This window comes from Bombina bombina, chromosome 4, assembly GCF_027579735.1.
Source record: "Bombina bombina isolate aBomBom1 chromosome 4, aBomBom1.pri, whole genome shotgun sequence".
Classification (NCBI taxonomy): Eukaryota; Metazoa; Chordata; class Amphibia; order Anura; family Bombinatoridae; genus Bombina; species Bombina bombina.
In genome coordinates, this window is record NC_069502.1 from 60219818 (window position 1) to 60291906 (window position 72089).

At 41.9% G+C, this 72089-nt stretch overlaps 1 protein-coding gene across 1 annotated transcript; it reads left to right on the forward strand.

Annotated features, from left to right (window-relative positions):
* The first annotated feature begins 4636 nt into the window (after window positions 1-4636).
* On the forward strand, window positions 4637-55736 carry LOC128656869 (vomeronasal type-2 receptor 26-like). Its single transcript, XM_053711034.1, has 4 exons — window positions 4637-4692; window positions 9626-9791; window positions 21037-21160; window positions 54826-55736. The coding sequence occupies exons 1-4, from the start codon at window positions 4637-4639 to the stop codon at window positions 55734-55736; spliced, it is 1257 nt and encodes a 418-aa protein (XP_053567009.1).
* The last annotated feature ends 16353 nt before the right edge of the window (window positions 55737-72089 follow it).

Consider the following 72089-nt stretch of genomic DNA (forward strand, 5'->3'; position numbering starts at 1 on the left):
TCAGTCCAGGGTCTTTTGGGAGTTGGTAGTGGGAGTAAAAGACCATAGGGAGGTTGTTTCTTCCTCTTGGAAGTGGTACAAGTAGGACATGTTAAGACATGTTGTGTAATATCACTACTCATCTTTGGCCACCAATAGTTCCTCTTGGCTAATTCTTGAGTTTTAGCAATTCCAGGGTGTCCAGCAAGAGGGGAGTCGTGTACTGCTTCAAGTAGAGATCTTCTGAGAGATGGTGGAATATAGAGACGGTTGTGGAAACAGTAGCAACCCTCTGAATTACGTTGCAAGAGGGGAAGTGGTTTAGTCTGATCAGTTTGCTGTTCCTTCATGAGAAGAGGTAAAGTATCAAAAGTGAAACAAAGAAAGTTCTGAGAAGGAATAACAGTTTGTTGAAGATGAGAAGTAATCGGTTCTTCAGGCATTCGTGAGAGAGCATCCGCCTTCTGGTTTTTTGAGGATGGACGGTAGTTAATGAGGAAGTTAAACCGCGAGAAAAAGAGGTTCCACCTAACTTGTCTGGCGGACAAGGTTCTTGTAGTTTTCAGGTATTGGAGATTACGGTGGTCAGTGTAGATCAGAGTTGGTAATTCAGTGCCTTCTAATAGATGACGCCAATGTTCGAGAGAAAGTTTTATGGCGAGGAGTTCCTTCTCCCCTATGGGGTAGTTTTGTTCAGCAGTGTTTAGGGTTCGTGAATAGAAGGCTACGGGGTGTAAAGGTTTCGTTATGGCGACTCTTTGTGATAAAACTGATCCTATCGCATAATTGGAGGCGTCGACCTCTAAAATATATTGGAGTTTAGGGTCTGGGAAATGCAGAATAGGTGCACTAGTGAATTTCTGTTTGAAGAAATCAAAAGCTTCCTGTGACTCTGCTGTCCATTTAAAAGGTATATTGGCTTTAGTGAGTCTGGTTAAAGGTATTGCTAACTTAGAAAAATTTCTTATAAATTTACGATAGAAGTTAGCAAACCCCATGAAACACTGTACCTGACGTTTAGACTTTGGTGTAGGCCAATTTAATATTGCCGTTATTTTATTATCCTCCATACGAATACCAGAAGGGGAAATTTCATATCCCAGGAACGAAATAGATTGTGAATTGAAAATGCATTTCTCAGCCTTGGCATACAAGTAGTTACTTCTTAGCCTGGATAAAACTTGTCTAACATGAAATACATGCTGTTCATAGGTCTTGGAATATATAAGGATATCATCCAAGTAAATAACGATATATACGTCTAGGACGTCTCTAAACAGGTAGTTTATCAGATGCTGGAAGGTAGCAGGGGCATTACACAACCCGAATGGCATGACGACGTATTCAAAGAGGCCATACCGAGTACGAAACGCCGTCAGCCATTCGTCGCCAGATCTTATACGGACCAGATTGTATGCTCCCCTTAGATCTAACTTCGTGAAGAATCTAGCCCCTTCGAGTCTCTCAATGAGCTCTGGGATAAGAGGTAGGGGGTAACGATTCTTCACTGTGATCTTGTTTAATTGACGATAGTCAATTATGGGTCTAAGAGTCCCATCTTTATTTTTAACAAAAAATATGCCTGCTCCAGCTGGAGAGGTGGAAGGTCGGATAAAGCCTTTTTTCAAATTCTCATCCAGATAAGTTTTGAGGTGTTCTAATTCTGAATTTGATAGTGGAAATATGTGTCCAAAGGGAATCTCTGAACCTGGATAGATCTCTATGGGACAATCGTACTTCCTATGAGGAGGAAGACTGTCAGCCTCTTTTTTACTAAAGACATCTGTAAAATCTCTATAAACCTCAGGTATGTCACTATGATCAGGCACTGCAGAAGTTTGAAGAATGCTATTTGGGAGACAGGTCTTTACACAATAAGGAGAATTATATGTAAGTGTTGATGTATTCCAATCAATCTGTGGGTTATGTGTATGTAACCATTGAATGCCTAAAACTATAGGTGAAACAGGAGAACAAATAACGTCAAATGATAAGTATTCCTTATGGTGGTCAGAACATGTTACCAGTAGAGGGATAGTATGGTAATCTACGGGCCCAGTGGTTATGGTTTTCCCATCTATACCTCTTAAAAAGACAGGAGAGCTTTTTTTCATTAGTGGTATTTTATTGGTAGTGCAGAAATCTTTATCAATATAGGAAGCTGTGGCTCCGGAGTCAATTATCGCGGAGGCGGCTAGACGCAACTTATCCCACTGCAAAAGTAGGTGCAATCTTAGATAAGAGGACGAACTGTGCTGGGTGTTACAACAGAAGGAATGAGAAAGGTTCTTACCCTTATTTTGTCTCAAGAGGGAAGGACATTCCTTGACTGTATGGTCCTCAGATGCCCAGTATAAACATAAATTATTAGTACGTCTTCTAAGTTTTTCTTGGGGCGATAAAGGTCCTTTTACGAATCCAATATCCATAGGTTCAGTAGAACGTTTGCTGGATGATTGAACATGTGTACTTGTACCAAGCTTTTTTGAGATAGGGTCATGACTGGACCTTTCCTGGTGTCTCTCCCTAAGACGCCTATCTATAGCTATGCTGAGTGTCATTAACTCTTCTAGAGTATTAGGGAGCTCTGATCTTGATAGCTCATCCTTAATACCATCTGAGAGCCCTAATCTCAATTGATTCCTGAGCGAAAGGTTGTTCCACTGGGAATCCTTTGCCCACTTCTTGAATTCTGTGATATAGTCCTCTACCACTCTCTTTTTTTTGCTTAAGAGCCCGCATAGCATTTTCAGAGGTAAGCTGCTTGTAAGGATCTTCATAAAGTTGACCCATTGCTGTGAAAAAATTCTCTAGAGAATTCAATATCTCTTCATTACTCTCAAAATAGGTATTAGCCCAGGTACGTGGCTCTCCTCTAAGATATGATATAGTAGTGAGTACTCTAACCCTGTCATTAGGGTAGGTTTGTGGCTTGAGGGCGAACATTAACAGACAGGCATTTTTAAACTCCCTATAGAGGGTCCTGTCACCATAGAACTTTTCTGGGGGGCTAACCTGGGGTTCTGTAAGAGGGATTCTTTTATCCACTACGTCCCTGATATAGGCTTTAAGTGAATCATTTTCTGCTTTAAGGGTATTTAACCCAGTAGTTAAAAGGTCAACCCTTTGAATTAATGCTTGCATCTGGACATTGATCTCAGCTGGGTCCATAATTGGAAAGGCTTAGTATTCTGTCACAGATGCTCAGTCTTGTATCTAGAAAAATACAGACAATAGCAAATGAATTACTGGACCACAACTGCTGAGTCAGATAGATACTTATAATAGTTTGTAGCAAAAAGATACAGGGAACCACACTTGTAAGTGTAGAAGCAATAGTGGTTACCTTGTATCACCAGGCTGTAATTGTTATAGGGATTCACAAGTACATTAACCCTATTGCTGCCACCTGTGCTAATTAGCACTAACATTTGCAGCAGGGAGAAATATACTGTAGTTTTCCCAAGGAATGCAAGATAATAAAAAGGGAACAGTATGTGCACAAACATATAAAAATAGCAAAAAATATGACCCCTTGAGATAGGGAGAGAACCCGGGTGCAAAACATAAAATGGAATGAAAAACAAAAGTCAATTGGAGAATGAGGGAAAGCCAGCTCAAATGATATGTGGTTAACCTGAGCAGTAGTTAATCAGAAATATCCGGCAACAAAATAACATTGAGGCAAGTATGAAATATAGAAATAACTATGTGGACATAACTTGGACAAGTCTGCACACTTACTGAATCTGGAGTGGTAGAGAGTACACAGGCTGTAAGCGGGAGATCCGGAGACAGTGAGCAGCAGGCGTGTGACGTCACCGCAAGGAGAGCCGTTAGCGTAGAACTTGAGAGGGGAGCTGGATTGGAAGTGGAGCGGAGCTGTTAGTGAGACCGGAGATCCGAGTTGCAGGTAGGAGAGCGGTAAATCCGGAAAGAGACTGTCATAGAATGAAAGTTGTAGCAGGGTAGAGGATTACTACGGCTCTAGTGTGAACAGCGTTCACAATGAAAGGGCAGCAACAAAGTGACTTGAGTGTGAACAGCGTTCACAGGTGATTCTGCAGCAGCAGGGAGACTTAGGTGTGAACAGCGTTCACAGGATAGGCTCAGGATAAGAATGAGGAATTCACTTCAATACTAAGCAATGAGGGAAGGGCCAATGTGGTGTTTATATAGGGTGGAGTAATTGATGTATTGGAATCCTTAAAGGGACGGTCTGATGATGGTATTAACCAATCTCTAAGAGTAGTCCTGACACAAAGTCCCTCTCATTTACTTCTTTTAGTGAGTAGTAGGTGACCACAGCTGATCCCTCATTATTCATTTCTTGCTGCATAATGTTGCAAAACCTGGTGCTTTGCCCAAACACCCAAAATATCAAAACAAGAGAAAAAATGGTTTAACACAACAAAACAAACTGTTTACTGCTTTAACTTAAAGTCCAGATTTAAAAAGACATATATATTCTTTTTGTAATCCCAGTAGTAATCAAAATTGCAATTTCAATATTACGCCTCCCTCTCTCATGGAAGAAATAAAGACCAAAGATAAGCGTTATATTTTATATATTTTCTTTCTTTCTTTGTATAATACGCTAATTTTTAACTAAGTCACTGTATTCAGCATATCCTCGGTTCACAACATAAGACCCAATATGGCCAAGTTAGCAAACAGCATTCAAAGAAGGTTCCACACATATGGCAAAGTCAGGTAATCCGTAATCAACTTTGTTGCCCATGTACACTATGCGTACCTCCGCTCCCTCCGTGCCCCAGTAGCTCTGACCTGACCTCCTTGGTCCTTCTGTACGCTGTTCCAGACCCTCGTCCGTCCACACCATGCGGATTCAGCGTCTCCCGTCTCACCCACGTGTGGCGTGATGTCACTTCCGGGTTCGCTTGTCTGTTTGCGGTTTTCGATAGGTACACTGGGAATGGAGCCTGAGGGAGCGTGGACCAATCGGCGTATTCCTTCTGACTGCCTTTCAAATCCCACTATACGTATACATATGGAAAACAGTGAGACGATATCTTCAACAATATATTCCAAATGCTTTATAGATGCTGCAATGTTGTAGTTTTTGGGGAGCCAAAAAAGTCTTTATCCAGGGAGAGGGTTTAGGCAATCCGGACCGCAGTGCAGCTTAGGTGATACAACAGCAAACTGACCTGGGCAAAAGATTCCAGCTCAGAAAAATAAAACAAAATGTCAGTTGCTGTTGTTTAAATAAAAAGTCTCTTTATTGAAAATTATTTAAAACATGGAGGGTGCATACCCTATAGAAAAAAGAAATAGACTAACATGTTTCGGCCTGCGCCGTATTCATAGTCCTAAAACACCAAACACACACTCAAGTTTAAAAACCCACCTCTGGGATTTGATTGGTGGAAATCCTAAGCATCAATTAGGGTATTAAAGAAACAGTGTATAAGTGTTTATATCCATTGACAAAATAGAAAAGAATTTTACATATAATCTCATTCACAGTTTGTAATGTGCACATTAGACAATATCTTAGACCAAATATATACCAAAATGTTCAAAAAAATGTTTGTTATGTTATATTATTGTTATTATTTCATTAATAGGTCCATTGATTTGCCTAAATTGTGTTCAAAATTCATGACCGATAAATTCAATTTAAATTTCCTATAAATAAACTTCCTAGTTATAGAAAATATTATGGAGTATATATTTGGTCTTTATTTCTACCATGAGAGAGGGAGGCGTAATATTGAAATTGCAATTTTGATTACTACTGGGATTACAAAAAGAATATATATGTCTTTTTAAATCTGGACTTTAAGTTAAAGCAGTAAACAGTTTGTTTTGTTGCATTAAACCATTTTTTCTCTTGTTTTGACTATCAAGATACCCTAGCGGACAGATCCGCTAATTTAATGGCCGTCTCAATTATATTGTAATGATGTTGGAAAATGGACTAGCGCCTACTCAAGAGACCCTTGTAGCCTGATGGGGGGAGTGATGCCTAGTAACCACCATTAGAAATCACAGTGTATAAAAGGGGGGGGGGGGGTCCTCAGGCACCTACTCAAGAGGAGGCTAAGGGATATGTTCAAAGAAATAGTTAAAATAATTAAGGCTGATGAATACAATAAAATTACTTATTTAATATAACTATAAAAAATTGTAAATACAATGATACAATAATCATGGATCCATGATGAGACAAATAAAAACAGCAATGATATAAGAACAATATATTAAAACAATATAAAAGAACAATGAGTTGCACAATTAATAACAATGAATGCACAATACAGTGACAAGGGATTGCACAAAAATTAGATCTCACAATTATAACCCAAAAAGGCCTAGAAGGCACAATGATATGGTGGTCTAAACCAAGTGACTTGAAAAAATATTAAGGCTAAAGTCCATCCAAAACTGGGAAATGCAGAAGTTGTAACCAATAAATGTCAGTTCCAGTTGTGTAGAAGTGTGGGTGGTGTTCAAAAAATACACTTGTAGGGAATGTCAAAAGGAGTTAGATGATGGGTGTGTGGTATTAACCTGGTGTTAATCCTATAGAACCAGTGATCCAAAATAAAAATTTGAATTCATAGTGTTCAACAATTAAAAAACAAAACCAAAAACATCAGAACCACACTGGTGAAAAATATATAGCATGATTCTTCTGTGAGAAATATAAAATATAAAAAATAGTGAAAACAAATGTGAAAACAAAATATATAAAAAATGTGAAATAAAAAATGTGAAATAAAAAAAGTGAAATAAAAAATATGAAATAAAAAAATAAAAATTAAAGATGAAAAACATTACCGGGGTTCCAATTACATCAATTGTTGCTTGTAGTTGATCCCAAAATTTGGCTAATCCCAATGTGTGGATGATTCCGTGAATGTGTGCAGTGAAGGAGTGTTAGACCCACAGAGAGGTAAACAATATGGTACAAAACGATATCCACCTATAAAAATAAAAATATATTGTGCAGATAACCTTTCAAAATTGATATACAAATGAAATTAGGCTTAACAATACTCAGGCTACGCGTTTCGGCCCTTCCTAGGCCTTTATCAAGACTAGTGTATTGGATTGCCTGGTAGCCTTATAAAGTCTTTGAGGAGGTCAGTAGACCGGAAGTAATCCGCTTGGAACTTCCGGTTTTCAGATATCAAACTTATTAGTTATAATTTGCTTTATTAATATCTTGAAATCATAGTTTTGACCAATCATAAATATAGGATGATCCAGTTAGAAATATGCTCAATATACAGTTAATCGAGCTGACGATCATTTTTAACAGAGATGATTATTTTTAATAGAGACGTGACGTCACTTCCGGTTATATCGTATCTTAATAGATATTCTGTATTTTTTGTACAATTATTAGGCCGGTATGCGGTAGTAAATGCCTAAATCAAAAAAGTCAATTGACTCAAATGAATGAGAATTAATTTGGATACCGTTTAGCTGTAAGACAGATTGAGCCGATTTTCGGCTTAGCCTATTGGTCGTGACGTCACGACAGAGAACCCGTCGATACTATTGGTGGTTAGAGAAGGTGTGTGCTTTAAACGCAACCTAATCGGAGGCTAAAACAGCGAGGTGTGTAGTCAAGAATAGAGCCCAATTGGTTGATTCTCGGGAATGACATCTGATAGTGATGTTATTAGATCATTTTCGTTGGTAATCAGTGTGAGGCATTGAATGGACTTTTCGATCATCTATAGCTCAAAGTGGAACGTATGCTATCACAAGTTCACATTTTTGCATTCCACCTGAAAGGATTTACTTGTTTAGTTTATCGCTACCCTACTTGGGTGTAATATATTACACTATTATGAATGAATATTTGTCGAGACTAATGTAATAAAGGAATAGAGGAACGCTATAGTAAAAGATACGTTTGTGAGTAGAAATAACAATCCCTTCATTGGACATAGGATACACTGAATCTGGGATTGCGGATATGATTTCTAATGGTATATAAAAATGAACTTGTTGTTTTAATTTAGTGTCACGCTTCTATACTATAGTCTGCTAGCAGTGGTTATCTAAGGTCATGTTGAGAATACCAAAAGAGCACAGATGTAAATAAATTAAAGTATATAATGATCTCTTGGTGGCATAAAAAATGTAATAAACCTAATAGATGGACAATTCTCCATATAGACAAGATAAACACTAAAGATCTAATTAGTGATCCCTCGTCCAAAAAAAAAGGGACAGTGGATTTTAGGTATATTAAGTCACAAATGCATACATGGAGCTTGTAGAATAATTATATTATACCATTTGAATGAAGTGAAATAAGGAGCCTAGTTGGATCTGGGTTTTAATAAGAACATATACGGAGGACCCCATAATTGAGAGTGAAGCTGGGGAACGATTCTATCATCTCATGTATAAATTTACAATAATCAATTTGGATTGAAATATCCAAGGAGAATTCAGCAAAAACAATATGATATGTTTATATAACAATCCTGTGATTAAAGGAGTCGCTAGACCAATATCCACATATTGAGAACAGGCTCATTGAAAGTTAGGGAGAGGGCTATTATCAATATTATTGTTAGATACTCAGAAGATGATGGTAAATGAAGAGTAATGATAATAAAAAATTGACAATGGGTTGATAGATATATATACTATCAAACATATTTTGGAGGGTATCTATCCCTACAGACCACGAGGAAACCTATGATGGGACATTATCCCTAGACAAATGTATGGAGTCCATTCTAGAATTATCTTGATGGTCTCTACTAGCTGGGCTTGGAGGTTTGTAGTTGACAATGTATCATTGCTAGATGATATATTTACATGACAATATGTACCTATAGGCTACCTATCACCAAACTACTTATTGTGATGAGTATGTATGGGGACCCGGAACTGGGAAAGATAAATTGGCTTCTTAGTTGTATTAAATATGATATATGAGCAAACATTGTAATGGGACATTTGTCCCACGATAAATAAATGACGTATGTTATAGGAACATTTTGATTGTCCATACTGGCTGAGCTTTAAGGTTCTGGAAAATGTCCAGGAGATAAAATATAAAATGGCAAGAGGAATATTCAAGAATTCTGGATAATCAAAAAGTGGGAATATATTTGGAGGTTGAAGCAAAATCAACATATTATTTAAAATGGACAAGATTTCTATGTTATTTTGAAAAGATGAGAAAAGTCCTCTTTATTATTAAATCCTTTAGGATGGAGGCAATCCAGGGTGAAAATCCATTTAAATTCAGTGATTAGCAATTTATTCTCAAAGTTGCCTCCTCTCCATCCTTTATCGACCTTCTGAATACCCATAAAGGTCAGATCTCTGGTATTCCCCTTATGTTTCAAGGAAAAGTGTTTATATAAAGGTGTTTCCATATTACATTTCTCAATTAACAATAAATGTTCACGTATCCTGTCTCTTAGGGGCCTCGACGTTTGGCCCACATATTGTAGACCACATGTACATTGTAACATGTAGACAACCCCCTTGTCCTGGCATCTTATCATATCATGAATCTTGTGTATCTCTCCTGTATTATGGCATTTGAATGTTGTAGATTTACTTCCATGTTTGCATGCTTTACAGGACAGACAGGGGAAAAATCTTTTAATTCTTTTCCCAAAAACATCTTTTATTCCAGTGTTGCCTTTCCTATAGATACTTGGTGCGATCTTGCTTCTCAGATTCTTAGTTTCTCTATATATGAATCTGGGCTTAGGAGGCAATTTCTCACTGATCAGTTCATCTTCCTTCAGAAGTGTCCAATGCTTATTAAAGATGTTCTCAATGATATTCTTATTCTGACTGTACTCAGTGATCATTGGTATGTCTAGAATGTCACTCTCTTCCTCTATTGCTCTCGTTTTGTATTTAGTCAGCTCAGTGCGTTCAATCTTTCCTACTGATATTTTTTGATCAAGCATCCTTTCAGTATATCCCCTTTCTAGGAATTTCGATTTTTTTTAGTTGGGACTAGTGATGTCGCGAACATAATTTTGCGTTTGCGAACGGCGAACGCAAACTTCCACAAATGTTTGCGAACGGGCGAACCAGGTGAACCGCCATAGACTTCAATAGACAGGCGAATTTTAAAACCCACAGGGACTCTTTCTGGCCACAATAGTGATGGAAAAGTTGTTTCAAGGGGACTAACACCTGGAATGTGGCCTGCCGGAGGGGGATCCATGGCAAAACTCCCATGGAAAATTACATAGTTGATGCAGAGTATGGTTTTAATCCATAAAGGGCATAAATCACCTAACATTCCTAAATTGTTTGGAATAACGTGCTTTAAAAAATCATGTATGATGTTGTATCGATCAGGTAGTGTAAGGGTTACACCTGCTTCACAGTGACAGACCAAACTCCCCGTTTAATGCCCTGCAAACAACCGCAAACAGTCCATTTGCACAACCGCAAACTCCCTATTTGCACAAGGTTGGATACCAAGCTAGCCATGTCCCGTTCCTTGTACTCACCGATGTCATTGAAGGTCTCTTCCTCCACCCAGCCACGTACAACACCAAGGGTCCCCGAAAGTTGACAACAAGCCCCCTGGGATGCCTGCTGTGTTTGGTCTTCCACCTCCTCAAAGCCACCTTCCTCCACTGACTCTTCTTCTCTCTCTGTGTTGCCTCTCTCTGCATTATTATAAGGTGTGTTAAGTAGTACTATTCCTATCAGTTTAATCCCTGTTACGTCCCCTATCAGGGGACGTGTATATGGCATGGATTTTAGGAACCGGGAGATGGAAAAAGATGCGGAAAAAGATGCTTGGTCGGACCTCCTACTTCAAATTTGGGCCACGGCGCATGCAATCTAATGTGCCACAAAATAGGAGTGGTGTGTTAAGTAGTACTATTCTTATCAGTTTAATCCCTGTTACGTCCCCTATCAGGGGACAAGTATATGGCATCGATTTTAGGAACCCGGAGATGGAAAAAGATGCTTGGTCGGACCTCCTACTTCAAATTTGGGCCACTGCGCATGCAATCTAATGTGCCACAAGATAGGAGTGGTGTGTTAATTAGTACTATTCTTATCAGTTTAATCCCTGTTACGTCCCCTATCAGGGGACGTGTATATGGCATTGATTTTAGGAACCGGGAGATGGAAAAAGATGCTTGGTTGGTCCTCCTACTTCAAATTTGGGGCACTGTGCGTGCAATCTAATGTGCCACCAGATAGGAGTGGTGTGTTAAGTAGTACTATTCTTATCAGTTTAATCCCTGTTACGTCCCCTATCAGGGGACGTGTATATGGCATTGATTTTAGGAACCGGGAGATGGAAAAAGATGCTTGGTTGGTCCTCCTACTTCAAATTTGGGGCACTGCGTGTGCAATCTAATGTGCCACCAGATAGGAGTGGTGTGTTAAGTAGTTGTATTCTTATCAGTTTAATCCCTGTTACGTCCCCTATCAGGGGACGTTTATATGGCATAGATTTTAGGAACCGGGAGATGGAAAAAGAAGCTTGGTCGGTCCTCCTACTTCAAATTTGGGGCACTGCGCATGCAATCTAATATGCCACCAGATAGGAGTGGTGTGTTAAGTAGTTCTATTCTTATCAGTTTAATCCCTGTTACGTCCCCTATCAGGGGACGTGTATATGGCATCGATTTTAGGAACTGGGAGATGGAAAAAGATGCTTGGTCGGTCCTCCTAATTCAAATTTGGGGCACTGCGTGTGCAATCTAATGTGCCGCCAGATAGGAGTGGTGTGTTAAGTAATTCTATTCTTATCAGTTTAATCACTGTTACGTGCCCTATCAGGGGACGTGTATATGGCATCGATTTTAGGAACCGGGAGATGGAAAAAGATGCTTGGTCGGACCTCCTACTTCAAATTTGGGGCACTGCGCATGCAATCTAATGTGCCACCAGATAGGAGTGGTGTGTTAAGTAGTACTATTCTTATCAGTTTAATCCCTGTTATGTCCCCTATCAGGGGACGTGTATATGGCATCGATTTTAGGAACCGGGAGATGGAAAAAGATGCTTGGTCAGACCTCCTACTTCAAATTTGGGGCACTGCACGTGCAATCTAATGTGCCAGCAGATAGGAGTGGTGTGTTAAGTAGTACTATTCCTATCAGTTTAATCCCTGTTATGTGCCTTTTTTTTGGTTTGGTTTTTGAAGCCATAGTGCAGCACCAGAGGCCAGAAAAATTAGTCATGTACACATGCCTAAAAAATTAGGTATTGTTGCAGCCGCTGCTGTAGCAGCGGCTAGAAAAATTGATGTTTGTTTCCCAGGCAGAAAGTGCCCTAAAACATTACGGCTTGAACCCTAGTTGGTGGCGGATAAGTCACGCAAGTTATCCGGCATTCAGAGATAAAATACAGCAGCGTGTGGACCATTTTTAGCCCAAGGCAGCTCATCTCATCAGGCCTTTTTTAGTCGAATGTATTGCCCACTGTCAGTCCCTTCAGGATCCATCCCTCATTCATCTTAATAAAGGTGAGGTAATCTAGACTTTTTTGACCTAGGCGACTTCTCTTCTCAGTGACAATACCTCTTGCTGCACTGAAGGTCCTTTCTGACAGGACACTTGAAGCGCGGCAGGCCAGAAGTTCTATCGCAAATTGGGATAGCTCAGGCCACAGGTCAAGCCTGCACACCCAGTAGTCAAGGGGTTCATCGCTCCTCAGAGTGTCGATATCTGCAGTTAAGGCGAGGTAGTCTGCTACCTGTCGGTCGAGTCGTTCTCTGAGGATGGACCCCGAAGGGCTGTGGCGATGCGCAGGACTTAAAAAGCTCTGCATGTCCTCCATCAACAACACGTCTGTAAAGCGTCCTGTCCTTGCTGGCGTGGTCGTGGGAGGAGGAGGATTACTTTCACCTCTTCCCCTGTTAGATTCCCTTTGTGATGTGACATCACCCTTATACGGTGTGTATAGCATACTTTTTAATTTATTTTGGAACTGCTGCATCCTTTCTGACTTGCGGTAATTCGGTAACATTTCAGGCACTTTATGCTTATACCGGGGGTCTAGTAGCGTGGACACCCAGTACAGGTCGTTCTCCTTCAGCCTTTTTATACGAGGGTCCCTCAACAGGCACGACAGCATGAAAGACCCCATTTGCACAAGGTTGGATGCCGAGCTACTCATGTCCCGTTCCTCATCCTCAGTGATCTCACTGAAGGTATCTTCTTCCCCCCAGCCACGTACAACACCACGGGTACCAGATAGGTGACAATGAGCACCCTGGGATGCCTGTTGTGGTTGGTCTTCCTCCTCCTCCTCAAAGCCATATTCTTCCTTTGACTCCTCTTCCTCACAATCCTCTTCCAGCGTTGCCGCAAGTCCAGCAAGCGATGCTGATAAGGCTTTTTCTGGTGGTGATGGTGACCACAACTCTTCCTCTTCACACTCATCTACGGCCTGATCCAGCATTCTTCACAGGGCACGCTCAAGGAAGAAAACAAATGGTATGATGTCGCTGATGGTGCCTTCGGTGCGACTGACTAGGTTTGTCACCTCCTCAAAAGGACGCATGAGCCTACAGACATTGCGCATGAGCGTCCAGCAACGTGGCAAAAAAAATCCCAGCTCCACAGAGGCTGTCCTAGCACCCGGATCATACAAATAGTTGTTAACGGCTTTTTCTTGTTGGAGCAGGTGGTCACACATGAGGAGCGTTGAATTCCAACGTGTCGGGCTGTCGCAAATCAAGCGCCTCACTGGCATGTTGTTTCGCTACTGGATATCTGAAAAGTGCGCCATGGACATGTAGGAACACCTGAAATGGCCACACACCTTCCTGGCCTGCTTCAGGACGTCCTGTAAGCCTGGGTACTTATGCACAAAGCGTTGTACGATCAGATTACACACATGTGCCATGCACGGCACATGTGTCAACTTGCCCAAATTCAATGCCGCCACCAAATTTCTTCCGTTTTCACAAACCACTTTGCCGATCTCCAGTTGGTGCGGAGTCAGTCACTGATCCACCTGTGTGTTAACAGGAGTGCTGGTCCGGTGTGACTCTCTGCTTTCAGGCAAGTCAACCCCAAGATGGCGTGACACTGCCGTATCCGGGATGTGGAATAGTACCGGGGGAGCTGGGGGGGGTGCCGTTGATGTGGAGCAAGACGCAGCAGCAGAAGAGGACTCAGCCGAGGAGGTTATGGAAGAGGATGGAGTAGGAGGAGTAGAGGAGGTGGCAGCAGGCCTGCCTGCAAGTCGTGGCAGTGTCACCAACTCCTCTGCAGAGCCACGCATTCCATGCTTGGCAGCCGTCAGCAGGTTTACCCAATGTACAGTGTAGGTGATATACTGCCCTGACCATGCTTTTCAGACCAGGTATCAGTGGTCAGATGGACCCTTGCCCCAACACTGTGTGCCAGACTTGCCATTACTTCCTTTTGCACAATCGAGTACAGGTTGGGGATTGCCTTTTGTGCAAAGAAATTTTGGCCGGGTACCTTCCACTGCGGTGTCCCAATAGCTACAAATTTTTTGAACGCCTCAGACTCCACCAGCTTGTATGGTAAAATCTGGCGGGCTAAGAGTTCAGACAAGCCAGCTGTCAGATGCCGGGAAAGGGGGTTACTTTGTGACATTGGCTTCTTACGCTCAAACATGTCCTTGACAGACACCTGACTGTGGGCAGATGAGCAGGAACTGCTCAAGGCAAGACACGGAGTGGCGGATGGTTGAGAGGGGGCAAGGTGGACTGCAGTGGTTGACGTGGCTGAAGATGCTGGACCAGGAGGAGGATGGCGGCTTTGAGTTTGTGTGGTGCTTGTACTCATGTGTTGATCCCATAGGCATTTGTGATGTGCGATCATGTGCCTTCGCAAAGCAGTTGTACCTAGGTGGGTGTTGGACTTCCCACGACTCAGTTACTTTTGGCACAGGTTGCAAATGGCATCGCTGTTGTCAGAGGCAGACACACAAAAAAAAATGCCACACTGCTGAGCTCTGCAATGACGGCATTCTGGTGGTGGCAACAGCATGCGTTGATTGGCGTGCTGTCTGTCTGACCACGGGTGCCGATGCATGCTGTCTGACTGTGCCACTAGCTCCTTGCGACAACCTCCCCCTGCTTACAACTCGTCTCCTCCTCCTCTCTGTCTCCCCATCTGAACTTTCCCCCTCTTCTTCTTCTCCTCTAGCGGGCACCCACGTGAAATCCACGGACGCATCGTCATCATCAACCGCTTCACTTGTATCTGACAACTCAGCAAAGGAAGCAGCAGAGGGTACAACATCATCATCATCATCACACTGTACGTCCATGTGTGTAATGCTGCCTGACTGAGACATATCCCTGTTATCTACATCCTCTGGCAATAATGGTTGAGCATCACTATCACTCATTTCTTCCAACTGATGTGTAAATAACTCCTCTGACAGATCAAGTGAAGCGGCTGTGGTGCTAGTGTTGGTGGTGGCGGCAGGCGGGCGAGTGGTAACTTGAGAGGTGCCCGAAGCTAAGCTGGAGGAGGATGGTGCGTCAAGGTTCCGAGCGGAACCTGTAAAAGATTGGGTGTCCTGTGTTAGCCAGTCAACTATGACCTCAGAACTGTTCGAGCTTAGGGTACGTGACCTCTGAACACTGGGCATTATTCTAGGGCCAAAAGGGAATCACAGCACCACGACCACGACGGCCCCTGCGGGGTGGCCTGCCTCTGCCTGTCATTTTTTTTTTCGATTAGTGGTAATATGCGTGCAAGCTACTGTGACAACAGATATGATTGGCACTGTGCACTAGCAGAAGTTGGCAGAGTAGACGCTATAGGCCTGACACACATGCTTGCAGACAACTAACTGCTATTCAATCTATTACAGTCAAAATTGTATTTTTTTTTTAAAATTTACACTACTGTTACACCAGATATGAGTTGCACTGGTGTGACACTGTGCCCTGGCAGGCACTGAAACGCACACGTGTGAAGGAAACTGACTGCTATTATTTCACAGTCAAAAAAGTGTTGTTTTTTTTTAATGTACACTACTGTTACAACAGATATGAGTGGTGGCACTGGGGTGACACTGTGCCCTGGCAGGCCCTGAAACGCACACATGTGAAGGAAACTGACTGCTATTATTTCACAGTCAAAAAGTCTTGTTTTTTTAAATGTACACTACTGTTACAACAGATATGAGTTGCACTGGTGTGACACTGTGCCCTGTCAGGCCCTGTAACGCACACGTGTGAAGGAAACTGACTGCTATTATTTCATAATCAAATTTGTAGTTTTTTTTTAATGTACACTACTGTTACACCAGATATGAGTTGCACTGGTGTGACACTGTACCCTGGCAGGCACTGAAAAGCACACGTGTGAAGGAAACTGACTGCTATTATTTCACAGTCAAAAAGGTGTTTGTTTTTTTTAAATGTACACTACTGTTGCATCAGATATGAGTTTCACTGGTGTGACACTGTGCCCCAGTGGCAGGCACTGAAACACACACATGTGAAGGAAACTGACTGCTATTATTTCACAGTCAAAAAAGTGTTTTTTTTTTTAAATGTACACTACTGTTACACCAGATATGAGTTGCACTGGTGTGACACTATGCCCTGTCAGGCACTGAAACGCACACGTGTGAAGGAAACTGACTGCTATTATTTCACAGTCAAAAAAGTGTTGTTTTTTTTAAACTTACACTACTTTTACACTAGATATGAGTTGCACTGGTGTGATACTGTTCCCTGGCAGGCACTGAAACGCACACGTGTGAAGGAAACTGACTGCTATTATTTCACAGTCAAAAAAGTGTTGTTTTTTTAAATGTACACTACTGTTACACCAGATATGAGTTGCACTGGTGTGACACTGTGCCCTGTCAGGCACTGAAACGCACACGTGTGAAGGAAACTGACTGCTATTATTTCACAGTCAAAAAAGTGTTGTTTTTTTTAAATGTACACTACTGTTACACCAGATATGAGTTGCACTGGTGTGACACTGTGTCCTGTCAGGCACTGAAACGCACACGTGTGAAGGAAACTGACTGCTATTATTTCACAGTCAAATTTCTATTTTTTTTTTAATGTACACTACTGTTACACCAGATATGAGTTGCACTGGGGTGACACTGTGCCCTGGCAGGCAGGCACTGAAACGCACACGTGTGAAGGAAACTGACTGCTATTATTTCACAGTCAAAAAAGTTTTTTTTTTTAAATGTACACTACTGTTACACCAGATATGAGTTGCACTGGGGTGACACTGTGCCCTGGCAGGCACTGAAACGCACACGCATGAAGGAAACTGACTGCTATTATTTCAAAGTCAAAAGGTGTTGTTTTGTTTTAATATAATGTTCTTATATCATTGCTGTTTTTATTTTTCTCATCATAGATCCATGATTATTGTATCATTGTATTTACAATTTTTTATAGTTATATTAAATAAGTAATTTTATTGTATTCATCGGCCTAAGTGATTTTACTATTTCTTTGAACATATCCCTTAACCTCCTCTTGGGTAGGCGCCTGAGGACCCCCCCTTTTCTACACTTCAATTATATTGTTACTTAGATGAATCATAAGTTTTGGTAAAGTCTGAAGAGTTCCTAAACAACGGCCTCTTTTAAAACGAGGTTACAATGAAAATAGAGGTGCTGATACATCTCTAGAAACAAAGTTTATGTTTTCATGTTATGATGTTATAATGTTATGTCTTCAACATATAATGCATACGCTGTATGTGATTTTGAATACCTCAATAAAAATTATTCTATTAAAAAAAAAGAGATAGGTGAGCTGTCCAGAGGGAATCCCTGCTAAAGAAGAGGTGAGTTGACCAGAGGGAATTCCTGCTAAGAGTGATGTGAGCTGACCAGATGAAATTCATGCTAAGGAAGAGGTAAGCTTCCCAGAGGGAATTCCTGATAAGGGAGAGGAAGCTGACCAGAGGGAATTCCTGCTAAGGAAGAGGTGAGTTGACCAAAGGGAAATCCTGCTAAGGGTAGGTGATCTTACCAGAGGAAATCCCTGCTAAGAAAGAGGTGAGTTGAACAGAGGGAATTACTGCTAAGGGAGATGTGAGCTAACCAGAGGGAATTCCTGCTAAGGGAGAGGTAAGCTGGCCAGAGATAATTCCTGCTAAGAAAGAGGTGAGCTGATCAGAGGGAATTTCTGCTAAGGGATAGGTGATCTGACCAGAGGGAATTTCTGCTACGGAAGAGGTGAGCTGAGCAGCGGGAATTCCTACTAAGGGAGATGTGATCTGACCAGAGGGAATTCCTGCTAAGGGAGAGGTGAGCGGATCATAGATAATTACTGCAAAGAGATAAGTTAGCTTATAGAGAGAATTCCTGATAATGATGAGGTGAGATGACCAGAAGGAATTCCTGCTAAGGATGAGCTGAGCCGACCAAAGGGAATTCCTGCTAAGGATGAGGTGAGCTGACCAAATGGAATTCCTGCTAAGTGATAAGTTAGCTGACAGAGGGAATTCCTGCTAAGGAAGAGGTGAGCTGACCATAGGGAATTTCTACTAAGGAAGTTGTGAGCTGATCAGAGTAAACTCCTACTAAGGGAGAGGTGATCTGACCAAAGGGAATTCCTTCTAAGGGAGACGTGATCTGCCCAGAGGGAATTCCTGCTAAGGGAGAGGTGAGATGACCAGAGGGAATTTCTCCTAAGGGATAAGTTTGTTAGCTTACAGAGGGAATTCCTGATAAGGATTAGGTGAGCTGACCAGAGGGAATTCCTGATAAGGATGAGGTGAGCTGATCAGAGGGAATTCCTGCTAAGGAAGAGGTGAGCTGGCCAGATGGAATTCCTACTAAGGAAGTGGTGAGCTGAACAGAGGGAATTCATACTAAGGGAGAGGTGATCTGAATAGAGGGAATTCCTGCTAAGCGAGAGGTAAGCTGACCAGAGGGAATTCCTGCTAAGAAAGAGGTGACATGACCAGAGGGAATTCCTGCTAAGGGAGAGGTAAGTTGACCAGAGGGAATGCCTGCTAAGTGATGTTATCTGACAGAGGGAATTCCTGCTAAGGATGAGGTGAGCTGACCAGAGGGAATTCCTACTAAGGAAGAGGTGAGCTGAGCAGCGGGAATTCCTACTAAGGGAGAGTTGATCTGACTAGAGGGAATTCCTACTAAGGGAGATGTGATCTGACCAGAGGGAATTCCTGCTAAGGGAGAGGTGAGCTGATCATAGGGAATTACTGCAAAGGGATAAGTTAGCTTACAGAGGGAATTCCTGATAATGATGAGGTGTGCTGACCAGAGGGAATTCCTGCTAAGGATGAGGTGAGCTGACCAAAGGTAATTCCTGCTAAGGATGAGGTGAGCTGACCAAAGGGAATTCCTACTAAGGAAGTGGTTAGCTGACCAGAGTAAACTCCTACTAAGGGATAGGTGATCTGACCAAAGGGAATTCCTTCTAAGGGAGAGGTGATCTGACCAGAGGGAATTCCTGCTAAAGAAGATGTGAGTTGACCAGAGGGAATTCCTGCTAAGAGGGATGTGAGCTAACTAGATGGAATTCCTGTTAAAGGAGAGGTAAGCTGACCAGAGGGAATTCCTGCTAAGGGAGAGGTGATCTGACCAGAGGGAATTCCTGCTAAGAGATACGTTAGCTGACAGAGGGAATTCCTTCTAAGGAAGAGGTGAGCTGACCAGAGGGAATTCCTTCTAAGGGAGAGGTGATATTACCAGAGGGAATTCCTGCTAAAGGAGAGGGTATCTGACCAGAGGGAATTCCTGCTAAGGAAGAGGTGAGTTGACCAGAGGGAATTCCTACTAAAGAAGAGGTGAGCTGACCAGAGGGAATTCCTACTAAGGGAAAGGTGATCTGACCAGAGGGAATTCCTGCTAAGGGTGTGGTTAGCTGACCAGAGGGTATTCCTGCTAAGTGATAAGTTAGCTTACAGAGGGAATTCCTGCTAAGGAAGAGGTGAGATGACCAGAGAGAATTGCTACTAAGGAAGAGGTGAGCTGACCAGAGGGAATTTCTGCTAATAAAGAGATGAGTTGACCAGAGGGAATTCCAGCTAAGGGATAGGTGAGCAGACCAGAGGGAATCCTTGCTAAGGAAGAGTTGAGTTGACCAGAGGGAATTCCTGCTAAGAGAGATGTGAGCTGACCATATGGAATTCATGCTAAGGAAGAGGTAAGCTGACCAGAGGGAATTCCTTATAAGGGAGAGGTAATCTAACCAGAGGGAATTCCTGCTAAGGGAGAGATGATATGACCAGAGAGAATTCCTGCTAAGGAAGAGGTGAGTTGACCAAAGGGAATTCCTGCTAAGGGATGGGTGAGCATACCAGAGGAAATCCCTGCTAAGAAAGAGGTGAGTTGACCAGAGGGAATTACTGCTAAGGTAGATGTGAGCTAACCAGAGGGAATTACTGCTAAGGGAGAGGTAAGCTGGCCAAAAGGAATTCATTCTAAGGAAGAGGTGAGCTGATCAGAGGTAATTTCTGCTAAGGGATAGGTGATCTGACCAGAGGGAATTTCTGCTAAGGAAGAGGTGAGTTGACCAGAGCAAATTCTTAATAAGAGATAGGTGAGCTGTCCAGATGGAATCCTAGACTAAGGAAGAGGTGAGTTGACAAGAGGGAATTCCTGCTAAGAGAGATGTTAGCTGACCAGATGGAATTCATGCTAAGGAAGAGGTAAGCTGACCAGAGGGAATTTCTGCTAAGGGAGAGGTAAGCTGACCAGAGGGAATTCCTGCTAAGGAAGAGGTGAGATGACCAGATGGAATTCCTGCTAAAGAAGTAGTGAGCTGACTAGAAGGAATTCCTGCTAAGTGTGAGTTGAGCTGACCAGAGGGAATTCCTTCAAATGGATAAGTTAGCTGATCAGAGGGAATTCCTGCTAAGGGATAAGTTAGTTGACCAGTGGGAATTCCTGTTAAGGGATAATTTAGCTGACCAGTGGGAATTCCTGCTCAGACATAGGGTTGTATGTACACAAATTCCTGTAACATATACATTTCAAAACAAGGGTTTGAATATTATTAGTGCATAACAATTAACACTGGTCCCCTAGCACCGTTGATGTTTATAAAGGAGCATTGTCCTGCTGTATTAAAAGATTATAATCTAAAAATTCTATATGTATTTCTAGGCTCCTCGTTCCGTGTGTACTGAAAGCTGTTTTCCTGGATTCAGGAAAGTTCTTCTGAAAGATCAGAAAAAGTGCTGCTACGGCTGTGTCCCATGTCCAGAGGGAGAAATCACAGTCACATTTGGTTAGTAATTACTATTCCCTGAAATAGAGAAGAAAATACATTTTATTTACTCCTGATAAAGTAATCAGTATTACATTTGTAATCATAAATATTATTCATGCCATTATTGATCAATCAACATCACCAATGAGATCACTGATTAGCAATGACAATATATAATTGTCGCTATATATTTTCATAAAAACATGATTTATACTCATCAAGCAATGACTCTGCATTGGCTTTGTCATCAACTTTCTGCAATGAAGATTGTCAGTGAATTGTTTAGATGCACAAGATGTACAAATAGGTATTACAATTGTATTGTATATAAATACTTGTGCTGATATATATATATATATATATTATTTTATTTTTTCTGTGGCAGAATGTATAGATGTGCTATATAGTGATCTACTATGAGTAAATAAAAACAGATTCTCAGTAAAGAATTTATATCTTTATCTCTTTCTATCTCTCTCTTTTCATTCTCCCTCCCTCTCTCTTTCACTTTCTCTCTCTCCCTCTCTCTCTTTAACTGTCTATCTCTCGCTGTCTCTCTCTCCCACTCTCTCTCTTTCACTATCTCTCTCTCCCTCTCTTCTCTGTCTCTCTCTCTTTCACTGTTTCCCGCTCTCTCTCTTTTTGTGTGTGTGTATATAAATATTTATATTTAATATATATTATATGTGTTTTGTATTCACCACCTTTGTAAACTCCCAAATATTAAGTTCTGGTAAAGGGCCATTTTTTTATTTTTGGTTTTATAATCTTTTATTGAGGTTATGTAAAAGAGAATACATATTATAAACGTCCAATGGTGTACATGTCAAAATATCAGTTAAACAAACTATCAGTTGAACACGATACAATGATTTAAGCAATATGTAAGAAAGTTGAAAAGATATGGGGGCAAATTTAACAATCTCCGTATTGGTCCCAATGCCTCTGTTTCCTCACGAGCCTTCAGGCTTGCCAGAAACAGGAATTAAGAAGCAGTGGTTTTAAGACCACAGCTCCCTAACTCGTCCACTGCCTCTGAGGCTGCAGGGGGCGACATTACACAAGCAGATCACCAGAACTGCTTGTGCAATGATAAATGCCTACATCGATGTGCTACTGCGGATCATGTCTGTCCGCACCATGATAAATCTACCCCATGGACTACTGAAACCTCTATTTTTCATTTTTAAAGGCTATTATAAATGACTAATTGGCTGGCCACTTGTGGACCTATTAATGTTGGTAAAACTAGTGTATCATGATAGTCATATTTGCGACCTTTGTAGGTCTAATGACACTTAGTAAGTATAAACATGTAATTGTGATCATAATAGTAAAGTATAAACTTGCATTTCTATCAGCGTAAGCACCGATCCTGGTGTTGTAACATAAAAGAGATGAGTATATAATATCTTTAATCTCAAAAGAGACTTAGGGGCCTATTTATCAAAAGTCTGTTGGACATGATCCGATATTGTGGATCATGTCCGATAGACATCACTGAATGCAGTCAGCAGACACTCTCCGCCTTCAGAATTGCACCAGCAGCTCTTGTGAACTGCTGGTGCAACACTGCCCCCTGCAGATTCCCCTGCAGATTCGTTGACAATCGGCTGCTAGCAGGGGGTGTCAATCAACCTGATCGCATTGGATCACGTTGATTTCCAGCAATGTCTGTCCATCTCCACTGAGAAGGCGGACAGGTTATGGAGCTACATAACTTGTGTTTCTGTCGAGCCTGGGGGGCTCGCTAGAAAAACGGCCCTCCAAGCTACATACGGAGCTTGATAAATGGGCCCCTTAGAATCATAAGTATAGGCATAAAGGTCTGCAGAACTAGATAACAGTATTGAACTTATGAATCTACATTATAGAAGGAGGGTCTATAAGGTTATCTAAATGACATATAATATAGAATATAGTTACATAACAGGGTAATATCTTACAAAAATACAGAGCTATATATCTGCGTAGTTAGAGACATGGGTAAAACATAAACAGGAGCTGATAATTGTTGGGTATCTGATTACATAGATAGGCGGCTCATGGGGTTAGTCACAAGGGTAATATCGCAGTCTGGGGTCCATAGTTTTGCATAGGGCAGGAGGCAAGATGTTAGAACATTTAGAGTCTGTTCCTACCTATATTCAATAATCCCCAATCTCTGGTCTTTAACATACACAAGTATAGCACAGTGTGCATGAGCGTGTGTAACATGTATAATTAGCCCCAATCTCTGGTCTTTTACATACACAAGTATAGCACAGTGTGCATGAGCGTGTGTAACGTGTATAATTAGCCCCAATCTCTGGTCTTTTACATACACAAGTAGCACACAATGTGCATGAGCGTGTGTAACATGTATAATTAGCCCCAATCTCTGGTCTTTTACATACAGAGTAGCACACAGTGTGCATGAGCGTGTGTAACATGTATAATTAGCCCCAATCTCTGGTCTTTTACATACACAAGTAGCACACAGTGTGCATGAGCGTGTGTAACATGTATAATTAGCCCCAATCTCTGGTCTTTTACATACACAAGTAGCACACAGTGTGTCTGAGTGTGTGTAACATGTATAATTAGCCCCAATCTCTGGTCTTTTACATACACAAGTAGCACACAATGTGCATGAGCGTGTGTAACATGTATAATTAGCCCCAATCTCTGATCTTTTACATACACAAGTATAGCACAGTGTGCCTGAGCGTGTGTAACGTGTATAATTAGCCCCAATCTCTGGTCTTTTACATACACAAGTAGCGCACAATGTGCATGAGCGTGTGTAACATGTATAATTAGCCCCAATCTCTGGTCTTTTACATACACAAGTAGCACACAGTGTGCATGAGCGTGTGTAACATGTATAATTAGCCCCAATCTCTGGTCTTTTACATACACAAGTAGTGCACAGTGTGCATGAGCATGTGTAACATGTATAATTAGCCCCAATCTCTGGTCTTTTACATACACAAGTAGAGCACAGTGTGCATAAGCGTGTGTAACATGTATAATTAGCCCCAATCTCTGGTCTTTTACATACACAAGTAGCACACAGTGTGCATAAGCGTGTGTAACATGTATAATTAGCCCCAATCTCTGGTCTTTTACATACACAAGTAGTGCACAGTGTGCCTGAGCATGTGTAACATGTATAATTTGCCCCAATCTCTAGTCTTTTACATACACAAGTAGCACACAGTGTGCATGAGCGTGTGTAACATGTATAATTAGCCCCAATCTCTGGTCTTTTACATACACAAGTAGCCCACAGTGTGCCTGAGTGTGTGTAACATGTATAATTAGCGCCAATCTCTGGTCTTTTACATACACAAGTAGTGCACAGTGTGCCTGAGCATGTGTAACATGTATAATTAGCCCCAATCTCTGGTCTTTTACATACACAAGTAGCACACAGTGTGCATGAGCGTGTGTAACATGTATAATTAGCCCCAATCTCTGGTCTTTTACATACACAAGTAGTGCACAGTGTGCCTGAGCATGTGTAACATGTATAATTAGCCCCAATCTCTGGTCTTTTACATACACAAGTAGCACACAGTGTGCATGAGCGTGTGTAACATGTATAATTAGCCCCAATCTCTGGTCTGTTACATACACAAGTAGCACACACTGTGCCTGAGCATGTGTAACATGTATAATTAGCCCCAATCTCTGGTCTTTTACATACACAAGTAGCACACAGTGTGTATGAGAGTGTGTAACATGTATAATTAGCCCCAATCTCTGGTCTGTTACATACACAAGTAGCACACAGTGTGCCTGAGCGTGTGTAACATGTATAATTAGCCCCAATCTCTGGTCTTTTACATACACAAGTAGCACACAGTGTGCATGAGCGTGTGTAACATGTATAATTAGCCCCAATCTCTGGTCTTTTACATACACAAGTAGTGCACAGTGTGCCTGAGCGTGTGTAACATGTATAATTAGCCCCAATCTCTGGTCTTTTAGATACACAAGTAGCACACAGTGTGCCTGAGCGTGTGTAACATGTATAATTAGCCCCAATCTCTGGTCTGTTACATACACAAGTAGCGCACAGTGTGCATGAGCTGTGTAACATGTATAATTAGCCCTAATCTCTGGTCTTTTACATACACAAGTAGCGCACAGTGTGCATGAGTGTGTGTAACATGTATAATTAGCCCCAATCTCTGGTCTTTTACATACACAAGTAGCACACAGTGTGCATGAGCATGTGTAACATGTATAATTAGCCCCAATCTCTGGTCTTTTACATACACAAGTAGCGCACAGTGTGCATGAGCGTGTGTAACATGTATAATTAGCCCCAATCTCTGGTCTTTTACATACACAAGTAGAGCACAGTGTGCATGAGCGTGTGTAACATGTATAATTAGCCCCAATCTCTGGTCTTTTACATACACAAGTAGAGCACAGTGTGCATGAGCTGTGTAACATGTATAATTAGCCCCAATCTCTGGTCTTTTACATACACAAGTAGCACACAGTGTGCCTGAGCGTGTGTAACATGTATAATTAGCCCCAATCTCTGGTCTTTTACATACACAAGTAGCGCACAGTGTGCATGAGCGTGTGTAACATGTATAATTAGCCCCAATCTCTGGTCTTTTACATACACAAGTATAGCACAGTGTGCATGAGCGTGTGTAACATGTATAATTAGCCCCAATCTCTGGTCTTTTACATACACAAGTAGCGCACAATGTGCATGAGCGTGTGTAACATGTATAATTAGCCCCAATCTCTGGTCTTTTACATACACAAGTAGCACAGTGTGCCTGAGTGTGTGTAACATGTATAATTAGCCCCAATCTCTGGTCTTTTACATACACAAGTAGTGCACAGTGTGCCTGAGTGTGTGTAACATGTATAATTAGCCCCAATCTCTGGTCTTTTACATACACAAGTAGCACACAGTGTGCATGAGCGTGTGTAACATGTATAATTAGCCCCAATCTCTGGTCTTTTACATACACAAGTATAGCACAGTGTGCATGAGCGTGTGTAACATGTATAATTAGCCCCAATCTCTGGTCTTTTACATACACAAGTAGCGCACAATGTGCATGAGCGTGTGTAACATGTATAATTAGCCCCAATCTCTGGTCTTTTACATACACAAGTAGCACACAGTGTGCATGAGTGTGTGTAACATGTATAATTAGCCCCAATCTCTGGTCTTTTACATACACAAGTAGCGCACAATGTGCATGAGCGTGTGTAACATGTATAATTAGCCCCAATCTCTGGTCTTTTACATACACAAGTAGCAAACAGTGTGCCTGAGCGTGTGTAACATGTATAATTAGCCCCAATCTCTGGTCTTTTACATACACAAGTAGCACACAGTGTGTATGAGCGTGTGTAACATGTATAATTAGCCCCAATCTCTGGTCTTTTACATACACAATTAGCGCACAATGTGCATGAGCGTGTGTAACATGTATAATTAGCCCCAATCTCTGGTCTTTTACATATACAAGTAGCACACAGTGTGCATTAGTGTGTGTAACATGTATAATTAGCCCCAATCTCTGGTCTTTTACATACACAAGTAGCGCACAATGTGCATGAGCGTGTGTAACATGTATAATTAGCCCCAATCTCTGGTCTTTTACATACACAAGTAGCACACAGTGTGCCTGAGCGTGTGTAACATGTATAATTAGCCCCAATCTCTGGTCTTTTACATACACAAGTAGCACACAGTGTGCATGAGCGTGTGTAACATGTATAATTAGCCCCAATCTCTGGTCTTTTACATACACAAGTAGCGCACAATGTGCATGAGCGTGTGTAACATGTATAATTAGCCCCAATCTCTGGTCTTTTACATATACAAGTAGCACACAGTGTGCATGAGTGTGTGTAACATGTATAATTAGCCCCAATCTCTGGTCTTTTACATACACAAGTAGCGCACAATGTGCATGAGCGTGTGTAACATGTATAATTAGCCCCAATCTCTGGTCTTTTACATACACAAGTAGCACACAGTTTGCCTGAGCGTGTGTAACATGTATAATTAGCCCCAATCTCTGGTCTTTTACATACACAAGTAGCACACAGTGTGTATGAGCGTGTGTAACGTATAATTAGCCCCAATCTCTGGTCTTTTACATACACAAGTAGCGCACAGTGTGCATGAGCTGTGTAACATGTATAATTAGCCCCAATCTCTGGTCTTTTACATACACAAGTAGCGCACAGTGTTCCTGAGCATGTGTAACATGTATAATTAGCCCCAATCTCTGGTCTTTTACATACACAAGTATAGCACAGTGTGCCTGAGCGTGTGTAACATGTATAATTAGCCCCAATCTCTGGTCTTTTACATACACAAGTAGTGCACAGTGTGCCTGAGCGTGTGTAACATGTATAATTAGCCCCAATCTCTGATCTTTTACATACACAAGTAGCACACAGTGTGCATGAGCGTGTGTAACATGTATAATTAGCCCCAATCTCTGGTCTTTTACATACACAAGTAGCGCACAGTGTGCATGAGCTGTGTAACATGTATAATTAGCCCCAATCTCTGGTCTGTTACATACACAAGTAGCACACAGTGTGCCTGAGCGTGTGTAACATGTATAATTAGCCCCAATCTCTGGTCTTTTACATACACAAGTAGCACACAGTGTGCCTGAGCGTGTGTAACATGTATAATTAGCCCCAATCTCTGGTCTTTTACATACACAAGTAGAGCACAGTGTGCCTGAGCGTGTGTAACATGTATAATTAGCCCCAATCTCTGGTCTTTTACATACACAAGTAGCGCACAGTGTGCCTGAGCGTGTGTAACATGTATAATTAGCCCCAATCTCTGGTCTTTTACATACACAAGTAGTGCACAGTGTGCATGAGCGTGTGTAACATGTATAATTAGCCCCAATCTCTGGTCTTTTACATACACAAGTAGCACACAGTGTGCCTGAGCGTGTGTAACATGTATAATTAGCCCCAATCTCTGGTCTTTTACATACACAAGTAGTGCACAGTGTGCATGAGCGTGTGTAACATGTATAATTAGCCCCAATCTCTGGTCTTTTACATACACAAGTAGCGCACAGTGTGCCTGAGCGTGTGTAACATGTATAATTAGCCCCAATCTCTGGTCTTTTACATACACAAGTAGTGCACAGTGTGCATGAGCGTGTGTAACATGTATAATTAGCCCCAATCTCTGGTCTTTTACATACACAAGTAGAGCACAGTATGCATGAGCGTGTGTAACAAGTATAATTAGCCCCAATCTCTGGTCTTTTACATACACAAGTAGAGCACAGTATGCATGAGCGTGTGTAACAAGTATAATTAGCCCCAATCTCTGGTCTTTTACATACACAAGTATAGTACAGTCTGCATGAGCGTGTGTAACGTGTATAATAAACCCCAATCTCTGGTCTTTTACATACACAAGTAGTGCACAGTGTGCCTGAGCGTGTGTAACATGTATAATTAGCCCCAATCTCTGGTCTTTTACATACACAAGTAGCACACAGTGTGCATGAGCGTGTGTAACATGTATAATTAGCCCCAATCTCTGGTCTTTTACATACACAAGTAGTGCACAGTGTGCATGAGCGTGTGTAACATGTATAATTAGCCCCAATCTCTGGTCTTTTACATACACAAGTAGTGCACAGTGTGCATGAGTGTGTGTAACATGTATAATTAGCCCCAATCTCTGGTCTTTTACATACACAAGTAGCGCACAATGTGCATGAGCGTGTGTAACATGTATAATTAGCCCCAATCTCTGGTCTTTTACATACACAAGTAGCACACAGTGTGCATGAGCGTGTGTAACATGTATAATTAGCCCCAATCTCTGGTCTTTTACATACACAAGTAGTGCACAGTGTGCATGAGCATGTGTAACATGTATAATTAGCCCCAATCTCTGGTCTTTTACATACACAAGTAGTGCACAGTGTGCATAAGCGTGTGTAACATGTATAATTAGCCCCAATCTCTGGTCTTTTACATACACAAGTAGCACACAGTGTGCATAAGCGTGTGTAACATGTATAATTAGCCCCAATCTCTGGTCTTTTACATACACAAGTAGTGCACAGTGTGCCTGAGCATGTGTAACATGTATAATTTGCCCCAATCTCTAGTCTTTTACATACACAAGTAGCACACAGTGTGCATGAGCGTGTGTAACATGTATAATTAGCCCCAATCTCTGGTCTTTTACATACACAAGTAGCCCACAGTGTGCCTGAGTGTGTGTAACATGTATAATTAGCGCCAATCTCTGGTCTTTTACATACACAAGTAGTGCACAGTGTGCCTGAGCATGTGTAACATGTATAATTAGCCCCAATCTCTGGTCTTTTACATACACAAGTAGCACACAGTGTGCATGAGCGTGTGTAACATGTATAATTAGCCCCAATCTCTGGTCTTTTACATACACAAGTAGTGCACAGTGTGCCTGAGCATGTGTAACATGTATAATTAGCCCCAATCTCTGGTCTTTTACATACACAAGTAGCACACAGTGTGCATGAGCGTGTGTAACATGTATAATTAGCCCCAATCTCTGGTCTTTTACATACACAAGTAGCACACAGTGTGCATGAGCGTGTGTAACATGTATAATTAGCCCCAATCTCTGGTCTGTTACATACACAAGTAGCACACACTGTGCCTGAGCATGTGTAACATGTATAATTAGCCCCAATCTCTGGTCTTTTACATACACAAGTAGCACACAGTGTGTATGAGCGTGTGTAACATGTATAATTAGCCCCAATCTCTGGTCTGTTACATACACAAGTAGCACACAGTGTGCCTGAGCGTGTGTAACATGTATAATTAGCCCCAATCTCTGGTCTTTTACATACACAAGTAGTGCACAGTGTGCCTGAGCGTGTGTAACATGTATAATTAGCCCCAATCTCTGGTCTTTTACATACACAAGTAGCACACAGTGTGCCTGAGCGTGTGTAACATGTATAATTAGCCCCAATCTCTGGTCTGTTACATACACAAGTAGCGCACAGTGTGCATGAGCTGTGTAACATGTATAATTAGCCCTAATCTCTGGTCTTTTACATACACAAGTAGCGCACAGTGTGCATGAGTGTGTGTAACATGTATAATTAGCCCCAATCTCTGGTCTTTTACATACACAAGTAGCACACAGTGTGCATGAGCATGTGTAACATGTATAATTAGCCCCAATCTCTGGTCTTTTACATACACAAGTAGCGCACAGTGTGCATGAGCGTGTGTAACATGTATAATTAGCCCCAATCTCTGGTCTTTTACATACACAAGTAGCGCACAGTGTGCATGAGCGTGTGTAACATGTATAATTAGCCCCAATCTCTGGTCTTTTACATACACAAGTAGAGCACAGTGTGCATGAGCTGTGTAACATGTATAATTAGCCCCAATCTCTGGTCTTTTACATACACAAGTAGCACACAGTGTGCCTGAGCGTGTGTAACATGTATAATTAGCCCCAATCTCTGGTCTTTTACATACACAAGTAGCGCACAGTGTGCATGAGCGTGTGTAACATGTATAATTAGCCCCAATCTCTGGTCTTTTACATACACAAGTATAGCACAGTGTGCATGAGCGTGTGTAACATGTATAATTAGCCCCAATCTCTGGTCTTTTACATACACAAGTAGCGCACAATGTGCATGAGCGTGTGTAACATGTATAATTAGCCCCAATCTCTGGTCTTTTACATACACAAGTAGCACAGTGTGCCTGAGTGTGTGTAACATGTATAATTAGCCCCAATCTCTGGTCTTTTACATACACAAGTAGTGCACAGTGTGCCTGAGTGTGTGTAACATGTATAATTAGCCCCAATCTCTGGTCTTTTACATACACAAGTAGCACACAGTGTGCATGAGTGTGTGTAACATGTATAATTAGCCCCAATCTCTGGTCTTTTACATACACAAGTATAGCACAGTGTGCATGAGCGTGTGTAACATGTATAATTAGCCCCAATCTCTGGTCTTTTACATACACAAGTAGCGCACAGTGTGCATGAGCGTGTGTAACATGTATAATTAGCCCCAATCTCTGGTCTTTTACATACACAAGTAGCACACAGTGTGCATGAGTGTGTGTAACATGTATAATTAGCCCCAATCTCTGGTCTTTTACATACACAAGTAGCGCACAATGTGCATGAGCGTGTGTAACATGTATAATTAGCCCCAATCTCTGGTCTTTTACATACACAAGTAGCAAACAGTGTGCCTGAGCGTGTGTAACATGTATAATTAGCCCCAATCTCTGGTCTTTTACATACACAAGTAGCACACAGTGTGTATGAGCGTGTGTAACATGTATAATTAGCCCCAATCTCTGGTCTTTTACATACACAATTAGCGCACAATGTGCATGAGCGTGTGTAACATGTATAATTAGCCCCAATCTCTGGTCTTTTACATACACAAGTAGCACACAGTGTGCATTAGTGTGTGTAACATGTATAATTAGCCCCAATCTCTGGTCTTTTACATACACAAGTAGAGCACAATGTGCATGAGCGTGTGTAACATGTATAATTAGCCCCAATCTCTGGTCTTTTACATACACAAGTAGCACACAGTGTGCCTGAGCGTGTGTAACATGTATAATTAGCCCCAATCTCTGGTCTTTTACATACACAAGTAGCACACAGTGTGTATGAGCGTGTGTAACATGTATAATTAGCCCCAATCTCTGGTCTTTTACATACACAAGTAGCGCACAATGTGCATGAGCGTGTGTAACATGTATAATTAGCCCCAATCTCTGGTCTTTTACATATACAAGTAGCACACAGTGTGCATGAGTGTGTGTAACATGTATAATTAGCCCCAATCTCTGGTCTTTTACATACACAAGTAGCGCACAATGTGCATGAGCGTGTGTAACATGTATAATTAGCCCCAATCTCTGGTCTTTTACATACACAAGTAGCACACAGTGTGCCTGAGCGTGTGTAACATGTATAATTAGCCCCAATCTCTGGTCTTTTACATACACAAGTAGCACACAGTGTGCCTGAGCGTGTGTAACGTATAATTAGCCCCAATCTCTGGTCTTTTACATACACAAGTAGCGCACAGTGTGCATGAGCTGTGTAACATGTATAATTAGCCCCAATCTCTGGTCTTTTACATACACAAGTAGCGCACAGTGTTCCTGAGCGTGTGTAACATGTATAATTAGCCCCAATCTCTGGTCTTTTACATACACAAGTATAGCACAGTGTGCCTGAGCGTGTGTAACATGTATAATTAGCCCCAATCTCTGGTCTTTTACATACACAAGTAGTGCACAGTGTGCCTGAGCGTGTGTAACATGTATAATTAGCCCCAATCTCTGATCTTTTACATACACAAGTAGCACACAGTGTGCATGAGCGTGTGTAACATGTATAATTAGCCCCAATCTCTGGTCTTTTACATACACAAGTAGCGCACAGTGTGCATGAGCTGTGTAACATGTATAATTAGCCCCAATCTCTGGTCTTTTACATACACAAGTAGCGCACAGTGTGCCTGAGCGTGTGTAACATGTATAATTAGCCCCAATCTCTGGTCTTTTACATACACAAGTAGTGCACAGTGTGCATGAGCATGTGTAACATGTATAATTAGCCCCAATCTCTGGTCTTTTACATACACAAGTAGCACACAGTGTGCCTGAGCGTGTGTAACATGTATAATTAGCCCCAATCTCTGGTCTTTTACATACACAAGTAGAGCACAGTGTGCATGAGCGTGTGTAACATGTATAATTAGCCCCAATCTCTGGTCTTTTACATACACAAGTAGCACACAGTGTGCATGAGCGTGTGTAAAATGCATAATTAGCCCCAATCTCTGGTCTTTTACATACACAAGTAGAGCACAGTATGCATGAGCGTGTGTAACAAGTATAATTAGCCCCAATCTCTGGTCTTTTACATACACAAGTATAGTACAGTCTGCATGAGCGTGTGTAACGTGTATAATAAACCCCAATCTCTGGTCTTTTACATACACAAGTAGTGCACAGTGTGCCTGAGCGTGTGTAACATGTATAATTAGCCCCAATCTCTGGTCTTTTACATACACAAGTAGCGCACAGTGTGCATGAGCGTGTGTAACATGTATAATTAGCCCCAATCTCTGGTCTTTTACATACACAAGTAGTGCACAGTGTGCATGAGCGTGTGTAACATGTATAATTAGCCCCAATCTCTGGTCTTTTACATACACAAGTAGTGCACAGTGTGCATGAGTGTGTGTAACATGTATAATTAGCCCCAATCTCTGGTATTTTACATACACAAGTAGCACACAGTGTGCATGAGCGTGTGTAACATGTATAATTAGCACCAATCTCTGATCTTTTACATACACAAGTAGCACACAGTGTGCATGAGCGTGTGTAACATGTATAATTAGCCCCAATCTCTGGCCTTTTACATACAAAAGTAGAGCACAGTGTGCCTGAGCGTTTGTAACGTGTATAATTAGCCCCAATCTCTGGTCTTTTACATACACAAGTAGCACACAGTGTGCATGAGCGTGTGTAACATGTATAATTAGCCCCAATCTCTGGTCTTTTACATACACAAGTAGCAAACAGTGTGCCTGAGCGTGTGTAACATGTATAATTAGCCCCAATCTCGGGTCTTTTACATATACAAGTAGCACACAGTGTGCCTGAGTGTGTGTAACATGTATGATTAGCCCCAATCTCTAGTCTTTTACATACACAAGTAGCATACAGTGTGCATGAGCATGTGTAACGTGTATAATTAGCCCCAATCTCTGGTCTTTTACATACAAAAGTAGAGCACAGTGTGCCTGAGCGTGTGTAACGTGTATAATTAGCCCCAATCTCTGGTCTTTTACATACACAAGTAGCACAGTGTGCATGAGCGTGTGTAACATGTATAATTAGCCCCAATCTCTAGCCTTTTACATACACAAGTAGTGCACAGTGTGCCTGAGCGTGTGTAACATGTATAATTAGCCCCAATCTCTAAACATTTACATACACAAGTAGCACACAGTGTGCATGAGCGTGTGTACCAGGTATAATTAGCCCCAATCTCTGGTCTTTTACATACACAAGTAGTGAACAGTGTGCATGAGTGTGTGTAACATGTATAATTAGCCCCAATCTCTGGTCTTTTACATACACAAGTAGCACACAGTGTGCATGAGTGTGTGTAACATGTATAATTAGCCCCAATCTCTGGTCTTTTACATACACAAGTAGAGCACAGTGTGCATGAGCGTGTGTAACATGTATAATTAGCCCCAATCTCTGGCCTTTTACATACAAAAGTAGTGCACAGTGTGCCTGAGCGTGTGTAACATGTATAATTAGCCCCAATCTCTGGTCTTTTACATACACAAGTAGCACACAGTGTGCCTGAGTGTGTGTAACATGTATAATTAGCCCCAATCTCTGGTCTTTTACATACACAAGTAGTGCACAGTGTGCCTGAGCGTATGTAACATGTATAATTAGCCCCAATCTCTGGTCTTTTATATACACAAGTAGTGCACAGTGTGCATGAGTGTGTGTAACATGTCTAATTAGCCCCAATCTCTGGTCTTTTACATACACAAGTAGCACACAGTGTGCATGAGTGTTTGTAACATGTATAATTAGCCCCAATCTCTGGCCTTTTACATACACAAGTAGTGCACAGTGTGCCTGAGCGTGTGTAACATGTATAATTAGCCCCAATCTCTGGTCTGTTACATACACAAGTAGTGCACAGTGTGTATGAGTGTGTGTAACATGTATAATTAGCCCCAATCTCTGGCCTTTTACATACACAAGTAGTGCACAGTGTGCCTGAGCGTGTGTAACATGTATAATTAGCCCCAATCTCTGGTCTTTTACATACACAAGTAGTGCACAGTGTGCCTGAGCGTGTGTAACATGTATAATTAGCCCCAATATCTGGTCTTTTACATATACAAGTAGAGAACAGTGTGGCTGAGCGTGTGTAACATGTATAATTAGCCCCAATCTCTGGTCTTTTACATACACAAGTAGCACACAGTGTGCCTGAGCGTGTGTAACATGTATAATTAGCCCCAATCTCTGGTCTTTTACATACAGAAGTATAGCACAGTGTGCATGAGCGTGTGTAACGTATAATTAGCACCAATATCTGGTCTTTTACATACACAAGTATACCACAGTGTGCATGAGTGTGTGTAACATGTATAATTAGCCCTAATCTCTGGTCTTTTACATGCACAAGTAGCACACAGTGTGCATGAGCGTGTGTAACATGTATAATTAGCCCCAATCTCTGGTCTTTTACATACACAAGTAGCGCACAATGTGCATGAGCGTGTGTAACATGTATAATTAGCCCCAATCTCTGGTCTTTTACATATACAAGTAGCACACAGTGTGCATGAGTGTGTGTAACATGTATAATTAGCCCCAATCTCTGGTCTTTTACATACACAAGTAGCGCACAATGTGCATGAGCGTGTGTAACATGTATAATTAGCCCCAATCTCTGGTCTTTTACATACACAAGTAGCACACAGTTTGCCTGAGCGTGTGTAACATGTATAATTAGCCCCAATCTCTGGTCTTTTACATACACAAGTAGCACACAGTGTGTATGAGCGTGTGTAACGTATAATTAGCCCCAATCTCTGGTCTTTTACATACACAAGTAGCGCACAGTGTGCATGAGCTGTGTAACATGTATAATTAGCCCCAATCTCTGGTCTTTTACATACACAAGTAGCGCACAGTGTTCCTGAGCGTGTGTAACATGTATAATTAGCCCCAATCTCTGGTCTTTTACATACACAAGTATAGCACAGTGTGCCTGAGCGTGTGTAACATGTATAATTAGCCCCAATCTCTGGTCTTTTACATACACAAGTAGTGCACAGTGTGCCTGAGCGTGTGTAACATGTATAATTAGCCCCAATCTCTGATCTTTTACATACACAAGTAGCACACAGTGTGCATGAGCGTGTGTAACATGTATAATTAGCCCCAATCTCTGGTCTTTTACATACACAAGTAGCGCACAGTGTGCATGAGCTGTGTAACATGTATAATTAGCCCCAATCTCTGGTCTTTTACATACACAAGTAGCGCACAGTGTGCCTGAGCGTGTGTAACATGTATAATTAGCCCCAATCTCTGGTCTTTTACATACACAAGTAGTGCACAGTGTGCATGAGCGTGTGTAACATGTATAATTAGCCCCAATCTCTGGTCTTTTACATACACAAGTAGCACACAGTGTGCCTGAGCGTGTGTAACATGTATAATTAGCCCCAATCTCTGGTCTTTTACATACACAAGTAGCGCACAGTGTGCATGAGCGTGTGTAACATGTATAATTAGCCCCAATCTCTGGTCTTTTACATACACAAGTAGCACACAGTGTGCATGAGCGTGTGTAAAATGCATAATTAGCCCCAATCTCTGGTCTTTTACATACACAAGTAGAGCACAGTATGCATGAGCGTGTGTAACAAGTATAATTAGCCCCAATCTCTGGTCTTTTACATACACAAGTATAGTACAGTCTGCATGAGCGTGTGTAACGTGTATAATAAACCCCAATCTCTGGTCTTTTACATACACAAGTAGTGCACAGTGTGCCTGAGCGTGTGTAACATGTATAATTAGCCCCAATCTCTGGTCTTTTACATACACAAGTAGCACACAGTGTGCATGAGCATGTGTAACATGTATAATTAGCCCCAATCTCTGGTCTTTTACATACACAAGTAGTGCACAGTGTGCATGAGCGTGTGTAACATGTATAATTAGCCCCAATCTCTGGTCTTTTACATACACAAGTAGTGCACAGTGTGCATGAGTGTGTGTAACATGTATAATTAGCCCCAATCTCTGGTCTTTTACATACACAAGTAGCGCACAATGTGCATGAGCGTGTGTAACATGTATAATTAGCCCCAATCTCTGGTCTTTTACATACACAAGTAGCACACAGTGTGCATGAGCGTGTGTAACATGTATAATTAGCCCCAATCTCTGGTCTTTTACATACACAAGTAGTGCACAGTGTGCATGAGCATGTGTAACATGTATAATTAGCCCCAATCTCTGGTCTTTTACATACACAAGTAGTGCACAGTGTGCATAAGCGTGTGTAACATGTATAATTAGCCCCAATCTCTGGTCTTTTACATACACAAGTAGCACACAGTGTGCATAAGCGTGTGTAACATGTATAATTAGCCCCAATCTCTGGTCTTTTACATACACAAGTAGTGCACAGTGTGCCTGAGCATGTGTAACATGTATAATTAGCCCCAATCTCTGGTCTTTTACATACACAAGTAGCCCACAGTGTGCCTGAGTGTGTGTAACATGTATAATTAGCGCCAATCTCTGGTCTTTTACATACACAAGTAGTGCACAGTGTGCCTGAGCATGTGTAACATGTATAATTAGCCCCAATCTCTGGTCTTTTACATACACAAGTAGCCCACAGTGTGCCTGAGTGTGTGTAACATGTATAATTAGCGCCAATCTCTGGTCTTTTACATACACAAGTAGTGCACAGTGTGCCTGAGCATGTGTAACATGTATAATTAGCCCCAATCTCTGGTCTTTTACATACACAAGTAGCACACAGTGTGCATGAGCGTGTGTAACATGTATAATTAGCCCCAATCTCTGGTCTTTTACATACACAAGTAGTGCACAGTGTGCCTGAGCATGTGTAACATGTATAATTAGCCCCAATCTCTGGTCTTTTACATACACAAGTAGCACACAGTGTGCATGAGCGTGTGTAACATGTATAATTAGCCCCAATCTCTGGTCTTTTACATACACAAGTAGCACACAGTGTGCATGAGCGTGTGTAACATGTATAATTAGCCCCAATCTCTGGTCTGTTACATACACAAGTAGCACACACTGTGCCTGAGCATGTGTAACATGTATAATTAGCCCCAATCTCTGGTCTTTTACATACACAAGTAGCACACAGTGTGTATGAGAGTGTGTAACATGTATAATTAGCCCCAATCTCTGGTCTGTTACATACACAAGTAGCACACAGTGTGCCTGAGCGTGTGTAACATGTATAATTAGCCCCAATCTCTGGTCTTTTACATACACAAGTAGTGCACAGTGTGCCTGAGCGTGTGTAACATGTATAATTAGCCCCAATCTCTGGTCTTTTAGATACACAAGTAGCACACAGTGTGCCTGAGCGTGTGTAACATGTATAATTAGCCCCAATCTCTGGTCTGTTACATACACAAGTAGCGCACAGTGTGCATGAGCTGTGTAACATGTATAATTAGCCCTAATCTCTGGTCTTTTACATACACAAGTAGCGCACAGTGTGCATGAGTGTGTGTAACATGTATAATTAGCCCCAATCTCTGGTCTTTTACATACACAAGTAGCACACAGTGTGCATGAGCATGTGTAACATGTATAATTAGCCCCAATCTCTGGTCTTTTACATACACAAGTAGCGCACAGTGTGCATGAGCGTGTGTAACATGTATAATTAGCCCCAATCTCTGGTCTTTTACATACACAAGTAGCGCACAGTGTGCATGAGCGTGTGTAACATGTATAATTAGCCCCAATCTCTGGTCTTTTACATACACAAGTAGAGCACAGTGTGCATGAGCTGTGTAACATGTATAATTAGCCCCAATCTCTGGTCTTTTACATACACAAGTAGCACACAGTGTGCCTGAGCGTGTGTAACATGTATAATTAGCCCCAATCTCTGGTCTTTTACATACACAAGTAGCGCACAGTGTGCATGAGCGTGTGTAACATGTATAATTAGCCCCAATCTCTGGTCTTTTACATACACAAGTATAGCACAGTGTGCATGAGCGTGTGTAACATGTATAATTAGCCCCAATCTCTGGTCTTTTACATACACAAGTAGCGCACAATGTGCATGAGCGTGTGTAACATGTATAATTAGCCCCAATCTCTGGTCTTTTACATACACAACTAGCACAGTGTGCCTGAGTGTGTGTAACATGTATAATTAGCCCCAATCTCTGGTCTTTTACATACACAAGTAGTGCACAGTGTGCCTGAGTGTGTGTAACATGTATAATTAGCCCCAATCTCTGGTCTTTTACATACACAAGTAGCACACAGTGTGCATGAGTGTGTGTAACATGTATAATTAGCCCCAATCTCTGGTCTTTTACATACACAAGTATAGCACAGTGTGCATGAGCGTGTGTAACATGTATAATTAGCCCCAATCTCTGGTCTTTTACATACACAAGTAGCGCACAGTGTGCATGAGCGTGTGTAACATGTATAATTAGCCCCAATCTCTGGTCTTTTACATACACAAGTAGCACACAGTGTGCATGAGTGTGTGTAACATGTATAATTAGCCCCAATCTCTGGTCTTTTACATACACAAGTAGCGCACAATGTGCATGAGCGTGTGTAACATGTATAATTAGCCCCAATCTCTGGTCTTTTACATACACAAGTAGCAAACAGTGTGCCTGAGCGTGTGTAACATGTATAATTAGCCCCAATCTCTGGTCTTTTACATACACAAGTAGCACACAGTGTGCATGAGCGTGTGTAACATGTATAATTAGCCCCAATCTCTGGTCTTTTACATACACAATTAGCGCACAATGTGCATGAGCGTGTGTAACATGTATAATTAGCCCCAATCTCTGGTCTTTTACATATACAAGTAGCACACAGTGTGCATTAGTGTGTGTAACATGTATAATTAGCCCCAATCTCTGGTCTTTTACATACACAAGTAGCGCACAATGTGCATGAGCGTGTGTAACATGTATAATTAGCCCCAATCTCTGGTCTTTTACATACACAAGTAGCACACAGTGTGCCTGAGCGTGTGTAACATGTATAATTAGCCCCAATCTCTGGTCTTTTACATACACAAGTAGCACACAGTGTGCATGAGCGTGTGTAACATGTATAATTAGCCCCAATCTCTGGTCTTTTACATACACAAGTAGCGCACAATGTGCATGAGCGTGTGTAACATGTATAATTAGCCCCAATCTCTGGTCTTTTACATATACAAGTAGCACACAGTGTGCATGAGTGTGTGTAACATGTATAATTAGCCCCAATCTCTGGTCTTTTACATACACAAGTAGCGCACAATGTGCATGAGCGTGTGTAACATGTATAATTAGCCCCAATCTCTGGTCTTTTACATACACAAGTAGCACACAGTTTGCCTGAGCGTGTGTAACATGTATAATTAGCCCCAATCTCTGGTCTTTTACATACACAAGTAGCACACAGTGTGCATGAGCGTGTGTAACGTATAATTAGCCCCAATCTCTGGTCTTTTACATACACAAGTAGCGCACAGTGTGCATGAGCTGTGTAACATGTATAATTAGCCCCAATCTCTGGTCTTTTACATACACAAGTAGCGCACAGTGTGCCTGAGCGTGTGTAACATGTATAATTAGCCCCAATCTCTGGTCTTTTACATACACAAGTATAGCACAGTGTGCCTGAGCGTGTGTAACATGTATAATTAGCCCCAATCTCTGGTCTTTTACATACACAAGTAGTGCACAGTGTGCCTGAGCGTGTGTAACATGTATAATTAGCCCCAATCTCTGGTCTTTTACATACACAAGTAGCACACAGTGTGCATGAGCGTGTGTAACATGTATAATTAGCCCCAATCTCTGGTCTTTTACATACACAAGTAGCGCACAGTGTGCATGAGCTGTGTAACATGTATAATTAGCCCCAATCTCTGGTCTTTTACATACACAAGTAGCGCACAGTGTGCCTGAGCGTGTGTAACATGTATAATTAGCCCCAATCTCTGGTCTTTTACATACACAAGTAGTGCACAGTGTGCATGAGCGTGTGTAACATGTATAATTAGCCCCAATCTCTGGTCTTTTACATACACAAGTAGCACACAGTGTGCCTGAGCGTGTGTAACATGTATAATTAGCCCCAATCTCTGGTCTTTTACATACACAAGTAGTGCACAGTGTGCATGAGCGTGTGTAACATGTATAATTAGCCCCAATCTCTGGTCTTTTACATACACAAGTAGCACACAGTGTGCATGAGCGTGTGTAAAATGCATAATTAGCCCCAATCTCTGGTCTTTTACATACACAAGTAGAGCACAGTATGCATGAGCGTGTGTAACAAGTATAATTAGCCCCAATCTCTGGTCTTTTACATACACAAGTATAGTACAGTCTGCATGAGCGTGTGTAACGTGTATAATAAACCCCAATCTCTGGTCTTTTACATACACAAGTAGTGCACAGTGTGCCTGAGCGTGTGTAACATGTATAATTAGCCCCAATCTCTGGTCTTTTACATACACAAGTAGCACACAGTGTGCATGAGCGTGTGTAACATGTATAATTAGCCCCAATCTCTGGTCTTTTACATACACAAGTAGTGCACAGTGTGCATGAGCGTGTGTAACATGTATAATTAGCCCCAATCTCTGGTCTTTTACATACACAAGTAGTGCACAGTGTGCATGAGTGTGTGTAACATGTATAATTAGCCCCAATCTCTGGTATTTTACATACACAAGTAGCACACAGTGTGCATGAGCGTGTGTAACATGTATAATTAGCACCAATCTCTGATCTTTTACATACACAAGTAGCACACAGTGTGCATGAGCGTGTGTAACATGTATAATTAGCCCCAATCTCTGGCCTTTTACATACAAAAGTAGAGCACAGTGTGCCTGAGCGTTTGTAACGTGTATAATTAGCCCCAATCTCTGGTCTTTTACATACACAAGTAGCACACAGTGTGCATGAGCGTGTGTAACATGTATAATTAGCCCCAATCTCTGGTCTTTTACATACACAAGTAGCAAACAGTGTGCCTGAGCGTGTGTAACATGTATAATTAGCCCCAATCTCGGGTCTTTTACATATACAAGTAGCACACAGTGTGCCTGAGTGTGTGTAACATGTATGATTAGCCCCAATCTCTAGTCTTTTACATACACAAGTAGCATACAGTGTGCATGAGCATGTGTAACGTGTATAATTAGCCCCAATCTCTGGTCTTTTACATACAAAAGTAGAGCACAGTGTGCCTGAGCGTGTGTAACGTGTATAATTAGCCCCAATCTCTGGTCTTTTACATACACAAGTAGCACAGTGTGCATGAGCGTGTGTAACATGTATAATTAGCCCCAATCTCTAGCCTTTTACATACACAAGTAGTGCACAGTGTGCCTGAGCGTGTGTAACATGTATAATTAGCCCCAATCTCTAAACATTTACATACACAAGTAGCACACAGTGTGCATGAGCGTGTGTACCAGGTATAATTAGCCCCAATCTCTGGTCTTTTACATACACAAGTAGTGAACAGTGTGCATGAGTGTGTGTAACATGTATAATTAGCCCCAATCTCTGGTCTTTTACATACACAAGTAGCACACAGTGTGCATGAGTGTGTGTAACATGTATAATTAGCCCCAATCTCTGGTCTTTTACATACACAAGTAGAGCACAGTGTGCATGAGCGTGTGTAACATGTATAATTAGCCCCAATCTCTGGCCTTTTACATACAAAAGTAGTGCACAGTGTGCCTGAGCATGTGTAACATGTATAATTAGCCCCAATCTCTGGTCTTTTACATACACAAGTAGTGCACAGTGTGCCTGAGCGTATGTAACATGTATAATTAGCCCCAATCTCTGGTCTTTTATATACACAAGTAGTGCACAGTGTGCATGAGTGTGTGTAACATGTCTAATTAGCCCCAATCTCTGGCCTTTTACATACACAAGTAGTGCACAGTGTGCCTGAGCGTGTGTAACATGTATAATTAGCCCCAATCTCTGGTCTGTTACATACACAAGTAGTGCACAGTGTGCCTGAGCGTGTGTCACATGTATAATTAGCCCCAATCTCTGGCCTTTTACATACACAAGTAGTGCACAGTGTGCCTGAGCGTGTGTAACATGTATAATTAGCCCCAATCTCTGGTCTTTTACATACACAAGTAGTGCACAGTGTGCCTGAGCGTGTGTAACATGTATAATTAGCCCCAATATCTGGTCTTTTACATATACAAGTAGAGAACAGTGTGGCTGAGCGTGTGTAACATGTATAATTAGCCCCAATCTCTGGTCTTTTACATACACAAGTAGTGCACAGTGTGCCTGAGCGTGTGTAACGTATAATTAGATCCAATCTCTGGTCTTTTACATACAGAAGTATAGCACAGTGTGCATGAGCGTGTGTAACGTATAATTAGCACCAATATCTGGTCTTTTACATACACAAGTATACCACAGTGTGCATGAGTGTGTGTAACATGTATAATTAGCCCTAATCTCTGGTCTTTTACATGCACAAGTAGCACACAGTGTGCATGAGCGTGTGTAACATGTATAATTAGCCCCAATCTCTGGTCTTTTACATACACAAGTAATGCACAGTGTGCATGAGCGTGTGTAACATGTATAATTATCCCCAATCTCTGGTCTTTTACATACACAAGTAGTGCACAGTGTGCATGAGCGTGTGTAACATGTATAATTAGCCCCAATCTCTGGTCTTTTACATACACAAGTATACCACAGTGTGCCTGAGCGTGTGTATTGTGTATAATTAGCCCCAATCTCTGGCCTTTTACATACACAAGTAGTGCACAGTGTGCCTGAGCGTGTGTAACATGTATAATTAGCCCCAATCTCTGGTCTTTTACATACACAAGTAGAGCACAGTGCGCCTGAGCGTGTGTCATATGTATAATTTTATTACAAGGACAGAGACTTATATTTTGCATAAGCCTTTTCCTTTACTACTCCACAGCCATTCAAAGTAACATAATACATTAAACATATAACATAGAAAGAAATGAAATAAAAACAATGACCAATGAAAAACCACAGTGGAAGTTGAAGTTCAAAACAGACCAATCAGCATAGTTCCATATGTTATAGAAGGTCCCCACACAATCCCAACTGCCTCTTTTCTTTTGCTGCTCTGCTAAAGTTAAGTATTTCATAGCAATTTTGAAATAACGTTTATTGTGCATTAAATAAAATGTATTTCCTGGTTAATGTTAGCTTTATTGTTACCTTAACTTGTTATATTTATTTGTTTTTAAAAGAGTTTTCCCTGTTTTATTTCTTACTTTTTTTCGTTTTTATAATTTTGTTTATTTTAATATTTTATGTATTTAATTTGTTCTATTTTGCCCTATTTACTATTACCTTTCGTTTTACTATCTTCTCTCAGGTCACGTGACCCCCATCCATCTTGTGACTCTTCACTTCCTTAATAATACTGTGACACATCTTCCCGCCCTCTGTTTACTTTAGCTGACAGAGCTGCAACATCGTTTCAAGTTGCTCTCTGTTCAGCTTTTTGGCCACTCGCCCAGACATTCCTTGATAATTAGCTTCTTTCTGTGAGGAAACATTTTTACAAGTTAACTGTTTGTTATCTGCTCTAAATTTTATCTTGCTAACTTAGTTTTCTTCATTGTTTGCATCATTCAACTCTGGTAATTGTATTAATTGTTGTCCTATATCAATTAATTTTTCCATTATTATATATAATTAAGTTATTTACATTTAGTAATTTATTATTGTTTTAAAAATATTTATTTATATTTACTGTATTTAGCATTATGTCTCAAGGAGACTCTTTTGCATTTAATGCAGAATCAGTAAAAAACATGATTGATTCTTCAATAAAAGATTTAAGGAATCAGTTTCAGACAGCTATTGATACTGTCAATAACAATTCTGGAAACCCCGGAAAAGCTAATCACAAGAGTAAGCATTTATCTCAAAAGACTAAAATAATTTTTTTTAATTATTTACATGGAGCTTCCAATATATCTCCTGCAGATATTAGTGTTAAAACTCATAAATCAAACAATTTAGTTTCAGATTCAGATTCTGATTCAGAAATTATTGCTCCTAAAAAATGTGCTGTCAAGAGAATGGTAGACTTAGCCTCTACAACTGAGTCTCCGGACTCCAATACTGAAACTGAAGTTAATTCAGATTTGAATTCTTGGCAGTCTATTTACTCTCCAGAACTCTCTGAGAGTTCATCGTCAGACTATTACCCTAAAGCCAAAAGAGCTAAAAGACTCAAAAAACTCAAAAAAGTTAAAAAACCTATAAAGAAATCCAAACCTAAACTGGTTGATAATGAAGGTCTAGAGAACTTAGACCCAGAAGATTTACAACACCCTAGATCTTCTAATTGGAGACCATCCAAAAGGGTCGCTAAATTTTTAGATTATTATTTGAGAAAATCTCTATCTAATAAGGCAAGATCAACTTTAAAAGCTGAGTGTCCTCGCCCACATATTCCCCACAAATCTTCAATTACAGCAGTGATAGATGCAAACATTGTAAAATGTGTTAATAATAAAAACGTTAACCTTAAGAAAGGTCCCGACAGATTCCTGAAAGCTTGCCAGGACAGATATTTGGATTCTTTGGGTCCAATTACAAAAATTTTTGAACTGACAGAGGAGGCAATCGTCAACAAGGTAATGTTGGATCCTTATACTGTCAGACAGTGGATTCAAAGATTAGTTTATTTATTTGGAGACACAAACACGGCCATGTCCTCTCAACGCAGGAGGATGGTCTTAAGGCATATTGACCCCAAAATTTCAGATTTTTCCCCTACAGAGATGGGTCCCCAAGCCGAAGGGCTTCTTTTTGGTGATTTAGGATTGAAGGAACTTAGTGCATACGTCAATACCTTCAATTCTCTAAATAAGGTCAAATCCTCCACCAAAAATATATTTTATCCTCACAGTCGTGTTTTTGAATGGGCCAGGAAAGGAAGAGGTCACTTTCCCGGTCTTTCAAACTTGAATAACAGACCTCAATTTCAGCAATACCAACAATATCCTCCTTCCAATCCTTCACTCTCAAGCTTCTCCCAACGAGACAACGTCCCTGGAACCCAAGATTTTCAAGGTCAAGATCTCGTCCCAGACCTTTCTCAGGTAAAATCATTTCCTATACAATTCACAAATTTTTCTCCACACAAAGTTGGAGGCAGATTATCCCTTTTCATAGAAAATTGGAAAGTAATTACATCACAGATGTTTGGGTAATAAAAGCTGTCTCAGGTCTTCTTCTAGATTTTATTTCCCCTACCTTCCAAGTTCAAATCCCAAATCCCATTGTTTTTGCAAAAACAGATTCAGATTTATTAGATCAAGAGATCTCCAATCTCCATCTAAAACAAGCTATAAAAATAGTGCCAGATATGCTAGACTCATTCCTCAGCAACATGTTCTTTGTGAAAAAGAAAGAAGGTTCTCTTCGTCCAGTGATAAATCTGAGAAATCTGAATGCCTTCCTATCATACAACCATTTCAAGATGGAAGGTATTCATCTTTTGAGAGACTGTCTTATGGACAAAGATTGGTTAGTAAGATTAGACTTAACAGATGCTTACTTAACAGTTCCTATTCATTCTTCCCATAGTTTCTCAGGTTTATTTGGAAAAGTTCTATTTGGCAGTTTACTTGTCTCCCCTTCGGTTTATCATCTGCTCCATGGCTTTTTACCAAGATTTTAAAACCTGTTGTAGCATGGTTGAGATTGAGAGGAATTTGTCTAATTATTTACTTGGACGACATTCTCATTATGAATCAGGACCCTTCTCTCCTTTTCAAACAGCTAGAGATGACTTTAGACATTTTGAAGAACCAAGGTTTTCTAGTAAATTTTAAGAAATCGGTTCTGACTCCATCCCAGAAGTTGGTTTTTCTAGGCTTTTTAATAGATACTACAGTTTATACCCTAAGCTTACCATCAGAGAAAATAAAGAAAATAAAATCAGAAATTTCTCACCTTTTAAAGAAGAAATTCTTTCCTATCAGGACTCTTGCAAGAATAGTGGGTCTTCTGTCTTCTTCTATTCAAGCAATTTTTCCTGCTCCCTTACACTACAGAGCTTTACAAAGATTAAAGATTTTCTATTTGAGAAAGGGTTTTTCCTATTCTCACAGAATCTCTTTATCAGAAGAAGCCAGGACAGAATTGATCTGGTGGCTTTCCAATATCGAAGCTTGGAACGGCAAAGCTATATTTGGGAAAGCTCCAGATATTATAATAGAGTCGGATGCAAGCAATTCAGGTTGGGGAGCAATATGTGGTTCTCAGATAACTGGAGGCAAATGGTCCATTTCAGAACGCAATCTACACATCAATTGCCTCGAACTTATAGTAGGATCCTTTGCGATCAAGAGCTTTATCAAACAGAACTCTCCTATTTCAATTCTTTTGAGGATGGACAATATTTCGGCTGTTCGTTATCTGAATCATTTGGGAGGCACTCACTCCAAACAATTGTCAGATATCACGAAGAATTTTGTTCATCAGTGTCTCCGGAACAATATTTCTATTCAAGCAGAATATATTCCGGGTCTCTCCAATACTGCAGCAGATTGGGGTTCCCGTTATTTAACAGACTCAAGCGATTGGAAATTACATCCAGATCTCTTTCAAAAATTACTTCTTACCAGAGGTCTTTTGTCAATAGATTTATTTGCCTCCCATCTCAATTATCAGATTCTCCCCTTTTACAGTTGGCGCCTGGATCCAGAAGCTCTAGCGATAGATGCATTTCTCCAATCTTGGCCACGTCAAGGTGCCTATGCATTCCCACCTTTCTCGATGATTCCTCGAGTGTTGAATGTGGTCAGGAGGAGCAAGATTTCGCTACTTCTGATCTCCCCATTTTGGCCAACCCAGTCCTGGTACCCGTCTCTGTTGGAGATGTCGTACCAATTTTCAATTCTTCTTCCAATGGTTCCTTACCTTCTATCAGATCCAAACTGAGATTTTCACGACCTAGTTCTTCAAGGTTCTCTGCATCTTATTGCATGGACAATTTCAGGGGATCTTGGGCCTCCGAAGGTCTTTCTTCATCAGCTAGATCTTTATTACAAGACGCATGGGCTCCAGGAACTTAGAAATCTTACTTGTCTTTCTGGACCAGATGGTCTGGCTGGTGCTTATAGGTCTATTAATGTTTATAGATCTGCTATTTCGGCAGGCCATGAACTAATTGATAATTCTCCTATTGGTCAACATATTTCTGTTTCTAGACTTATGAAGTCTATAAAGATCAGCTAGATATTCATCATTTTGGGATGTTAATTTAATGTTTTCTCTTTTTCAATCTTGGCCTTCAAATGAATCTCTCTCTCTTAAACAACTTACTTGTAAGCTTGCTTCTCTTCTTTGTCTTTTATATTGCAGAAGAGTTTCTGATGTCAAGGCTATAGATTTTTCTTCTAAGATGTTTTCACCTCAAGGTGTAATTTTTAACATCTCTAGAAGAACTAAATCTATGTCTTCTTCTATATTCTATCCTTATTTTTCCGATCATCCTTCCTTATGTGTTGTTCTCTGTCTCAAAGAATATGAGAAACATACTTCTTCCCTTCGAACTTCTTCTTCTAATCAACTTTTGATTTCTTTTTCTCCTCCTCATCTTCCTGTTTCTTCTACTTCTATTAGTAGATGGATTAAATGGGTCATGAATGAAGCGGGAGTAGATAGATCTTTCACTTCTCATTCTATAAGAGGTGCTGCTGCTTCTAAAGCTTTTTGTAAATCAGCATACCTTCAGGAAATACTTAATGCTGCAGATTGGTCTTCAGATTCTGTATTTAGACAGTTTTATTTTAAACCTATAAATTCCTTACCTCAATGTTTATTAGATTAATATTTTATTTGTCTTTAAACTTGCAAAATATAAGTCTCTGTCCTTGTAATAAAATTCCGATTATCCTAGCTTAGTGAAGGTATAATCTAGATTTTATTAAAGAGACAGAGACGATTATTTTCCCTCCCTAAACCCATAACATGTTTATGTATTAGTATTACTTACTGCTATTTTATTTTTCAGCTCCAGGTCCTTCCTCAACCGGATTTTGAATTTCAGAATTATTCAGAGAAGGATATTCGGCTTCAGGTTTCTTCAGAAACTCTACTGTCCACTTCTACAAGATTGCCTTCTTCGAGTCAAGTTTCTGCAAATGGACTATGTTCCCAGTTTTTCAGTTAATTTTTCTTCGTTTTCGTTTTTGGATTTATTTCTGAAAATTCTACACTTCCTTTTTCGAGCATCAAAGAACAAAGAGGCAGTTGGGATTGTGTGGGGACCTTTTATAACATATGGAACTATGCTGATTGGTCTGTTTTGAACTTCAACTTCCAATGTGGTTTTTCATTGGTCATTGTTTTTATTTCATTTCTTTCTATGTTATATGTTTAATGTATTATGTTACTTTGAATGGCTGTGGAGTAGTAAAGGAAAAGGCTTATGCAAAATAATCGTCTCTGTCTCTTTAATAAAATCTAGATTATACCTTCACTAAGCTAGGATAATCGTAATTAGCCCCAATCTCTGGCCTTTTACATACACAAGTAGAGCACATTGTGCCTGAGCGTGTGTAGCATGTATAATTAGCCCCAATCTCTGGTCTTTTGCATACACAAGTAGAGCACATTGTGCCTGAGCGTGTGTAACATGTATAATTAGCCCCAATCTCTGGTCTTTTACATACACAAGTAGAGCACAGTGTGCATGAGCGTGTGTAACGTGTATAATTAGCCCCAATCTCTGGTCTTTTACATACACAAGTAGTGCACAGTAAGCATGAGGGTGTGTAACGTGTATAATTAGCCCCAATCTCTGGTCTTTTACATACACAAGTAGAGCACATTGTGCCTGAGCGTGTGTAACATGTATAATTAGCCCCAATCTCTGGTCTTTTACATACACAAGTAGCACACAGTGTGCATGAGCGTGTGTAACATGTATAATTAGCCCCAATCTCTGGTCTTTTACATACACAAGTAGCGCACAGTGTATATGAGCATGTGTAACGTGTATAATTAGCCCCAATCTCTGGTCTTTTACATACACAAGTAGAGCACATTGTGCCTGAGCGTGTGTAACATGTATAATTAGCCCCAATCTCTGGTCTTTTACTTACACAAGTAGTGCACAGTGTGCCTGAGCGTGTGTAATGTGTATAATTAGCCCCAATCTCTGGTCTTTTACATACACAAGTAGCACACAGTGTGCCTGAGCGTGTGTAACATGTATAATTAGCCCCAATCTCTGGTCTTTTACATACACAAGTAGAGCACAGTGTGGCTGAGTGTGTGTAACATGTATAATTAACCCCAATCTCTGGTCTTTTACATACACAAGTAGAGCACAGTGTGCATGAGCGTGTGTAACATGTATAATTAGCCCCAATCTCTGGTCTTTAACATACACAAGTAGCACACAGTGTGCATGAGCGTTCGTAACATGTATAATTAGCCCCAAGCTCTAGTCTTTTACATACACAAGTAGAGCACAGTGTGCATGAGTGTGTGTAACATATATAATTAGCCCCAATCTCTGGCCTTTTACATACACAAGTAGAGCACAGTGTGCATGAGCGTGTGTAACATGTATAATAAGCCCCAATATCTTGACCTTTAAAGTCGTCAAGCTCCGGCCCTCAACAATCACAAACCCACAATCCCCCTTATCATACCTGAAATAAGACACAGGACACATAACCTTGGTACAAAATTGGCCGCAGCACTTTTATTAAATAACCATAAAACCTTTAATTATTAATAAATACAACCTTTAAACTGAACATAAACACAATGTTCTTAAATAACTTAGACCTTAAACCCATTTAATACCATACTGAAACATCCCCAACGGTGCTAGTTCCCTTATTAATTAGCAACATGGCCGTTACTCAAACTGGACTGAACTACGTACTCGCTGAGTCCGTTACCAACCTCACTTCCACTTTAATAGGGAACCCCTTGCCCCTATAAGAACCCAATTGCACACTCACCCCATGGAGAGGCAACTTGTTCAAACCCCCAATTCACTTGGCCATATTCCTTTCCTTTGCTGTCTGAGAACTAGCACCCCCGCCACCGACTGGTCTGATCAAATCAGCCCAGTCCCGCCAACCCCAACATTTCTCTCAAAGATTCCTTAAGGTCAAATAAAAACAGCTGCAGGCCAAATTGATTAAAATGTACCCCCTCCCTCAAATAAAACTCCCCAGAACCCTCCACCTCAAAATCTGAATGGTAAGCCACTGCACCCCCAAGTCTTCTAATGAAAGAACCTATTAACATATTAATTTTTCTGCGACACCGCTCCAGCGTATCATAGTCCCAAGCCGCCATCCAAATCAACCATGGCGTAATCTGAGACCAAATAATTCTCAAAGTAGGATGAAGATCCATAATTCTCCCCAAATCCCTCTTGATTCTCCTAACCAGCTCCCTCTGGGACAGAAAACCCAAATCATTACCCCCCAAATGCACAATCAACACCCCTGGGGGAGGAAATTGTTTACAGTAATCCACGAACAATGGCAACAAACTCTCCCATCGCATACCCCGTACCCCCAACCATTTTACCTCCCACTGAGCAACCGGACACCCCAACTGCAGGCCGCCCACTTTTTTCCTGACCTCATCCCTGGCCCAGTAAATAAAGGAGTGCCCCATCACCCACACGCTCCTCACACCTGTGAATAAAAGAAAACACACAGAATATCAGTTAACAGGAGCACTCCATCCCCTGCACCCACAATTCAGGCCTCACATACGACCTGTAATGAGTGGATCCCCATCTCCCAATACACTTTACCACATCCTCCCGCAACCCCAGCATAGAGGCCTCCATTGCCGCACCTATACGGAAGGAATGGGACCCAAACTCAGAAGGGGGCAGCCCTAGCTTCCCAATAGCCCCTTTCAAAACTGCCGGAAACTGATATTGCGACAAAAAGGACCCATCAGAATGAATTAACAATGGGCCCCCCCTGTGCAGGCTGTATGGCCGCATATTGTGACAAGATCCGACAGGTACAGACCACCCTGCCACTAGGGAATAAGACTATACTCTTCCCTTTCCCATATGTGTCAGTTTTACTTCTTCTCAATAACATATCCACCCGTTGCTCCCCCCACAACACATCCTCCCTCTGCAATCCCCCGGGCACCCTCCTACTTGGGCTAACTAGTTCAGATATGTGGAAGGCCCCGAAAAAAGCTAGGACGAAGGCCGTGCAAAATAAAATTATTTCAAATGAGGGCAAACAAATACTAGGCAGTATTCCCCAAATCCTTTCCAATAATGCAAATGAAATGGGCCTCCTATTATCAATACTCTTACCCTTCTTCTTCAGGCCCTTGAGGACTTGACAAACCCAAAAAGCTTTGGTCACATCCCCCATACCCAACAACCTAAACCTGAAAGCTAATGCAGACAACCTCCTGTCCATACTAGCTGCTGACAAACCCAAACCACCCCAATGCCACAAACATTCCAACATGCAGCCGGTAACATCGTCAACTCCTGCTCTAACTCCAGCCTGTTTCAACCAATTCTCCCAGTCCCCCCACACTGTCACATAGGTGGCCCAAGTACCTGGAGCCAAAGAACTCTTCACCAATCCAGCAAGTCCTCCTCCCCAAGCCTCCACAGCTGATCCGGACACCGTCTCCCCACCGCATCCACCTGGGGGGCCAGCTCCCGAAAATGATTGCACTGCAATCGAGATAAAGCATCTGCAATCAGATTACACTTCCCAGGAATGTGCTTGGCCCTAACCAGAACATTCTTGCGTAGACACTTTAAAACTAACAATCTCAGCAAATGCAAAACCGGGGGGGGGGGGGGATGAAGCTGACAGCGTATTAACCAGTAATATCAGTGAGAGGTCATGGCTATAATGTAATTATGCAGGATTTATAGGCATCTTTTAGCACATAGCGAGCTGCATATCCCACATGAAGTAACCATACTGCTTGTAAGATGCTATAGATAGTATCTGTTAAATCATCTCAGCAGCATATATCTAAAGTACCATGAAGGTGCATGAATATCTAAAATGATGTCAGAGCAGCAATATGGAGAACTTCAGGGGATATCTGCTGATGTGCTTTAGAGCAATAAAATAAACATGAAGCTTGTCAAATATACAACACAATACTCCCATACTGTGTATTACAAAAGATTACATACCTATATTCACATAAATAGAATCGTGCATATGTATCCAGAAATAATAACAGAGACTAGAACAAAACATCACAACATTACCAACCCAAAGTACACTAGCTTAAAGGGACACTGAACCCAATTTTTTTTTTCGTGATTCAGATAGAGCATGCAATTTTAAACAACTTTCTAATTTACTTCTATTAACATTTTTTCTGTTCTCTTGCTATCTTTATTTGAAAAAGAAGGCATCTAAGCTTTTTTTCTTGGTTCAGAACTCTGGACAGCACTTTTTTACTGGTGGAGGAATTTTACCACCAATCAGCACGGACAACCAAGGTTGTTCACCAAAAATGGGCCGGCATCTACATTCTTGCATTTTAAATAAAAATACCAAGAGAATAAAGAAAATTTGATAATAGGAGTAAATTAGAAAGTTGCTTAAAATGTCATGCTCTATCTCAATCACGAAAGAAAAAAATTGGGTTCAGTGTCCCTTTAACCATGTAACTGAGGGGATCCAGTGTTAATTTCTGCTCATCCCACTCCAGTTGTGGTGAATTGGTTCATTGCTTGTGGCCCATATGTCTGGGATAAATTCTGGGATAGGGACCACCTCTGCACAGATGGGTATTGCCACAAATAAATATTCCCAAACAGCATATGTCTCATGTCTCATAGTTTGTTGAGCTCATAGCTTTCAGTGGGTTGTCGGGAGCCTCCGCATTCACACTGTGCAGCTCGGGTCTGGCTATCTACGTTCCTTGCTTTTATAGTAGTATTACTGTATGTCAGGAGGCCGGCCGCACCATCTAGAGTTTAGGAAGGAAGGATTCAATGTAAGGGTTTTTCTGCTGTGCAGCGGCATCTTCTCCAGCTTTGTTTTAATGAATCCCCTGTTCCCATTTAGTTGAAATGAGGCTCAGTTCTGCATCATTGTGTGGTAGGGGATATTTGCTTCGGTTTGTGATGTTGTATACTGCTGGAGATCATCCCATCTCTCCACCATTTTAGTTAGATTGGTGTCTCCCTGACCGCATGGGTCTCTGATTACATTTGTGAGGTCAATAAAATTGCTTCGCTTCTGCAGATCAACCTTCATGAGAAGCTCTTGTATTTGTTATCAGTGATTCTCCTTCATGGTCAATTTTAGAAGTATAACTTGGATGGACTGATCAATAGCTGCTTTAATCCAAGTGGCCCGGGGGGGGGGGGGGGGGCAGGAGATTGATTTGGAGTGGAGTAGAGTGTCATGTGTAGCTGTGTCCCAGGGTAGAAGACAAATAATAGATGTAATGAGCAGCAGTAAGGGTTAGCAGGATTGAAAGAGGGTCTAAAGCTGGGATGTTCCTTCATATATGAGAAGAAGCAGAGGGTAATGGGACAATGAGTGGTAGAGTTAGACTGTGGGTTAAATGGTAGTGGTCACACAAAGGGAAGGTAGGGTTAGGGGATTGGTAGACAAAGCAGAGGTTTATTCCAGTGTCTGTATATTCTGATAAAGTGTTTTACAAAACAACTATAACAGCATCTCACATACTAGCTTTGCATGATACATCTGTATGTTAGAATTCACTTGCTGTGTATTAATCTTACATTTATTTAATATGTTTTTTCTTTAGATATGGACAACTGCATGAGATGCTCACAGGATCAGTGGTCTAATCCCAGAAGAGATGAGTGTGTCCCACGGCAGATAGAGTTCCTCTCATATCATGACCGGTTGGGTTTAGTTCTTGTGGTGCTAGCTGCTTCTCTGTCAGCTGTTACTGTTTTCGTGATTGGGATATTTATTAAACACAAGGATAGTCCAATTATAAAAGCCAATAACCAGAACCTCAGCTTCATACTCCTCATTACCCTCATTCTGTCCTTCTATTGCCCCTTCTTATTCATTGGAAAACCTACAAAAATGTCCTGTCTGCTTCGGCAAGTCACTTTTGGAAATGTTTTCACTGCTGCCATTTCCTCTGTGTTGGCAAAATCAGTTATTGTTGTTTTGGCTTTTAATGCTACAAAACCAGGCAGAAATATGAGGCATTTCCTGGGTAAAAATGTGTCTATATATCTGGTACTTATGTGCTCATGTGGGGAAGTTCTGATATCTGCTGTGTGGCTGATTTATTTTCCACCATTCCAGGAATATAATACTGAAGTAGAGGTTACCAAGATAATATTACAGTGCAATGAAGGATCTGTGGTAGCTTTCTACTTTGGGATCGGCTATATAGGATTGTTGGCTTTTCTAAGCTTTGTTGTTGCCTTTTTAGCCAGAAAACTGCCGGACACTTACAATGAAGCTCAGAATATCACTTTCAGTATGCTGGTGTTCTGCAGTGTTTGGGTAACCTTCATCCCAGCCTACCTCAGCACCAAAGGCAAATATATGGTGGCTGTAGAGGTATTCGCTATCCTGGCATCTGGTGCTGGACTTCTCTTCTGTATCTTTATACCTAAATGTTATATTATACTAATCAGGCCTGAACTGAATGTTAAAGTGAGCATGGTGTTGGGAAGACAGCGGAATAAGTAAATTATATGATAAGAGATGTTAGTTTTAAAGGGACACTGACCCAATTTTTTTTCTTTTGTGATTCAGATAGAGTATGCAATTTTAAGCAACTTTCTAATTTACTCCTATTATCACATTTTCTTCATAAGGGATAAACCTCCTATTACGTCTTGCCTGTACCCAACTTAATTTAACTGAAATACCATACATAACAATAGATTAGATGAAATAAGACACTTGACAACAGGTTAAATGGGCAAAAGACCGGTCACAGTCACATTTATTATCACATAAGCCTTTAAAACTAGGCCTATGTAAATATGCTAACTAGGCAACAAAATACTTCAATAGGAGAACTGTAACAGTTCTTCGCTGGTGGCGGCAATAAACTAGCTAAATTAACCCCTACTAACAGACGGCCAGGGCCCTACACGGTGTGTGCAGCGTGGCACGATTGCCACACCCAATTGACAGAGAGAGAGAGCTGTAAGCTGAAAGAGGTATTTGCCTAAGATTCGTAGGGGGGAGTAACCCCTAGGTCGGCACCTAGTGAGTGTCACCTCCCCCATCCCATGACACCACTCATCTCTCTCCCTGCCCGCTCTCTGGGCCCTGACCGACCGCCAGCTAGGGCACATACGACCAGCCCAGTAAGGCGACCCCCTCGGTACGAGTCGTAAAAACATGCTCCAAGAGAGTGGAAGACTAAATTACCCCCTGGACTTAATGGGCTAGTTCAATTAAACCTACCCAAGCCAGGGTGAGCCCTAGACATTTCCCTAGGCCGCCACATCTTCGTCCAGGGTCGGATGGGCGGGAAAAGTTCTTCCTTGAAGTCTGGAACCAGGAACAAAAGAGGGCTGGATTCCCTGCAGTCAGGACCTATAAAGGTAAGCAGAAACACCCACCCCTCCCCTTGCAACAATGTAACATCTACTACCTTCCAGACTTCAACTCAGTTATCCCTTAATTTTGTTACAGGCCCAGTAGAGGGCCTTCAACTTCCATAAGGGATAAACCTCCTATTACGTCTTGCCTGTACCCAACTTAATTTAACTGAAATACCATACATAACAATAGATTAGATGAAATAAGACACTTGACAACAGGTTAAATGGGCAAAAGACCGGTCACGGTCACATTTATTATCACATAAGCCTTTAAAACTAGGCCTATGTAAATATGCCAACTAGGCAACAAAATACTTCAATAGGAGAACTGTAACAGTTCTTTGCTGGTGGCAGCAATAAGCTAGCTAAATTAACCCCTACTAACAGACGGCCAGGGCCCTACACGGTGTGTGCAGCGTGGCACGATTGCCACACCCAATTGACAGAGAGAGAGAGAGCTGTAAGCTGAAAGAGGTATTTGCCTAAGATTCGTAGGGGGGAGTAACCCCTAGGTCGGCACCTAGTGAGTGTCACCTCCCCCATCCCATGACATCACTCATCTCTCTCCCTGCCCGCTCTCTGGGCCCTGACCGACCGCCAGCTAGGGCACATACGACCAGCCCAGTAAGGCGACCCCCTCGATCTCTAGTGTTTCTCATAAGCACACCAAGTCTTGGGAGCCAAGGATGCCTTTACTAGGGGGAGGACACTTTCCCAGCCCCCGCCATCTGCCAAAGAAAAGGAGGGCAATTTAGACCATTTTCTTGCGGCCCCTGGCACCACCCTCCTAAACTGATCCCATTGAAATCTGGACAGACCATCCGCTATGACGTTTCTAACCCCCGGCACGTGCCGAGCCGTGAAACGCACATTCCACTGCAAGCAACGCAACACCAGGTGACGTAGGTACGTAACCACCCTGGGAGATGATGCGGAAAGCCGGTTGATGGCATAGACAACACTCATGTTGTCGCACTAAAAAAACACCGCCCGATTGGCCAGTCTCAGCCCCCAGAGCTCGACCGCCACAATGATTGGGAAAAGCTCCAGCAATGTTAGATTCCTGGTTAAACCAGCCAGAACCCAATCCCTTGGCCATGGAGCCGCGCTCCACTCGCCATTGAAGTAAGCCCCATAACCAAAACCACCCGCCGCTTCAGTGAATAGATGAAGCGATTGATTAGTCATGGGGCCCTCCCGCCAAATGCATACGCCGTTGAATTTCTTTAGAAATTCCTCCCATACCCAGAGATCCTCCTTCATCTCTGCTGACACCTCAACCCTGGAAGCCTTCCCCCTCGGGCCCTGCAGTTGACCCTCCAGCCTCCTGTTGAATACCCTTTCCATAGGAATAGCCCTTCCTGCGAAGTTCAGGAGTCCCAGCAAGGACTGAAGCTCCTTAAGGGAAATGGTCTTAGCACTACGTACGGACAAAACCACCTGCAACAGGCGGTCGACTTTGTCCAGTGGCAATCTACAAACCGCCACCTCAGTATCTATTTCGATACCAAGAAAAGTAAGGCAAGAACAGGGACCCTGTGTCTTATCCTCTGCCAAAGGCCCCCCGAATCTACCCATCATGTCTTGCATTCATCTGAATCTGCCCTACCTACCAACAGGAAGTCATCCAGGTAGTGGGCCACGGCCCCACCCCCAGATGCCCTCTGCACCACCCAATGTAGAAAGGAACTAAAACATTCGAACAAAGCACATGATAGCGAGCACCCCATGGGAAGACATTTGTCAACATAGAAAGCCCCATCAGCCTTCATGCCCATTAGCCGAAATGCCGATGGGTGCAGGGGCAGCAAACGAAAAGCTGACTCTATGTCCAGTTTTGCCATTAGCGCCCCTGCTCCTTTGCCCCGGATGATACCAAGAGCATCGTCAAAGGACTGGTAGTGTACCGTGCTCATGTCCGGGTCGATGGCATCATTCACCGACCCACCTTTTGGAAATTACAAGTGATGTTTAAGCCAAAACTTGCCTGTGTCCTTTTTGGGTACTACCCCCAATGGGGATACTACTAAATCGGGCAGCGGCCTGGCCACAAAGGGGCCATCCACCCTGCCCAAAGCCAGCTCCTTACTCAATTTTTCCCGCACTACCTCAGGGAATTCATATGCTGACTTAAGGTTCCTGTGTACCACAGAACCCACCACGTCTCCCCCCACCGGAATCCTGAACCCCTCCCGTAACCCAGACCTGAGCAGCTGAGCTGCCTCCTGTTTAGGGTAACGTGCCAGCCAAGGCTCCATGGCTGGTAACCTAAGTGGGGTTGGGGCCCTTGTACCCAGGACCGCCCCTGGATGCTGACTTGTCTGTGCTGGCATCCTTCCTCTTGATGCAATCTGCCCCTGAATGTGGTCCACTACAGAATTTGCAGATGTGACGAAAGGAACAACTAGCCCCTCTGTCACACTGTTTATCCTGGAATTTCCAGCATTCCCTGCCCCGCCGCTTTGGCCTCTGCGCCACTCTGCTGGCCCCTAGCCGTGGCCCAGGGGTGCTGCCTGCACCCCCTTCAAGCCCTAATTGGGACCACAGATCAATATCCTTGGTTCCAAAGTGCAGGAGGGGGTTACCCACTATCTTCCTGCGGAAGGCCATGTCGTACTCCCGCCACGCACCTTCCTTGAACCTAGTGCAGATATCGTCAATGGTATCCTCGTATTTAAATAGATTATGACCCTGAGAGGGCCACTTATCTACATAACACGTGGCTAGCACCCTAAAGCATTTATGCCACTCCTCGAATGTCTCTGGCCTTTGGACCTTTTTTGGCCCTGTGCCATCCGCCGCGCGTTCCCTAGCCCTACACGCCTCTGGGGATAGATCAAAGATGTTGACGTAGTGTCCATCCTGAATCTTTTTGACCACCTTAGATTTTAGGTGTCCATATAAGGAGTGCACCAAGCACGGGTAAGTGTCGCCGTGAGACGCCACTTTCCGTGACACAGGGGATGCCCCCATGGCCGGGAACCCTATGCTAGATTCCTGTGCTAATGGAACTACATGACTACTCTCTGCTCTAGGAACCTTCCCTTTCACCTGCACAGCAACCAGCTTCTTTATCATCTTAAACATTTCCTTCTGCCCTTTTCCAACTAAGCCTAAGTCACCCTCACTCTCAGATCCTGACCCACTAGAGGATGAACCCAGCCCTACATGTGCAGATGTGTGTAAGAGAAACTCACCGCTGGGGGCCAGTGGCGGTGCAGCTCCTGCCGGCGACTGCTGGTATCTGTCCTCTGCGGTAGCGTCCTCTGCGGTAGCTGGCGACGAAGCTGCAATTGGCATTACTCCTTGCCGGGATGTAGAAGCCATAGCGGGAACAGCTGTATCCATGGAAAAACCCTGTTTGAAACAAAACATTTTGGGGACTACTCCGTGTGGATGATTGAACCCCTGGGGGGTTCCCCACCTGCTCCCCAGACAGACATACCCCCAGCGCAGCTGAAACTGCCCTCCTTATAATCTCCTCAGTCCCACTGGAAATCTGACCCTGGGAAACATTCACACTTTCATTGCCAGCCCCACGAATCATACCTGGCGTTACCTGCCTATTAATGTCCCTGGAAAAGATTCCCCCTGAGGCAGTACCTGCCACATCAAGATATTCGGTATCCTCATGTATGGCACCTTGCCTAGCCACAGTTATCCCCCTGTGGACCCCAGAGCACGATCTGGCCTGAGTAGCACGACCCCTCTACCCCTCAGTCGCAACAAAGTAGCTCTCCTGCCTCCAGGCGTTTTCCCCATTGCCTTGCCAGACATACCAACAGACCGCTCTCTCGCATGCACCCCAGCCACCCCAGGTGCCCTCCCATCCACACGGAGCCTCCCCAACTCACTAGGGCTTCCTCCGTGCGGCGACCTGCTCCTGTTGTGCTCAATGCGCACTCTGCCTCGCCCGCGCTCCTTCCTGTCTGAGACGTCACTCAGGGAGGATTTGTGTGACGCGGCGCCGGAAGGGGCGGGGCTACGGCCCGATGCAAGCCCAGGGACATTGAGAGCCCGGACCACGTGGGCGCCCTGCCGCTCGGCCTGCTCCCCAGGGCCAATGACCGGACCACCAGGGGGAAAGTTCCCCACCAAGGCCTGCACCATTGCCAGAACCGAGGCCAAGGCCTCGGGTGATAGGGCCTGAAGCTGCTGCCAGGCAGGCCAGCAGCTTCAGGCCCTTTCACCCGAGGCCTTGGCCCATGGCCCGATTGCGCTCCATCCCCAGGAGGGGGATCAGTAAGTGAAATAGCGTCCATAAGGTGTGGGTAAAGGGGGGGGGGGGAGAATCCGGCAGCTGTAAGGAAACCCTGGGCAGCGTGTGTACATCAGCCCCAAAAACCCCCACCCTAAGCAATGAAGGCCCGGGCATATTAACTGAATCAGGAACCGGAACCCAGGCAGCACCCAGAGCATCAGGGTGCGGGGGCTGAGTGCTTGAAGGGAGGCCCTGGGACCCAGAGCTCACAGCAGTGGCTCTGCTTCCCAGCCCCCCCTCGTGGTAGGCCTGCTCTGAACCCTGGGGGCCGACTTTGTTTTTGTAACTGGGGAAGGGGGTACCACATCCTCAGAAGCTGATCCACTTTCTCTTGAAGCTCCCCTCATGCCTGGAACCTCCTTCACAACTTGTATCGCTTTGGAGGCACAGACTTTCTCTTGGCACGCTCCATCTCCACAGAAAAGTTCTTCCTTGAAGTCTGGAACCAGGAACAAAAGAGGGCTGGATTCCCTGCAGTCAGGACCTATAAAGGTAAGCAGAAACACCCGCCCCTCCAATTGCAACAATGTAACATCTAGTACCTTCCAGACATCAACTCAGTTATCCCTTAATTTTGTTACAGGCCCAGTAGAGGGCCCTCCACTTCCATTCTCTTGGTATCTTTATTTGAAATGCAAGAATGTAAGCTTAGATGCCAGCCCATTTTTGGTGAACAGCCTGGGTTGTTTTTGCTGATTGGTGGATACATTCACCCACCAATAAACAACTGCTGTCCAGTGTACTGAACCAAAAATTGGCTGGCTCCTTAGCTTAGATGCCTTCTTTTTCAAATAGAAATAGCAAGAGAATGAAGAAAAATTGATAATAGGAGTAAATTAGAAAGTTGCTTAAGTGCATGCTCTATCTGAATCACAAAAGAAAAATATTGGGTTCAGTGTCCTTGTAAGGGCAACAGATACCTGAGGAAGGTTCTATAATTATTCAGGAATGGGAGATTTAACCTGGAAACATAATAATAAACTTTACTTGGCAATTAGATCTGAGAGTTGATTTTAGGCTAGATACAAAGTGGTGACCTAACGTTTGCACATGATGTAAGAATATCACAGGCGCGTTAATTTACATGTGTATTACAAGTTGAAAGTAAATGTGTTAACTTGAGTGCAATCTAATTTAACGTGCATTAGTTTAGCGAGACTGAAGACCTTATGTAAAGGAATAAAATAAAAGTTGCATCAAAAACAACATAAATACATTAAAACAAACTATTCAACTCATATAAACACTATTTGATATAAATTAGTCATTACACCCAAACGTTTCGGTACCCTTCTGGTACCTTTCTCAATGGGTATGTTCCAAGTCTCCAACAAACGATCCTAACTTACTAACACCCCTATCACCTCGTTTAAACAATGGGGTGCCCCTAACTTCCGGTTTGTCAGACCAATGTGGTTCTGTTGCGTCACTAATGCCGAACATGGAATGAGGAGAAACAGCAATGTGGCTAATTATCATAACCTCACCTCCTGTGACAGACAGGGTGCATCGTCAGCATCGGCCTAATCTAGTGAGAACACAACACTGCAACAAGCTGGCAACAACGGATGTTAGTTAGAGAGGCAGACACCTCTTAAAAATGTGAAACAAAATGTGCAATTAAAACAGTGAAATTAAAATGGCTAAGCATACCACTAACATAGTTTGATAATGGTGCAAGATGTATATATCCAATTAGGTAACTTATCAATGATGTCAATTATATTCTAAAGTGTCAACACAAGAAGCATTAGATCCCCCTATTATCTGGAAGTGTTTAGTATGCATTATAATGCCATCATGCAAAAATGCCTATAATACAAGTAGCATCAATTCCCTCTTCGTTATCATTGTAGTATGGTAGAAACTCAGGTTGTTAACAACATACTCATAGCGGGTTCATATTTGTCATCCTTTGACTATCTCACAACAAAGTAATCAGTCAGGAGAAAGATAGTGTCCCAAAATTTGACTAAATAACATCACATAACCAGAAGAAGACCTAGATCATCCAATCATAGCCAGATCCAGCTATAAAAACACGTTATAGTCAAGTTGAACATTCAATCCTCTAGGGGAGACAGTGTCCAAACGATAGATCCAAGATGCATCAATTTGCAACAGCTTAGTTTGTCTGTTCCCACCTCTGCTCAATGGTGGTACATGGTCAATGACCATAGTTCTTAAGCTTGCTGCAGTATGCCCTGCTTGCATGAAATGTCTGGCAACCGGTTGGTCGGACTCTTTCTTTTCAATCGCTGTTCTTATTGCGTGGCGATGGTTGGCCATCCTTTCTCGGAACGTGGTGGAGGTCTTTCCAATATAAACCAATGAGTACGGGCATGTCAAAATATATATCATGAAGCTGCTGGTACAGGTCAATCTATGATAGATTTTATATTTCCTCCCTATACGTGGGTGATCGAATGTTGATCCAGTAAGCATGCTATTGCATGTAGTGCAGTCTCCGCACTTAAAACAACCAGGTTTCCTGTTAGCATCCATCCAAGTGCCTTTTTGATAGCACCTTGTTGGGTCATTATGGACCAAAATGTCCTTCAAATTGGACGCTTTCCTGTATACCATCCATGGTGGCTTCGTTAGAGTGAAGGGGAGGGATTTATCAGATTTCACAATCTCCCATTTCTTGCTTATCAATTTTTCCAGGATTTGATGCATGGGGATAAATGTGGTAATCAAATTAATCTCATTAGCATTGGTCTTCTCAGTCTTCGTCTTATGGAGCAGTGCCCTTTGATCGTATTGTGAAAAGTTCAGTGAGGAGTTATTGATATCCACTGATCTGTAACCTCTCTCCTGGAGTTTGTTTTTCATAGCATTCTCTTGGAGGACACTGGTGTCCATGAGTGTGTTGTTCCGAGCTACTCGCATGAGTTGGGAGTTGACAACCCCTTTCTTTTGGTGTGTGGGGTGAAAGCTAGTAGACAACAGGAGAGAATTTTTATCAGTTGGTTTTGTATATAATGATGTACTAATTCTAACTGTCCCATCAACTGTGTATTTTGAAATTCTTAGGTCAAGGAATGGTGTGGATTCCATGCTAGCATCATACTTGAATCGAATAAGTGATTCCAATTTGTTGAGACCCTCAATCCAATTTCGTAGAGAGTCAGAAGTGTCCCTCCATACGAGGAACACGTCATCTATGTAGCGACTATAAAGTTTAATATCAGGGATCGATAGAGTCTTCATTATAAAGGTCTCATACCATAGCATATATAGGTTGGCATATGCGGGAGCCATGCTGGAACCCATAGCAGTTGCTGCTATCTGTACAAAATACTCTCTCTCAAATCTGAAGAAATTTTTTTCAAGACAAAAAGTTAATAATTCCAGCAGGAACTCTATGGGGGGTGACGCATATGCCAACAAACGACTCAACATGGTTTTGACAGCCTGTACACCCCCAACATGGGGAATAACGGTGTACATGCTGTCAACATCCATGTTAACAAGCAAGTCATCCTACTCCAACCAATCTACATCAAGCAGTTTTTTGATTAGTGATGGAGAGTCCAGTATAAAAGATAAAGATTATTTTACAACTGGTTGAAGGTGATGATCAATGAACTCAGCCACCTTCGAACATAATGAATCCCTGGCAGACACAATAGGTCTGCCAGGAGGATTGATTAAAGTTTTATGTATTTTGGGGAGCAGGTATAGCACAGGTATTATTGGAAACGAGATACTCATAAAATCACACTCATTTTCCGTTATCATACCTGCCTCCACCCCACATTTCAAAATATGGTCTAGAGATTTCTTGAAGGTATGCATGGGGTTTCCTCTCAATTTTAGATAAGTGTTGGCATCTGATAACTGTCTATATGCCTCTTGGCGGTAGTCTGAGTAATTTTGATTACAATAGATCCACCCTTATATGCTGCATGTATGATAATGTTGTTATCAATGCTATTTTTTCATCTTTGGTAAGATTTGATGGATAACCCCTAAAGTCTACTGTTCGTTCAAAAGAGTTAGTAACCATTCTTGTGAAGCTACGAATGGAAGGATTATGGTTAACTGGATCAAAGTTGCTTGGTGCTTTAAACTTACTGGACATGGTCTGTTCCTTGTCTTTAAAGAAATCCCTGATCTTTAATTGCCTTTGCAATTTATACATATCAATATTCAATTGAAACTTATCAATCATGGGAGTTGGGACAAAGGACAGACCTTTGTTCAGCAAGCTCCTTTCACTGTTACTCAAGGGGCGATCACTCAGATTATAGGTAATATCTATTTCTTTTTTGTTTGTTTTTTCCTTGTACCCTCCCCTTCTGACAATTCTCCTACCTCATTTCTTTTTGGCAGGGGTAAAGGGGGTTTGTTGGAAGACCTCGTGGTGATACCCCCTAGAGGGAGTTCGGTATTACTCACACCACTTGATGCCCCAATCTCTCCTTCTGAGGAGTCCACCCCACTGCTGTCTACAGTATCCACATTACGTTTAATCTTAACCTGTCTCCTGCGTCTAATTTGGAAATTTGTATCTGTCATGCATACTCCTTCCTATATTAGCTCTGCCCCTTTAACTGCTTGGAACTACCATAAATACCTGCAATTCACACTCATTCATTGCTTGGTATTGTTTCTCTACTGGGACCAGTCCTGAGCTGCACACCTTTCCTGTAATTCCTGCAGCAACCGCTCACTGAGCTCTGTTCCTGTTACTTCCAAAGCAGAGCTGGGACCTGCTTCGCTTCCGGAATTGCGGCCTCTGTGACGTCACACGCCACTCTCCTGCCGAGACCGGCTGCTTCTAACCGCTTACCGCTGTCTATCCTACTTGCGGTTCCTCTCATAGCCAATCCTGCAAATTAGGAATTCAAGGTACCGGTACTTGGGGATATATCTTTGCTCATATTTACACACTTATATTTCTGCTTCACACACTTGCACTTATACCTAAGTTCACGCAGTTATTCCTGAACTCATGTTAAACAAGCATCCTCCATTATTTTTCTGTTTTGTGCACAAACATAAAATGAGCTTGTGTTTATTAACTACTCATGCTAAAGAGGCTTAAGTATCTATTCACACTGCTGTTTAGTCTACTCCTGCATTTTATCAGCAATAGTGTTGTGCAGATGCTTATTATCATTATTTTTGTTTTCTTATTTTCTTCACATATTAACTGCTTCTTGTGTGTGTGCTAGGTTGCCACATATTACTTGTGTGTAATATCCGTGTGACACCCTGCTACACACTTAGCTACACCTATATTATTTATATACCTATTTGTCAGTAGCTGTGGTCCACTCTAACTCCTGTCTTTTTCTCAGACATTACAGAAATACCAAGCCTAAAACAAAATGGACCCAACTGATGTGAATACACACATACAAACACTAAGTAACAAAGTAGACATATTAACTGAAGGTCTTACTGCTTTAAAACTTGAAAATGATAATTTAAAAACTTATATCAAGGAGGTTGTGGATAGAAAACCTCCTCCCATAGAACCCCATATTAGTTCCCCTGAACCTTTCTCAGGAGATAGGAAGATGTTTAGGGAATTTAAAAATTCATGCTATTTACTTTTTACTCTCAAACCCTATACATATCCTACCGATAGGGTAAAAGTTATGACTACCATCTCCTACCTGAGGGCAGAGCCAAGGGCATGGGCAAATAGTTTCCTGGAGCACAATGATGACATTCTTAACTCCTTAGACTCTTTCTTCTCTGCCTTATCACAACTTTATGAGGACCCCTTTAAGCAGCAAACAGCTGAAAATGCCATGAGGTCCCTAAGGCAGAGAAAGAGAGATGTAGAAGAATATATAGCGGAATTCAAGAGGTGGGCTCCTGACACCCAATGGAACAACTTGTCTCTCCGAAACCAATTCCGGTTAGGGTTGTCAGATGCAGTTAAGGATGAGTTATCTCGTACCCAAATACCTCCCACTCTGGAACTACTTATAGACCTATGTATATGCATTGACAGACGGCTTAGGGAAAGACATCACGAACGGTCTAGCCATGATTCATTCTCTAGGCCCAGGCTCACAAACAATCCACCCAGTACACACTCAAAACCCCCTCCAGAACCTATGGATATCGCCTTCTTAAGGGGACCCCTAAGTTCCCAGGAAAAAACAAGACGTCGCACCCATAACCTGTGCATGTACTGTGCCTCTGAAGAGCATGGGATAAGAGAGTGCCCCAACCTCACCCGCCAAAGAAAGGGTAAGCTGTTGACTCACTATCATTCAATTAAGACTGTCCTCAAATGTAACCAGTATTGTAAAACCACTCTTGTTTTACAGTGGGATCAAACACGGGTGACCATCTCAGGGATTATTGACTCCGGAGCCTCCCTCTCTTACATTGATAAAAGTTTTTGTGAAACTAATAAAATTCCCTTGCACAAGAAACTGTCTCCTGTTCATTTGAGAGGAATAGATGGTGAGGTCTTGTCCACAGGACCTGTTCTGTTTGAGACAATTCCTATTTTAATGTCAACAGAGTGTCACCATAGGGAATATATAAAATTCGATGTCATTACTTCACCAGACTTCCCCTTAATTCTAGGGCTACAATGGCTCAGGCAACATGATCCTACCATCACTTGGTCATCCCTCTCTTTACAGTTTACTTCAGATTACTGCAAGACCACTTGTTACCCTCAATTGCTACTTCAACCATCACCCGAAGGTGTAGAACCAAAGGTGCCCCCTGATTATGAAGATTTTTCCGATGTGTTCAGTAAGAAACAATCAGAAAATCTTCCACCACACAGGCCGTATGACTGCCCAATCGATCTCCTTCCAGGGGCGGCTATTCCTTGTGGGCACATTTTCCCTCTGTCTAAACCAGAACTCTTACACCTTAGATCCTACATCGAAGAAAATCTTAAAAAAGGTTTTATAAGACCTTCAACCTCTCCTGCAGCAGCAGGGATTTTCTTTGTTAAAAACAAAGATGCCTCCTTAAGACCTATTGTCGATTACAGGCAGTTAAACAAGGTTACTATAAAAAACCGCTACCCCTTACCCCTTATCAGTGAATTAATTGAGCGTCTAGAAGGTTCCAAAATCTTCACCAAGTTAGACCTCAGGGGAGCCTACAACTTGATCAGGATGAGGGCAGGAGACGAATGGCTGACTGCATTTCGTACCCGTTATGGGTTATACGAGTATGTAGTCATGCCATTCGGTCTCTGTAACGCTCCTGCCACCTTCCAACATCTCATAAATGACATTTTCAAGGATGTCCTGGATACCTACGTAGTCATTTACCTCGACGACATTTTAATATACTCCAAATCTCTAGCAGACCACAAAATCCATGTCCGCCAGGTATTGACTAGACTCAGAAGTAACTCTTTATACGTAAAAGCAGAAAAATGCATCTTTCATGCCAGCAGTATACCATTCCTTGGATATATTATATCTGATAAGGGTATACGTATGGATGATACTAAAATAAAATCTGTAGTGAATTGGCCTGTCCCTACTTCCAGAAAACAAGTTCAAAGTTTTCTTGGATTCGCCAATTTTTACAGAAAATTTATTAAAAATTACTCCTCTCTTTCTAAACCTCTTATTGATCTCACAAAGCAAAATACAAAATTCTCCTGGTCTACTGTCGCTCAAGATGCTTTTGATTTACTGAAATCACGATTTACATCTGCTCCCATTTTGCGCTACCCAAACCCAGAACTTCCTTACACACTTGAAGTAGACGCTTCTGATTTTGCACTTGGTGCCATCCTTTCACAACGACAATCATTGCAACAACCATTACATCCTGTAGCTTACTATTCTCGTACTCTAACAACAGCAGAAAGAAATTATCCAATTGGCGAAAAGGAACTCCTGGCTATTAAGGCTGCATTCGAGCAATGGAGACACCTACTGGAAGGTGTTACAACACCAACCATAGTTTATACTGATCATCGAAACTTACAATTCCTAAAATCCACAAGAACGCTTTCGGCTCGCCAAGTTCGCTGGAATTTATTCTTTTCACGCTTCAATTTCCTCATTACCTACAGACCTGCCAGGAAAAATGGGAAGGCAGATGCCCTATCTCGACTTCCACAACCACCTCTGGACAATACCACAACCCAACATGTCATTCCCGAGGAAAACTTTCTTCTATTCATGGTTGATTCTGGACCTCTGTTAAAATCTGAACAAATGAAGGATTGCTCCAAACCTGAACATCTTCTAACAATTAACAACCAAGGACTTTATTGTTATGGGAACAAACTATATCTTCCACCTTCTCTACGTGAACAATTACTCAAATCCGCTCACGACTCATCTCTAGGGGGACATTGTGGAGTAACCAAAACTAAGGAATTAGTACAGCGATCTTACTGGTGGCCAACATTATTAACTGATGTGACACAGTTCATTAACTCCTGCCCCACTTGTACCATATCCAAAAGAAACAAAAGACCACCTTATGGACTTCTTCTGTCAATTCCTACACCTGATAGACCTTGGCAAGAAATTGCATTAGATTACATTGTGGATTTACCCATTTCTGGAAATAACACCACTATATTAGTTGTAGTGGATTTGTTCAGTAAAATGATTCATCTTATACCTTACCACAAGCTCCCCACTGCAGCTGAAACCATACAACTACTTCTAAAAAATGTCATCAGGCTACATGGCCTGCCTAAGAAAATCCTGACCGATCGAGGGTCCCAATTCACCAGCGCCCTGTGGTCTGCCTTCTGCAAACAATTTTCCATTGATAAGTCCCTTTCATCATCCTACCATCCACAGACGAATGGACAGACAGAACGTTGTAACCAATGGGTAGAACAGTTCCTAAGGACCTATTGTCATACGAATCAACATTCCTGGTCCCAAGTACTACATTTCGCTGAATTCGTCTTTAATAATACTCTACATTCTACGACTAAACAGACACCCTTCTATGTCAATTATGGGTTCCATCCTTCTTTCCAATGGTTGCCTGAACTGGTATCAGATCATTCCCATATTTCAGACTTAGCTTCCACCATCACTTCAAATTTCGTTTCTGTTAAACAAGCAATAGATGATGCAAAGATCATACAAAAAAAATATTACGACCGACGCCGCACTCCACCACCTACATACAAACCAGGACATCTTGTATGGCTGTCCACAAAAAATCTACGCTTGTCAACTCCTTCCAGGAAGCTTTCACCACTCTTCATCGGACCATTCCCTATCCAGCGGATCATCAACTGCAACGCTGTTCGTCTTACGTTACCTACTACACTCAGGATTCATCCCACCTTTCATGTTACATTGCTCAAACCTTACCGGACCCTACGTACCCTACCTACAGATACCACTTTACCCCCTGTTTCCATAGACCCCAACATGGAATATGAAGTTGAGGATATTCTGGATGCTAGACGTTTCAGGGGTGATCTTCAATATCTCATCAAATGGAAGGGATACTCTAGTGAACACAACTCCTGGGAGCCATCCACCAACATCTCAGCTCCCAGATTAATTTCCAGATTCCATCAAAGACACCCTGAACGTCCAAGACTTTGAGCATCGGAGCTGCTCCTGGAGGGGGGTGTTCTGTCATGCATACTCCTTCCTATATTAGCTCTGCCCCTTTAACTGCTTGGAACTACCATAAATACCTGCAATTCACACTCATTCATTGCTTGGTATTGTTTCTCTACTGGGACCAGTCCTGAGCTGCACACCTTTCCTGTAATTCCTGCAGCAACCGCTCACTGAGCTCTGTTCCTGTTACTTCCAAAGCAGAGCTGGGACCTGCTTCGCTTCCGGAATTGCGGCCTCTGTGACGTCACACGCCACTCTCCTGCCGAGACCGGCTGCTTCTAACCGCTTACCGCTGTCTATCCTACTTGCGGTTCCTCTCATAGCCAATCCTGCAAATTAGGAATTCAAGGTACCGGTACTTGGGGATATATCTTTGCTCATATTTACACACTTATATTTCTGCTTCACACACTTGCACTTATACCTAAGTTCACGCAGTTATTCCTGAACTCATGTTAAACAAGCATCCTCCATTATTTTTCTGTTTTGTGCACAAACATAAAATGAGCTTGTGTTTATTAACTACTCATGCTAAAGAGGCTTAAGTATCTATTCACACTGCTGTTTAGTCTACTCCTGCATTTTATCAGCAATAGTGTTGTGCAGATGCTTATTATCATTATTTTTGTTTTCTTATTTTCTTCACATATTAACTGCTTCTTGTGTGTGTGCTAGGTTGCCACATATTACTTGTGTGTAATATCCGTGTGACACCCTGCTACACACTTAGCTACACCTATATTATTTATATACCTATTTGTCAGTAGCTGTGGTCCACTCTAACTCCTGTCTTTTTCTCAGACATTACAGTATCATCTTTCAGTAAAGCCATCTATAAATCTTAATCTCACGGTAATCGGTTTCAACAGTTGTTAATTTGTTGTTTTTAAAGGAAAGCAGGTTGTTACGGTATTTATTAATTTGCATTTCCAATTTTTTTATCCAATTCTCACTAGTATCATTAATTAACACTTGATAACTCTGCTGTTTCAGATCATCGATTTCAATTTTAATCAAGTTGTATAATCTATTTGATTCTTCAACAACCAATAAAATAAGATCATAAGAACACTTGTTTAAAATTGAGCACCATTTCCTGCAAAAATCAGGATTCGATCTCCCAATTGTGGGAATGTTTTTGATTCTAAAACCCCTAGGTATATATTTATTTTTGTGATAATTAGACAAATAAACACAGTGCAAGTGATGGTCAATCTCCCTTTTCTGCAAATTAAGCAGTTTATGGTATATCTCTAGAGGCACATCACCTCTCAACTCATGCAAGTCTGTTACAACCCGTATTCTCTCTGCATCCTCCTCTGTGAACATAAAGGCCTCTTTGTTCACAGAGTCATCAACAGCATTAAGCAAGTTAGTTTGTGAAAAACTTGCTGTATCCATTTTGTCAATTCAATTGAATGACTAATATTACATACAAACAACCAGTATTTAAGCAATATTCCAAATTGGTAAAAACATCCAATATCATGTAATTACTTGGTACTTAGCCACTTAAAAGCAAAGAAAGTCTATGCCAATAGACAAAAAAAATGGGCTTGCAAGGAGAAAAAATGGAAAAATAGAGATTCAGTAAAGTTGATCACAATATCTTTATGTATGTTAATATATGTCATACAATTTTTGATTTGCAGGGTGCCAACCT

What these genes read in the sequence shown, in the direction of transcription:
- LOC128656869 (XM_053711034.1), top strand. Translation starts at nt 4,637, where the DNA reads ATGGCCAAGTTAGCAAACAGCATTCAAAGAAGGTTCCACACATATGGC. An exon ending in CACACATATGGCAAAGTCAG is followed by an intron (nt 4,693 to 9,625) that starts GTAATCCGTAAT and finishes CTTTTATTCCAG; the next exon opens with TGTTGCCTTTCCTATAGATA. An exon ending in ATGATATTCTTATTCTGACT is followed by an intron (nt 9,792 to 21,036) that starts GTACTCAGTGAT and finishes ATGTATTTCTAG; the next exon opens with GCTCCTCGTTCCGTGTGTAC.